Source organism: Dermochelys coriacea, chromosome 7 (assembly GCF_009764565.3).
Source record: "Dermochelys coriacea isolate rDerCor1 chromosome 7, rDerCor1.pri.v4, whole genome shotgun sequence".
NCBI classification, from domain to species: Eukaryota; Metazoa; Chordata; order Testudines; family Dermochelyidae; genus Dermochelys; species Dermochelys coriacea.
This window is the reverse complement of record NC_050074.1, coordinates 80,226,713-80,298,801: the sequence shown is the minus strand read 5'-3', so window position 1 is coordinate 80,298,801 and position 72,089 is coordinate 80,226,713. Positions and strand designations below refer to the sequence as shown.

The window sequence follows — 72,089 nt, the reverse complement described above, 5'->3', positions numbered from 1 at the left end:
ATAGGGAAGCTGTGCCCTAGCTTTCTATTATCCTACAGCAAAATGTGCTTTTGCTAAGAAACTGGGTGTTAGAATTTCTCCCAAAGTAGAAAAACAGTAAAAGGTCATAACTGAACATGATATTTCTTATCCAAGTAGACAAAACCTCTTAATAATAAAGCTGTGGAGGTCCCAAATGCAGACATCTGGTTTTCACCCATAGAGAGATGATGTTAAAGAGAAATTCTGAGTAAGCACCAGATAGTCACGGAATATACTTTTCGGAGTTAGAAGTCCAAAGAGCCTAGCAATGAATTCCAGAAAATCTGAAGGGGTCGTAATTTCTAAGAAAACACACAAGGTGGTGTCTTGATTGTCTAGTGGACTTTTGAAATATAACAAACACACTAAGTATTCCTTCCCTGTTTATTTATCAACATCTTCTGTGGGAGGAGATATAGGAAATGTAACATATCCTCCTCAACTCTCGATAAAAGGGCCTATCTGCCTCCAATGAATTGTCATTCTTTGTGCCAGAGAACATCTAGAACAGAAGATAGACCTTCACAGACTTTCTATTTGAAGGAATCTTTGGTCATAACATAAGAGGACCTATCTGAGGCAGAAAATGCCATTAATAGGTACCTGTCTTCTAGCCAATCTGAAACACCTGCCAGTAATGCTGGCAAAAACACTGTACTTATCTACTTTGTTTGCATCTCGCACAACTGATTTGAATTTATGAACTGTCATGGAAACAAAGTAAACAATCAAGCAGGATCTAGTGATTAGCAATACTGACCATTTATTATTTGGATGATGGCCCATTTGTTTTATTGATCATTTCTTGAATGTAAGTACCATTCAATAAGTTATCACTTGTAAGTGATAGAGATGGTCACCAAGTTATACAGTATTTTTAGGTAAATCACAAGTTCCACTCAAGGGACTGAAAAGGAGCTTTTAGCTAGTGAAGTGCTATTACCAAATAAAAGCATGGAATGTTGTACATTGAATGAGTAACCAATAACTCATTTGTTTTATCACAGTATAGCTTTACTGAAGTCAAAAGAGATATGCCACTTTATCCCAGCTGAGGATCTGGCCGAGTTTTTAAAACACTTTCCCTAGTTTATTCCAAAATACTTTAATCCAAATGTTTTCCTAATGTCCAGTTCTAAATTTTCATTGTGTGATAATGTAAATAAATTACCTCTATGTAACGCTTGCCTTACAACAAAGCCATGGTTCAAATCTTCTCTCAGGTAGCCAGGAACCATTAATTATTAAGATTAAAAATTAAGATTTTTGCAACTAACTCATGCTGTTTTATCCAACTGCACTGACAGCAGGAACATGGGCTTAATTAGGCAAATTGACTACAGAGTGTAAGAGATATAAAACACCAGTGATGACCATGCCTTTCAGGCTGAAGGAGGAAGAGACTTTACAGATGTGCTTCAAAACTAGCACTAATATTTTTACTTTGAGGCACAGGGAGCTCTGGTCTTGACTATACAGAAACCTTCATGTTGTGGTGGTTTTCTTTTTTTGTTTTGGATTCGACTTAAAGAAGCCAAACTTTTCACTTCTGCTGTGAAATAACTGTGCTACATAAACACCTGGCTGAAAACCCCAATGCCACATTCCTTTTTTGATGTCACTAGCTGCCACAAGGAGGAGCCCGTTACTATTAATTCTTCCTTGAATCACTTTCCATAATTCCTCTCTGCATTTAATGCTGATGTTTTTCAAGTACTTGTAGACATTTTATCAAATCACATTGATGTGCCTCAAGCATGCTGCCTTCCCAGTATGTCTCCATTTAGATATTAATATACGTGTCTACACAAAAAAATTGCCTCTAGGTATGAATGTGCATGACAAGTTTCATCTCTACAGGCCCCATGCTAAAGCTCAGACAAAAAGCTTCCACTGTAGTGTAATGGAAACTTTACCTGAATAAGGACTTTCTAACTGAAGCCTTTGTGAATTAAAATGGCCAGCTATATACCTCTCAAATATCCAATTTATTGGTTATTCACTAGTACCACTGAGTTAAAGCCAAAATGCCCTTTCCTCATAAGCCTCTGTTTTTGATTGGTTTTAACTTTAGATTTAACTTTAATTTTCCTCAGGACTGAAATTTGATATATTCATCCAGATTTTATTTTAATTTATATTTAAGTAACCTTTTGCCAGTTCATCACATCAGAATAGTTACAAAACATTTACTAGGAAAAACAGCCTTTTGTATGCAAGCAGATTTCTTTTAAACAATGCCCATCATTCAAAGTATGTTCTATTCCCAGCCATTATGTGATTCCGTAATAAAGATGGTACCATAAGTCAGACGGTTTACTCTGTTGTATCTCCTATGAGGTTAAGCCACCTTTGGGGGGTGGCGTCGGAGAAGAAGCGACATTAATTTCACCATGGATTACCAATGAAACCAATGATAATTTTGCCTGATGTAAAAAAGGAATACAAGCTTTATGATTTTGCCTTATGTTAATACAAGCTAAAGGCTAGTACATGGTATGTATCCACATTCCTGAGAAAGGGGTATCAATTCATTGGGCATTCCAGGAGAGCTTATTCCTCAAGAGGGGTACAATAAGTAAGTCTCAGTTCTGTGATGTGCAGGAGAAAGTGCAACCAGCTTGGAGGGAGGGGAAAAAAGCATCCTTATTGTCCCGGCCCTTGTGTGGGGCACACGGGTGGTGGGAATGGGAGTCTCCATTTGCTTTCTACACAAGTATCGGGAGCAATCTGACAGTAAGTCAGTAATAAGAACCCAAAGCTAAGGCTCCCACAGGAACCCTTATTTCCTTTCTGACTCTGCACATATAGAGTGCTTGCTAGAAGGGGAGAGGCTGCTTAGAGTGCTTTTTCCCCACCTCCCTGAAAACTTACATGAATTGCAAGCATAATCCTTCTCCTATCCCTAGGAAAAGCTTGGGAAGTGGACTAGCAAGCACTGCCTGACTCCAGAGGGGGTGTTTCTGGCAAAGGCAGAGTCATGACCCATCGTCAACCCCACCCCACCCTAAAATGCTTCTACTGGAGGCAGCACTTACAGGTGCAGCAAGACCTACTCTGCACCCGGCAGTGCTCACAGGCATAACGATCCTGACAAACATTTTGATCAATCAGGCAAGACTTGCATCATTTTCAAAGGGCTATGTTGATGGGGATTTTAAACCTGAGTAATTCAAATGCTGATAATCATTTCTGCAGAGCACCAAAACAGCAGCCACCAAAGTAGTCACAGCTGGTACAAATCATAGCAATCCCTGAAGCAGGGCACTTTAGGATATGCTGTCATTATGAAGTAGTTACTTTACCATATTCCTTGGTTTTGAGAATGTTCCATTTTCGAGTGCATCGAAATCAATTACCAGAAGATTTCCAGTCATAAGGAGCTTGTTCACTATTACCTCATATCACAGGTCCCTAGTCAAAGGGACTTGAGCATGTGCGTTGCTAAGTGGGAGCCATTGTGCAAGATGAGCTCCAGCATGGGACATCTTCAGGCTGAATTCAAAAGTCTTTCCATTTCAGATAATGTATATCAGCTTCTTTCTTTTTCTTATTAATATCAGCAGCTCTTTGGGGACTATAAATTTTAAAAATTACAATGTCAGGTTTTTTTAGATAGAGGAGTATATTTTAAGGAGCAGGGTTGTGAAAAATGCCCAGAAATAATAAGGTAAAGAAGTGGATCACTTTTACAGTGGGACAGGTGAATAGGTAGAAGATAAAACTGAGTCCATAGCCCTGTTTGTTCCTCCAGCAGTCATATTCTGTAGAAAAGCTTCCATCAAGCACAGTTATAAAATCATCTATTTTAGTAACACTAAATCTCTTTCGCCTTTTGGGATTCAGCTTTACTTCTTGAGAGACACATATGCACAGGCAGGGGTGAAGCTTCTGCAAGGAGAGGGTTTCACTGAAGGCGCCCTGTAAAGTTGAATTGCAATAGAACTGTGACAAGAAAACTGAATTTAGTTTAACTTGTATTTAGGAATTTAAATTTATAACAACTGAGAAAGTACAGGACCAACAACAAATAAACAAAAACAAAAAAACCCCCCAGCAACTACCACCAAATCTGAATTTCAGTGAGAATTGGGTCCTGGGTCCTTAAAAGCTCCTTTGAAACTCCCAGCTGTAACTAAGACACATGCCTTTAATCACCTTGATCACTTGGCTTTGAAGATCTCTTTCCTCAACTCTCATATGTCTTTGTCTTTTCAGTCTTTGTGGGGCAAGGACTGTGACTTCTGCATTGTTTGGAAACTATGTAGCATATTACGGCCGCTATCACAATCACAGTAGTAAGTAATCATACAAATTATAGTTTCTTGTAAGAAATCTAAAACCTTACACCTTACTACAGTAGAAGCTCAGAGTTACAAACACCTCGGGAATGGAGGATGTTCATAACTTAAATGTTTGTAACTCTGAACAAAACGTTATGGTTGCTCTTTTTAAAGTTTATAACTGAACATTGACTTTGTCAGGGTTCCCTCTCCCCCCAAATATACCCCCAAGCCCCTATACCCCCTTTCCTGGGGAGGCTTGAGAATAATATCCGAACCAGTTGGTTACAAAGTGAACACAGATCAAAACCCTGGGTCTTTAGGACACTGAAAAATCAATCAGGTTTTTAAAAGAAGAATTTTATTATAAAGAAAAAAAAGTAAGAGAAGCACCTCTGTAAAATCAGGATGGAAGGTAATTTTTCATGGTAATCAGATTCAAAACACAGAGGATTCCCCTCTAGGCAAAACTTTAAAGTTACCAAAAAAAACCAGGGATAAACCTCCCACTAAGTATAGGGAAAATTCACAAGCTAATCTGATGCCTTTTCTGGCTTTACTTACTATTTTAGTAATTCTGGATGCTATTTTAGGCAGGTTCTTAAGAGATGCTTTTTTTTCTGCCCCTGGTCTCTCTCTCTCTCCTTTAGAGAAAACACACAGAGCACAAAAACAAAGTCTTTCCTCACCCAGATTTGAAAATATCTTCTTTCCCCATTGGTCCTTCTGGTCAGGTGCCAACTAGGTTAATGGAACTGATTAACCCCTTACAGGTAAGGGGATTCTGTACCTCTGACCAAGAGGGATTTTATATTACTACATACATAAATGTTGTTACCCCTCCTTTTATATTTATGACAGACTTAATACTGGTAGCCTTGAAACTTTATTATGAAGGAACTTACTTATGAAGAAAAATGCTGATTTTAGACTTCTTAATTTAAATGAAACAAGCACAGAGATTCTTTACCTCGTCAAATCTTTTTTTAAACTCTTTTTTTAAGTAGTTTTCATTTAACACAGTACTGTATTTGGGTTTTGTTTTGTTTTTTTGTCTGTGCTGCTGTCTGATTGTATACTTCCGATTCCAAATGAGATGTGTGGTTGACTGGTCAGTTTGTAACGGTGAACTTCTACTGCACATCATTTCTCTATAAAAGCAGAGAAATATGGGGAAAGCAGAATGTTGTGCTCTCCCTTTCTTTCATTCTGAGAAGTTAGATGAGCCAACTCAGACAGCATTGTGGGCTGGGATTCTCAATGGAATCAGAAGAGTTATGTACCCAACTCCCAGCTCTTTTGGACCCCTGTGAAAATCTCTGCTGTAAAAATTTCTATAGAAATTTTCTCTCCCTCCTCCCACTTCCTCTTGATATAGAAATACCCGTTCTGTAAAATCCCATCTTCAGATAAATTACATAGGACACTTTGAATGACATTAGACATCTATGCAACTTGGATACCTGTGAATACATATACTGTGCGTGTACTTTAAAAGGTCCTTCCGGGTTGTGAATTATTACAAGTTCCAGCTGTCTTTTCCAGCATAAATACATTGCATCTGTCTCATTCAAGAAGTTCCTTGTGTTTTTGAAATATAAATGCAACCACTGTACATACTACACAACAGACTCAGCCAGCGAACTGTATGTGTGTGTATTTAAAGCTGCCATAGTACAGGAAGCTTGGTATTTGACTTCCTGTACCAGAAAGATATGGGAGAAGAAAAGCAGTAAGAAAAAATAAAAAGATTCCTGCAGAATCTGGTAATTCCCTAGTATGAATAATACAATCTACTGCTTACTAAGCTCAGCAAGAACCTGTAAATGGATTTTGAGTGTCAGCTTGATAAGATATAAGTAAAAATGCCAGAAATGCCCATGTGCATGATATTCAGATGTTTACATTTTCATACACCAGAAAAATGCACATCAAAAGTGTATTTCACAAGATTAGTTTGAAAGTCTTTTCAGAGAACTTTTCCTGTTATTTTTCAATGCTTTCAATGTTGAAATAATATGGATGCAAAATATTAATATAATCGTGATTCATCAGTTCACTTCAATTTTCATACACACACAAAAATCTGCCAAGTTAGAGTACACAAGATTCTGGCCCAATCCTGCATTCCTCAACCAAGCAAAATTCTCACTTACACAATGAAGTCAATTCGACTTTTGCTTCAGTATCTACTTCAGGATCAGGCCCTCTCTATGGACCATGCAGGCATAGAATGTATTGGGTTCTTCAGTGACTACCCATATAATTCTTCCAAAGGTAAATAGTTGATAGACTTACAGAAATTAAAGACAGTATTTTTTTCCTTCATCACGCTGCCAGTGCAGGACTATTTCCTACAGTATACTTGTGTTAAATATCTCAAGCAGACAAATTTCCATCACTTGCACACTGTAAGAGACCTCACAACTTGGAAGTGTTTTCTCAATACCCTAAGTTTTCTTTTTCTTAATTTTACCCCATTTACACCAAATACTACCCCTTATACTAACCTAAACCATCTCTATCCCTTCTTGGTGTTAACCAACCTTCAAAAGCCTGTAGACAGTTAAAATTCATCCCCCCGTCTCAGTTGTTGCTTAGCCAAGTTGTTCATCTCACCCAAACACTTAAATTTTTAGTCTTAACTTAAAAAACTCTGGTTGATTAATTACTGTTATTCACATCTGGGCAAACAACAACAATTGCATTTTGAGGAGCATTTTGAGATTTCAAAATTGAATTTGTGATTTGTAATGAAAACGAAAAAGTCAGATTTTTCTATGAAATGGAATAACTATATGTCTATTACAGTAAATTTAGAAGAGTGCTAATCAGAAAGTCAAGTAAACATTACTAAATATACATTAAAATCAAGTTTTATCAGATGGGCCATGTGAATAACTGTACTGAATTTATTACTTTTGGGTTTTGAAGATCAGTTTTTATTCATTCCAACCAATTGTCTGTACAATACTACTCCTGTCCATTATATGGTAAGTAGAGAGTATGGCATTCTTTTATTGTGGTATATTTTATTATTGCTGTATTTGAATTTAATGGGAAACTGCACACAAAAAGAGAACAGAAGGCAAGTTATTCTGCAGTCAGAAAACATTCCTCCAAATGCTAGTGAGCCCTTAAACCATACGTGCACAATTTTCAAATGCCAAGTAATCACTTAATCCCTTCCTCTATGCTATTTTAGTACTTGTCATCTTACGTAGCCCTGCTGTTTATGGAGAACAATATGACTAAAGAACACTAGCTTCATCAAAATATATTACTCTTGGCTTGTGTACTAAAGATTTATATACAAGCAGCACAAGTGGGATATTCTATTATTCTACAAACCTGAAAGTTAAATAAATCAGAAGCTTCAAAAGAGAGAAACAAGTCAGTCAGCCTACTAGTTGTGTTATAGGAATAGGGTCTTAAAGTTAGATTGCAGTCCCCTCAAACATTTGTTGTATGCTGCTTTTCAAGACAGAACCCTACACAATGCTTTTTACACCTTCTCATAGGAGAGAATTAGGGTACATCCTAAAAAGTTAATTTTTAAGTGTGATAATCAGAAACAGCAAATTATAAAGTTTTAATTCTACTCTCTATGAATGAGCTTCATATCAGATTTGTTCAAAGCAAGTTAACATTTTCTCTTCTTTTCATTGTAATACCAACTATCACCAATAGGAAAGATTCTAGAATCAGAGTTTAAGGGGTAATTGGGATGATGATGATGATGATGATGATGCAATACACTGAAGAAAATAGAGTTTATTCTTCTGTCTTTATTTTGGCTCCATAATATTAACAGCAAAATCTTATTTGTCATCAGTAAATTGAGACATGCTCAGAAGACAGATGGGAAGCAGATAAATAATTATAACAACAAGACGCACAGATGTATGCTGTCATTACTTTAACAGCGGCGGGCATCTGTGCCTGGAACAACAGCTACTGCCATTTGGAAGTCATTTAATCTTGCAATAGTTACTGTATTTCCAAAATGGCAGAGACTCCTTTGATCAACTATTTGAAAATGACAAAGGCTGGAATAAATTGCCAAAACATGGAGATTTAGCCAAATTACAGGAGCTCCTTGGGAGAGAAGCAGTTAAAGGTGGCAAGGGATGGGGGAGAAGGAAAAGATGACTAGAGGAAACTCAAGATGTTTAGAATGTGAAGTTCTACTAGAGAACTGATTGTACTGTGGGGAACATAGGGGTCAGATTGTGGGGATAAAAAAGGGTGGTGTCATGGAAAGGCTGAAGACTTCCATTTTGTGGAAAAGGAGGAAAGTAGTTAAACACATCAAGAGGCTTGCGTAAAAATCTGTATCCACTGCCATGTATAGAAGCTGATCCACTGATCCTTGTTAATATTTATTATTTGTTAAAATCATCAACTTTGTTAATTTTAACCAGTCTTTTGTGTTTACCCTCTTCACAGGAATTCAGTAAGACTTAATTCATGCATGTAATGTGTGTCTCAACCTAAAGATCTCACCATGCTATATACATGAAAAGTACTATTCTCATCTCTGGATTTGGATTTTTTTGATAATGAACTTAAGCAGTAGTCACAGTTGGCAATGCAGTAATTGGGGTAGCATTTGTATTGTGCTGGCTTTCACCGGTTTTATGAGGTTTTAGTCTATCATGATTGGTGGATACACTATGTGGCCTTTGTGATAATCTTAAAATAGCTTCTTCCTACTTCCATGGCTCTCATTTTCACCAACAACTTAGGACTTGTCTAATCAGACACTTAGTTTGTGGAAAGCTGGTGTATGAACCTACCATGCACTAGCCTATCATACACTAACTATCCACATGGACCCTGCTGACATGCCTTAACATGGTATCAAGTATCAGAGCGGTAGCTCTGTTGGTCTGTGTCCACAAAAACAATGAGGAGTCCGGTGGCACCTTAAAGACTAACAGATTTATTTGGGCATAAGCTTTCGGAGGTAAAAAAAAAAAAAAAACTCACTTCTTCAGATGCATGGTTAGAAAATTACAGATGCAGTCATAAATATACTGGCACATGAAGAGAAGGGAGTTTGGTTCTCCATTTGTAAGGTAACTCCCTTCTCTTCATGTGCCAGTATATTTATGCCTGCATCTGTAATTTTCACTCCATGCATCTGAAGAAGTGAGTTTTTTTTAACCTATGAAAGCTTATGCCCAAATAAGTCTGTTAGTCTTTAAGGTGCCACCGGATTCCTCATTGTTTTTATGCCTTAACAGTTTGTTGGACTAGATCAAAGCACACTAACAAACTATTAAGGCATGTCAGTAGGGTCCACGTGGACAGTTAGTACATGGCAGGCTAGGTTCACACCCCAGCTTGCTGTAAACTAAGCATTTGATTAGACAAGACCTTAGGTGCTCTTCCCCAAGTTACATCACTGCTAGAAAAATGGAAGTGAATTTTGCATGGGACATACTTCGCTTATGACACTTGTAGAACACAAGTCCAAAAAGATGTGCAACTTTACATTTCTGTCCTCCAACCAAGATCATTTATGCCAGTTTTGCCTTTGCAGGATGCCTTAATTTATACCCCTCTGCCACTTATGCCTCATGATTTTACACCAAAGTCAGATTTGCCCCAATGGCCCTTTTCTTGGAGAAAGACTATTATTGATTATTACAGTTGCATCTAGGGGCTCCACAAGACTGAGGGCCTCATTGTGCTAAAAGGTATGCCAACATGTAGTAAAGACAATCCCCACTCTAGAGATTTATTATCAAAAATAAAACACTAAAATTAATCCATATAAAATTTAGTTTCCTTTAGCACAAACTTCGAACTGTTCAAAGAGAGAAGAATTTAATAAAGGATGGTATAAGATTGAAAGTTTTGAGGGAAGTTTTCTACTTTATGTGTATACAGCTTTGTTAGTATTAGATGAATTAACGAGATAAATGTCTCTGATCAACAATAGATGAAACAAAATGCAATGAAGAATTTACATCTTACAGCAAAGGTTTTTTTTTAATCTTATCACTGGTTAGAAAATTGTGTTGGCTATCATGACCTATTTATGGGCTCAGCAATTCAAAAATAAAATAGGTTTCAGAGTAGCAGCCGTGTTAGTCTGTATTCGCAAAAAGAAAAGGAGTACCCGTGGCACCTTAGAGACTAACAAATTTATTAGAGCATAAGCTTTCGTGAGCTACTGTAGCTCACGAAAGCTTATGCTCTAATAAATTTGTTAGTCTCTAAGGTGCCACGGGTACTCCTTTTTTAAAAATAAAATATACAAGGATGCACACCAGCTTTGTCTTTAAAGTTACAGAAAAGGAGCATTTTCCTGTAAGGCATCCGAACAACTGGTCAAAATTTGGAGTTACTGGTTACTAAATTTTTTCCCTTGATTTGAAATATCCATGACTAGCGAGGTTAGGACTAGATTTTTCTATCTCAGAATGAAGTAGTGAGTGGGGCATGAGTCAGGGAAGTGGTGATTTAGAACAATACAGTAAATGGAGAAAAAGATGTTGGGGTTTCTTGACCACAGTGAGTAACTATGGAGGGTCAAATATACCATATATGAAGGCAAAGAGGAAAGATATTGAATTCTGGCTACTATGGGCATAGAACTGTAGGATGGTCTGTCAGTGGTAATTTGTCAGCATTTGTAAGAGTGAGATTTGGACTGAGTGAGCTAGAATATGAAAGCAGATTTGGTTTTGGAATACCCAATGCCATATTTTTCACATGTACATGTATTTACTTAAAAGATTGTGTGAACTATGAATGTATTTGAACCTCTATGTATTGTTGGGTGAAAATGCCATACACTTGGGTTCAAGACATTCAGGTTCATTAAATTTAGCCTTTACTTGAGTGTAACTGGTTCAGCACCCACCTCTCATGAGCACCCCCTGTGGTTGGGTGTGTCTGCATTCTTTCAGTAGGTAGTCCTGGCCCTGGTATGGGGCCATACCCCCAGGGCTTTCTCCCTGGAGATACCATCTTTATCCAGCCCTCCAGTTGGGCTCAGTCCTTACTTAGTCCCAGCAGCCAGCCAGGAGCTCCTTCATTACTCCCCCAGTCCCTGCTAGCAAATTATCTTTGGTCCTGCTGCTCTTCCATCCAGGCAAACACTTCTTCCTTCTCCAGCTCCAAGCCACAAATAATTGCTGCTCTGTTCTGCAGCACCTTTTATATGGCCCTCCTGGCTCCTAATTGGCCATTCTGCAGCCCCTCTGATTGGTTGCTCCCTCGCAACCACTCTAGGCCACTTGGAGGACCTCTCAATTGCTCCTTTCCCGAGGTGGGTGTGGCAGAACCCTGAGGTCTCCAGCAGGGGGCCTTTGGGCCTAGTCCACCCCATCACACCAAGCCAAAAGCATGCTTTGCTATACAATTCTCTTAAAGTAAGAAACGACTGATATACAGAAAAAGACAATAGCCAGTTACATTCTTCTGGGACATAGATGGGTCATCATGGATTTCTCCTCTGAAGCGCCAACCTCCTATAATCTCCCACATATCATACTCACTCATTAGTTCTCTTTCAATTATCATTATGAATATTACATCTTATGTAACTCATACAACACTGATGTATAAACTTCAGTTGGCACAAGTTTTCCTGTCCTTGCTATTATGTTATTTCTTCTCTTTAATTGGTTTATTACCAACGATCATGCACTGACCATGCTTGCTTGACCAGACCACTTTTACCCTTTATCCAATATTAGACGCTCCTTTTTCTCTAACTGGCTTTTGGTAGCCTATTCTGTGTAACCATTGTCCTCTAATTTAAGCTCATACTATGGTCAAAACATCACCTTTGTCCTATACAGCAGCAGCTGTAAGCAAGTTTAATTAGCAACAAGGTCACCAAGATAACACTCATGTCAAAACTAGGCTGAAGCCAGCCAAGTCAGTACAAGTATCACTCAAAAAGTATTCATTTAGAAATTATTCCTATATCAATTCCCAATAGTATCTTCCCTTAAGTGTTCATTTTCATACTTTTTACATTATTAGTTTCCAGTTTCTGATATTCAGTCAAAATCATAGCTTTGTTTCCCCCTTATTGTCACTTTTTATAAGCACCAAACATGGATTAGTATATGCAGTTCTGGAGGATTGTGTAAAGAGCTAATTACAGAAAAACTTAAAAACAAAACAAAACCTTGGACCCAATTCTCCTCTCACACTACCCATTCAAAGTAACTCCATTGAAGATTGACGTTAGTTGAGTTACCCAGGTATAAAACTTGCGTAGGTGAAAACATAATCAGATCCATGGTCTTATTTGATTGAGCTCCCTCCAACATAAGAGGCTACCACAATGTCAGATTTCGCATTAAATATTCCAAATAGAAGGAATATTTATGTAATTCTGTGCATTCTTGGGAATGTATTACTGTCACACAGCATATACTGTTGGGATGTAAGAAAAAACTTCTGTAATATTGCAAAATGCTAAATATGGAATTACTGGAGACAAATAATGAAAACCAAAATGTTAACTGACTCAATGAGTCTTCAAATTATTAATTATCACCTGTCCTGTACGATATCACTGAAGAAAACATTGGAGTCTGAAAAGAGATGTGTTTGTATGTTGAAAACTTAATTGTTCACCAGGACTCTTTGTAATTTGTCCACTTTCACATATATTTCACGTTAGGTTTAGGCATTTAGAGGTAGAAGGCACATAAAATTTTCACATCTTGAACATTTAATTGGCAGTAGGAAACGCCTTACTAGCCTTTAACTGCAAACACCAATCAAAGTTGGATGCTGGTTAGATCTGATTGGTTTTAAAGAAAACAGTTATTGGCAGCACATTGTATTGTATCAGGTAAAATAAATAAATGCAATAAAGGACATACAATTCTTATGTTATAATAATTCTTTCCCTTTACGTTGGGATATTACCTTAATATAGTTGGATTTCTTATCCAGTTCTCATCTTTAGTCTCCAGAGGTAAAGCACAATCCAGTTGTTCAGAAAAATAAAAAGGAGCTTTACATAGTTTCAGAATTGAGGCCACATCTACACTTACCAGGGATTGTTGCTGCTTCAATCATGCAGCAATTTAGCGGGTCTAGTGAAGACCCACTAAATCGACTACAGAATGCTCTCCAGTTGACTCCAGTATTCCACCAGAATAAGAGGAGTAATTTACGTTAACTGGAGAGCATCTCCCATTGACACAGCGTGGTGTAGACACCACAGTAAATAGACCTAAGCTAGGTCACCTCCAACTATGTTATTCACATTGCTGGAGTAGCATAATTTAGGTCTACACTACTGGCGTAAGTCGACAAGGCCTAACTTATGAAATAACCCTACAAAAGTAGATGACAAGCAAGTGTCCAGAACATGCACATCTTACTATGAATATTTACATTTTAAAATATTTTAAATTCTTCCTCTTTATTGCTCCCTTTCCCTGAAACTTTTGGCAAACATTCATTGTGTGTTTCAGAGTAGCAGCCGTACTAGTCTGTATTCGCAAAAAGAAAAGGAATACTTGTGACGCTTTAGAGACTAACAAATTTATTTGAGCATAAGCTTTCGTGAGCTACAGCTCACTTCATTGGATGCATCTGATGAAGTGAGCTGTAGCTCACGAAAGCTTATGCTCAAATAAATTTGTTAGTCTCTAAAGTGTCACAAGTACTCCTTTTCTTTATTCATTGTGTGTGTGTGTGTTCATATATATAATTTGTTGGTATAATCATTTGTTTCTTGAAATATTTTAGGCTATAACTATATTTTGTCAAATGAAGTAACCTAATCTGAAGGAATATGGTCTAGTTTGATAAACATTGTCAACACTTGAAACTTTAGGTGACAGTTCAGGAAAACTCCCCTATTCAGTAAAAGAATTTAAGAACATGCATAACTTAAGCACATGTTTCAGTCTCATTGAAATCAATGGGATTGAAGCTCTTGCTCAAGTACTTCCTGCATAAGCACAGCTGTAAGACATACACAAGTGCTTTCTGAAAAATGCCCAACGCAGTTCAAAACTTTAAACCCCATTTTATGCACAGCTGAATCAGTAGATAAAGTAAAATATCAGAGAAGCTCAGATTATGAGAGAGCCCACATTCTATTGTCTAAATATTAATACAGAGCTGCTGACTCAGACCCATAGAATCCACTTTTACAGTATACCATTGCCCAACAGGAGTCTCATTATCCCTTCTGTTTCTATGAAGTTTACCTCTGCAGGGAAACACAAGCTCAGTGCTTTGTACAAAGGTTCATTCAAGCCTGTTTTATCTTTGTTCCTTTCTTGATAGAACTCTCTTCTTTTCTGTTAGGAGTCACTGCTGTGGCTTATGACCACGTAGGCCTGTGGGTAATACAGCTTTTTCCCCAAGTACTCCATGCGGGATTCTTGCAGTTCAGATAAACAATATCTATTATTCATTTTAAACCACCGTGATGTAACAAAGTGACAGTTGTTTTCCAGGAAAAGTAAGTAGTAATACAGCCTGTACTGGGATGCTGACATCCACATTCAAACCATATCAAAAATACTTGCATGAAGGAGTTTAACTCTGATTTTGGTGACTGTTTAACCAATTTGAATGGCTACACTAAAAATAGAGGCTTCATAAAGATTTAACATTTTATCTGACATTAGGCATTATGCATATATCACTGCAAAACAGTATATCACATTAAAAAAACCCAAAGAGCTAGAAGATGATTTGTTTCAGAGTAGCAGCCGTGTTAGTCTGTATTCGCAAAAAGAAAAGGAGTACTTGTGGCACCTTAGAGACTAACAAATTTATTAGAGCATAAGCTTTCGTGAGCTACAGCTCACTTCATCGGATGATGATTTGTGTGTCACTTTAGCTGTACTCAATGCAGTTCTTCCAAATATGATATTACTAAAATATCCTCAGAATCTTCCACACAAACAGTGGAAGTTAGTGAATTCTACACTGTTCCACTCAAAGTACACTTCTCTCTAAGTTACTAGGGCAAGGCTCAGTTGTTTGCAGGAAATGTGAATTTAGTAATTGCTGCCACTGTCCCAGATACAGTCCTGTTGGTAGCATGGCTACTGTTGGGATGCTTCATTCCAAATGACTGGTAAAATGCAAATACTCTTGCATTTTAAAAAAACCTATTCCATGGGTACTACACCCGCCAGATTCTTGTGGTCCATGAAAATTCCATGATAGTGTGGGATGACATCATACCAGGAATCTGATATATACTGTAACACATCCAGTTTTATTACCATTATATCTCCTTTGCAACCTTACCTCTCTGCATGCTAAAAGGCAGACATGGCTAATTGATTTTCTGGGTTGCTAGGATTTGGTTGGAAACTCACGAGTGAGATTTCTCAGATACTCTGACTTCACACGTTACTTCTTTTCCTCCCTTTGTGTGCAACTCTGACTTGAATTTGGCTCAAATGCTTAATACTTAGGGGTTTATCCTCTTTTTATTGAATATGAATGAATTTCATTACTATTAATTGGAGTTATACAGAGGTGTCGTGGGGAGACCATTTAGCATCAATCAGCTGACAAAAATGAAATGTCTATATGCCTGTGTCATTGCCATCATCATTACATGCCTTAATGTGTGCACATCTTTTTCTTCATTTTGCAGGTAGCCCTCCCATTTATTCAAGAGTGCTTTATTATGTGCATGACTTTTTTGTGGTAGTGGGCCAAATTGTCAGTAGCATAAATTGGTGCATATATATGGACTTCATTGTAGTTGCACTGATTTATACCAGCTGAGACTAACCCTATTTTTTTTTTAATTTGATGCACACTGAAAAAATAGAATAAATATTTTCTTCACAGGTAAATAACTGTATTCGGTTTGTTGAATATTTACAGAAAAGTTTTATTTTAAACCAAAGGAATGAACTGATAGTTTATTCCCCATGGATCAGGAAGAAAAGCTACATGCCAATATAGAAGTGCTTTATTTTGACATTTGATCATTTCATTGTAGCAAAATCAATTCTAAAATGCTACTGATTAGATTCAATGTCTATTTCCACTTCAATCTACTAATTAGCAAAAAGGGGGCCAGGGTTTAAATATTTTACAAATATCTACAGAGATCTCTAGTTGAAACAGTTATGGGACTGATGCAGTGACAGTGCAAGCCCCCGATAACCTTCAATTAATCTCTGTCCATTGACAGGCATCCTATACAGCTACCACTTTAAACCAAAAGTGCCGAAAATTCTATCCCTCCACTTTTCCCACTAACTAAAATACTAAGAATTTTGTTATACTACACAGCCTAATTTGTATTTTCTATTTACAATACTTCAATATTGTACTATTGTACTTCATTTTAAAGAAGCTTTTAAAATTTTGGATTGACTATATGACATCAGTGAACTAATTAATAATCCTAAAATGAATATTTATCCAAATTAAATCCAGAGAGATAAAAATTCATGGATGAGTATAATCCAGTCATTTGATTTTAAACATTTTCTTCAATGACTAGGAATGCCAGTATCCCTTACCATCTCTCACAGGGCACCTCCGTCATTACCCAGTGAACCTCACTGCTGACCAGTTCAGATGTTTTCACAGTCACAAACACACATCGGACTGTTTATCTTTCATCATGGTGAGTATTTATTCCCTTTATATAGTAGTACTGTGCAATACAGGCTCACAGCAAGACTTCCCTGCTGCCCACACTCCCAAGCTCACCCTCAGCTTCCTTCCGGGCTCCTCCAGAGCTGTCCCTTGCTTCCTGTTTCCTCCCAAATTATCTTGTTAGCCCAGTAATTGTCATCAACAATCCCCTAACAGAATTGCCCTTAGCTGAGCCTGCAGCCTTCTCCAGGCTGCAGCAGCGTCCCTGATCAGGATGCTGCTGATAGCACCTTGACACACAATCCTGAAGCCTTATTACTGTGAGTGAGGCAGGTTTTTCACTTCAAAGAAATTAATCAACATCTAAATGCAGTAGTTACCATAAGACACAAAAAATCCAGCATGAATGGCCCATAACTGTATTCAAGAAATTTCAAACTGTTTTTCAGTTGATTAAAGGGCAGATTCTGCTGCTCTAACACTGAATGAAATCTTGGCCTCACTGCAATCAATCCATGAGTTCAGTCACAAAGTCAAGTACTAATCAATGTGAGTAAAATGAACAGAATCTAGCTCTAATTTTGCAGTATATTTTTTGTCCTGCTTTCCCTAAGCCAGTCCACTGTATGAAAACATTAGCAGCTAATACAAATAAAAATCAAGATCAGATTGTCACATGACAGAACAGGTTTCAGAGTAGCAGCCGTGTTAGTCTGTAGCTGTAGCTCACGAAAGCTTATGCTCAAATAAATTTGTTAGTCTCTAAGGTTCCACAAGTACTCCTTTTCTTTTTACATGACAGAACAGTAAATTCTAAGAGCAAAAGACTAAAACAGCACGTGAATTCAGTGTTTTATATACTTATCTTAAGTCTATTTTTCACATTTATGTTACAGGAGAGAGAAAATTAACATGGGACATGCAGCTTTTTATCCTTTCTGCATCCTCATCAATAATTGGTTAAACTTTGTACCTAAGTGATTTCTAATGTGGATCACATTTGTTATACTGAAACATTTTAATAGAAATAATCTCTCTGGCTTTATCATCTCTTAACATAGTACTAAGAACTAGACTTTTAAACTATATGAATACCAGTATCTGGCTGAAGACATACGTCTAGCGGATCCTAAATTCCATCAGCAAATTCCAGTTTCCTCAGTCTGTGATAAGTAGACACATTAAACATGTGCACTACCTTTCCTCTTTAGTGATTCAAAGTTTCATAGTTTGCAGAAATATATTCAGATCCTAATGCAGCCAGACAATTCTATGCAGGAAACTTGTGTATTAGGGGCTCCATTCTGCCGGATACTGAGCACTCTCACTCTGATCCAACAGAGCACTTCGACGACATATACTTAGCTATAAGCATGGGACTAGTCACAATACAATCAGTGGGAGTACTCATGTACTTAAGTTCTGTCTCGGATGAAGGCCAGAGAGCTCAGCACCTCACGGGACTGAGCCGTAGGACATCATGGCAGAGTATTGGAAGATGGACTGTCAACGTCTCTTTTACTAAAGTGCTCATCTGACATATACATTATTTTAAATTTCTGAGCTGTGCATTGTAATCCTGAGGGCAGAACTGAAAGGTATATAAAAACTGCCATATCAAATCAGACCAACAGTCCATCTTGTATTATATCTTGTCTCTGATAGTGGCCAATACCAGAGACTTCAGAGGAGAATAGAAGACCCCCTTTGGTGGACAATTATGCAATAACATGCTTATGAAGAAGTTTCTTCCTAAATCGTAGACAGCGAGTGTGCCAGAATGTGCTTTGAGAAACACAGCTGAACAAAGTTTCTAAAGTGGGTGGCTTAATCTGAAAACCGTCTATGGGAAAAAAGCATTTGAAGATTTCATGGCTATTCTCTCTCATAGGATTTCTCTATCATGTTTGCTCTGTTTACAAAATGCTTTCTCTAACAGCCTGCCCTTCAAACTGAGCCTGGGACCTCTCAGTCAAGCTGGGTTCTTCCCTTCTCACATACCATTTCACACAATAAAAGTCTGCACACCAAATTATGCTCTCAGTGAAGTCTGTGTAGGTCAATACAATTAGAACTCCACAAACTCATAGAAGGTAACGTAATAAACTGCTCTGTTGACGTACATGAAAGAGTAGAATGCAGCATGTGGTGTTTAGTAATCACTCTGGGACCCCAGGTGCTTGAAAGAGATCCTTTTTATTCCCAATTGCTTCTGCATAATAGAACATGGACTTCTTCAATGCCCCTCCCCCAGACTTCCTGTCTGGGAAACTCATACACTTAAAGGTATAGTTTCCCAACCCCCTATAGCTAGCCTGCTCTCAGCTGTGTTGACTCTTCAGAGGCCAATGGGATTAAATTTTATCTTTATCGCTCATGTAATTAAATGTGACTACCTACACACAGGGCTCAGGATTTGTTGTGCACGAAGGTGCCATTTTGACATTGTCTATTTTCAGACTGGAGTGTCTTTGTAAACACCATAGGCTCTAGACTTATTAGCTAGTACTACCTCATGAGTTAGGGCTCATTTATGCCCTGTTCATACACAATTGTGCAGGCCAGAAAAGTCCCCAATAGCCACATGGGATCCTCTCTAGTTACAAGTACAAGACAAAGAGCAGAAACTTTGCATCTGATATCCCTACCATCACCCTGGAAAGCAAGTGGCTGGATAAAGGGGAAAACACTGGGCTCTGGCCATGCACTACCCTTTACGTAGGACTGAGCCTAAAGGCTCAACCTAGTCCTAAACACATTCATATTATCACAAAAAAACCCAAAAAATTTTAGGGAGAAATTTTCAGCACTTAGGCATTTATGAATGTCAATTTGTAATAGCAATCCTCCACAAATTAAAAATGAGATAATCTTGCTGCAGTCCTCCCTAGAACAGGCCTTCCAACAGCATCTGTAAGAGTCTTTAGACAAATTTGTCCAAGCCTTGTGATTTATAGTTAGGCAACTATTCCAAGTAATTTACCTACGGTATATTGAGATTTGCATTGCATCTATTTACTTGGTTTAGCACTTGGTCAAAACATCTGAATTAAAGAGGATCCACATGATTATTTTATCCAGATTCTCAGTTATGGGCTTATTTTTCTGTTCATTTCAAAGAAAAATCCTTCATTAATCGTATTGCCTCATTTATAGCTACAGCTTCAACAAAATCTTTATGAACTTTTAAATTTGGTGGTAAGAGCTAAGTGATTTTATTTTTATAGGATTTAAACTGAAATTTTAATTCCTTCGATAACAAGGTATTCCTGGTGGTAGAGCATTTAAATACATACCAATACTCTCTGTACATTTCTTCAGAGTTTTGGCTTCAAATATCATATATTCAGTCTCTATTTAAATGATTTACTGGCAGACTCAAAAAATTCACTGCCCCAATCTGGTGCTGCAGTCTAATAATTCTTTTATATAGAAATGTAATGTCTTTTAGCTCAAATCCAATGTTGTACTTGAAATACCCTCAAGATGATTTATGCACACATTACAAATCAATATATGGAATGTGTCCTTTCCAAGTTAATTTCTTCTGAAACCATGTTCCTTTTTAACTATTTAAATTTTTGGAACACATTAGTTGGTTCAATAGAAGCCAAGGCATGATTTAATATTACCCTACATGTTTCTTGTGTAAACACTATTGCACTGATTTATTTGAGAAATTGTGGAATCCTGTTTTAACTTAACTTACTGCTGTAGTTCATCCAGCACTTTTGGTATTCAGCAATTTATCAGTGAGCTGTGTTTGGATAGTTCATACTATTATTTTAATATGATTCAAGTGTCAATTTCCTAAACTGTCAAACTCTTATGCCCTCCTGCCTTTTGTTAAGTAAAACCTTCCATAGCCATACAGTATTGTTATTGTATTTTTAACTAAGTGCATACATTCTTCTATTTAGATAAACTCAGAAGTGCATAATTTTCTGCAAAGTTTGGGCATACATTGGCATGAAAAAGGTTCTTGCTGCAGGCAAAGCAATCATACTTCTGGCAGGTTTACGGAAAAGCAAGACACTTACATTTTCACCTCAGGTGGTTTGTGAAAACAAAAAGTCATTTTTTGCAGAAGGGAAACTGTCATTGTACCAAGACAAGCTGTGTTTGCTGATGGAAATGAAAACATTTTGCTCTCTGTCAAACCTGGGAATACTGGAGGAAATCACAGTGTTCATTTGTGAATACTCAAAACAGAAGCCAGTAGTTTAATTGAGTTTTACCTGAGCAGGCAGAAATTCACACCAAATTGATTAAGGGCCAAGTTCTGCTTTCAGACAGGGTCGGGCCAGATGGCTACAGGATAGTAATAGAAGATATATTAGCCCCAGGTTAAGTAGGTCCCTTTTCCCTGGGTAAGGTAACAGGGAAGGTTCCAGAACAATCAGGAACCTTCTGGAGACAATTAAGACAGACAGGCTGATTGGCTGCAGGTGTTCTAATCAAGAAGCTGCTAGAATCAATTAAGGCAGACTAATCAGGGCACCTGGGTTTAAAAAGGAGCTCACTTCAGTTTGTGGTGCGTGTGTAAGGAGCTGGGAGCAAGAAGCACTAGGAGCGGAGAGTGAGAATGTGAACTGTTGGAGGACTGAGGAGTACAAGCATTGTCAGACACCAGGAAGAAGGTCCTATGGTGAAGATAAAGAAGGTGTTGGGAAGAGGCCATGGGGGAATGGCCCAGGGAGTTGTGGCTGTCGCACAGCTGTTCCAGGAGGCACTCTAGACAGCTGAATTCCACAGGGCCCTGGGCTGAAACCTGGAGTAGAGGATGAGCCCAGGTTCCCCCCAAACCTCCCAACTCCTGGTCAGACACAGGAGGAGTTGACCTGAACTGTGGGTTCACAAAAATGGCCAAACTGAGGGCTGCCGTGAAGCTCCAAGGCGAGCAAATCTGCCAATAAGCACAAGACCCACCAAGGTAGAGGAGGAACTTTGTCACAATATAAATATACACATAAGCATCAGTGAGGATACATCCTGCCACCATCTCAAATAATTCTGCTTCAAATGGGAAGTTTACCTTCAAGGCCCCCAAATTCTGCCAGTGATTGGCAATGGGTCATAGATAGAGGTGGATGGAAAAAGTATGAAGGGAAGTCAGACAGAAGTGAAAGACAGGTGTACTTAACGAAGGAGGCAGGATGGGGAAAGAACTATGGACCTTGACTCTTTTGTAGATATAGACATAACATTTTGACCATACGCATAAAAAAAACCCCCAACCCTAAAACAATCAAAAGAGAAGTACTTCAGGAGAAGTATTTAAACTCCTTTGATATTATTGGCATAGGAATGAATATATAATATTTTCCACTGTGTGGTCACTGGTGTGCATCATTGGGAGTTAATGCACAGTTGTCATATCATCAAAATAAAGCTTTAGTCAGTAAGTATCAGGGAGAAGTACTCTGATATAATGCACTACTTCGTATTTCTTTACACCTGAACAAAATAGCCATCATGCAGCTGGAGTGATCTTTAGTCACCAAATCACAGGCTAAGTAATGCAAATAATTTCCCTCTTTTTATCTTAAAACTGAATTAAGAACTACCCCAGACTGAATTTAGACAGCCAGTGAGTGAAGGGATTTTTTTAATGCTGATTAATGTAAATAGAAAATAATTTCTCACTGTCTCTTAATTAGAGCAGGGTAAATAATGGATTTTTCAGTTCAGTGGCAATCAAAAAAAATATGGGGTCAAACAAGACATCTTGCTTGACCTGAAACATTTAATTTTGATTAAACATTTTATATTTTCAATTTTTTAATAAAACTGAAGGACATTTCTAAACAAAAAGTTGTGTAAAACTGAAAAATTAAAACATTTCATTCTGAAACAAAATGTTTTGGACTTTTGTCAGAAACAATTTGGGGAGCTCTATATGAATGCAAAAAATGTTTTGATGTCACTGAATCTCCATTTTTTATGCCAAAAATGTCTTGGCAAAAAAAAAGTAACCCAGCTCTACTCTTAAATTGGGTTTCTCTTACTAAGGTAATCTGAGAAAGACCTTAAAGAAAGTCTTCTCTAGTCTGATGTGTCACATTTTATATATGAACAAAAATTTCATTCTACAACCTTTGTCTAATATATTCAAATATTTGTTGGGGTTTTCTTCATTTAATTAAATATCAAAGAAAACCATTAACTTCTGGCATACAAATATTATGTATTAAGGAAAGCTATTAAAAGGAAATATTGACTACCGAGGGACAAACAATGAAATCAAAATTCCTTTCATATTCATACTACCAGGAATTCATATATTAGCATCCTCTAAGAAGGGAAAAAATTAATTACTATACTAAACTCTGGTCCCATTGAAGTCATTAGGAGTTTTGCCATGGTCTTCAATTTGACCCAAATTTGGGTATGTGAAAGTTTAATGAGGATTTAAAAAAAAACAACAAAAACCACACCCCACATTTCTGAATTGAAAACTGACTTTTTTGTAAAAGTCATAAGACATTCATCTATTTTATGGTATCAGTAGGGTCCTACCAAATTCACGGCCATGAAAAACACAACACGGACCGTAAAAATCTGGTCTCCCCTCATGAAACCTGATCTTTTGTATTTTTACCCTATACTATACAGATTTCAATGGGTAGACCAGCATTTCTAAAATTGTGGGTTCTGACCCAAAAGGGAGTTGCAGGAGAGTCACAAGGTTATTTTAGAGGGATTGCGGTATTGCCATCTTTACTTCTGTGCTTCCTTCAGAGTTGGGTGGCAGGAGAACGGCGGCTGTTGGACAGGCTCCCAGCTCTGTAGACAGTGCCCCGCCAGCAGCAATGCAAAAGTAAGGAAGGCAATATCATACCATGCCACCCTTACTCCAGCATGGCTGCCTTCAGAGCTGGGCAGCTGGAGCATGGCAGCTGCTTACTGAGGGCCCAGATCTTCAGGCAGCAGCGCAGAAAGGTGGCAATACCATACCATACCATCATCTTACTTCTGCGCTCCTGCCTGCAGCGGCTCTGCCCTCAGATCTGGGCTTGCAGCCATCGCTCTCCAGCTGTTCAGCTCTGAAGGCAGTGTTGCTGCCAGCAGCAGCATAGAATTAAGGCTAGCAGTACTGCAACACCCCCTATAATAACCTTGTGATCCCCCAACTCCTCCTTTTTAGGACAGGACCCCTACAATTACAACACTGAGAAATTTCAGATTTAAATAGCTGAAATCATGAAATTTATGATTTTTAAATTCCTAGAACTGTGAAAAAGACCAAAAAGGACCATGAATTTGGTAGGGCCCTAGCTATTAGTATACATCCACTTGAACTTTTTGGCATGCTTTGGGAGTCTAATATATTCTAGGCATTAGGTTGAAGGGGAAGGGGGAATATGTATGGAAATCCCCAAAGGAACAGAAGATGATTAACTAAATAACTATGAGGGTTAGAAGGGACCACAAGGGGCTAGTCTAATCCCCGCCAACATGCAGGATTTGTTGTGTATATCCAAGACAGATGGCTATCCAGCCTCCTTTGGAAACCTCCAGTGAAGGACCTTCCCCAATTGCAGTATGTTCTATTCTTAGTACTGTTCTTACAGTTAGGAAGTTTTTCTTGAGATTTAATCTAGATCTGCTATGCTGTAGTTTGAACCCAGTGCCTTTTGTCCTGCCTTCTGTGGCAAGAGAGAACGTTTCTCCATCTTTTATGGCAGCTTTTCAAGTATATGAAGACTGCTATCATGTCCCCCTGAATCTCCGCTTTTCCAAACTAAACATAAGCAGGTTCTGTCAGCCTTTGCTCATATGGCTTGCATTCCATCCCTTTGATATCTGTCCTTTTTTAGACAATAATCTAAAATGTAAAGGTTGCAAACACCGAAGAGGATGAGGAATTGTTTAGTGTAGCACAAAACATAGCATTGGGAGAAAGAAAATACTAGGAGAGATGAAAGTAAGGGAAAACTTGGGTTAAATACCAAGAAAAACTCGAAGTCAGACATACTGGTGATCCCACTGAAGTCAACAGAAATACTTTCATTGACTTGAGTGAGGCCAGGTGTTAGAGTCATCTTCGCTCATCCCTCCCCAAATAATAGTAGGACGACAAGTGCTTGGGGATTAAAAAAAAAAAAAAGGGGGGGGAGGGAGACTTAACTGTACAAAATACTTGGAAATATTCAGTGAGGAACAATCCTACTTTGGCATGAAGATGGACTCGATTTACTAAATAATTCAATTTTTTGTTTATATGATTTTATTAATCACTGAAAACAGCCCAAATAAGCAAGTAGCCAGCAATCCCACCATATCAAAGCTTTTAAAGAGTTATATTTGTGTGCACACTTCCTGTATATGTATGTTTATTGGCACTTGCACAGCAAGAAAGTAATGGTCTGACCGACATGGACAGCACTACAGAGGATACCATTTTTATAGGAAATAACTAATTTTCCATTTATAGATTACATTTTATTGAGGTTTTCATGTAAGCTAATATCATAAACACAACACTGACAACAATGGTCCAAACAATAACATGGATCAGATTACCTCAAAAAAGGAGTTTAGACGTGTTCACTCACTAAAACATATTGCACACATTTTTCAGGAAATTCAGTATGATACAGGATATGTCACATGTAGTAATGAATGGTGACAGCTATGTTTATTCTTTTAACTAAAAACCCACAAAATACTTTAGTATAATAGTGACCATAACAAGTAGTTCACCAAATCACACAGTCATGTTACGAAATAATTATTGACATGGATTGAACAGGAGTATTCATTTATAAAAATCATCTACATTTATCAGGCACTAGCTAATATTTCTTCCACTTCTACAATATTTCAAATTGCTCAATCAGTAATTTATCAAATATCATTACCCTGTATGTACATTTTACATATGAATCTGTATGGAGAAGACCAGGTCCCTCAGTGCAGATACACATAGGGACAGAGATCCACCCACATGCTTCTTTCTACAGGATCAGTGCCCAAAGAACTAAACAACCAGCTGAAAAAAGGACAAGGCAATATTGAAAGCCAGCAAGAAAGTGGCTTATCTTATCTATCTCAACTTCAGATCTCAAAGAAGTGAGTTGCACAGCAGACCATGCCGAATAGGAATTGTTGAACACCTTATTGCTTCATGAGTGCTGTATATGGATATAACTGGTTTGATTCTGGTCAATAAAATCAACAGATTCAGGAAAAAGTTTTATGAGGCACATTCATTTTTTAGTTTACTGTCTTTAAACAGTGGTATTCTTTCCCATGGAAATTGAAACTGTTCCTTGATAAACCCTCTGTTGATAAGGCCCTACTTTAAAAAAAAAGTATAAAATATATTTTACACTATAATAAAACATGTAAAAATTCTAAACAATTCTAGGAACATTGCAAGAAAGAGAGCTAATTTTATATTAATTCTGCATATCAGTTCACAGGTAAACAACATAGAAACATCTCTACCATGTTGTTGAATAAGAAAACATTTGCCAGAACAAAATTATTCATTGGAATTCCTATTTCAGTCTATTTAATCCAGAATGGTGTTTAAGTGTGAATTATAGACACACCAAAGTATCATTAGAATGAAACATTCATTGAAGAGATGATACATTTGGATTTTTATTTAAGATGGCATTTCAGTGGTATTAACACAAGTATTATAACTTTTTTCTATGTTATGCACTCTGTTAATTTTTTAAAATATCCTACCTCATAAAAGAGCGGTACAAAACAGAAATTTAAGAGAAACTTATTTTATTCAAATAATTTGTTGACTGAAGGTGTGGGCTATAGCTGATAGTCTTAACTCAGATTGTAGCCAAAGGGGTTGATCTAAAGTCCATTGAAGTCAACAGGAGTCCTCATTAACTTCAAGGGGCTTTTGATCTGGCCCAAAGTATGGTTGGAAAGAAATAGTGACAGCAGTAGATACTGTTTCCTAAAATAATTGATACATAAGACATTTAAGCAAAGGATGTTAAAAATGTATCTTCATCTTTTCTATTAACTCTGCAGTTAAAAGATTTCTAGAAAGATCATAAATAGGGATCAGGTCTCAGGCTGGGGTTTTTCTTCAACTTTTTTTTTAATTTCTTTGCAGTTTTATGTTGTGTTTTAAACCCTGGCTTTCATGAAGTTTGTAAAGAAATTCTAATATTTAAGACAATGTGAGCTGCTAACATTAGTTAGACAAAATCTGTTGTTCAGCCAGGAGATGCTGACACAGTGATTCATGTGACAAAAGCTAGGAAGATAAGTAAGTTAATTGTTCAAAACCTATCCCTATCTCAAGAATCCTCTTTTCCCCCTTTTAGGAGTGATTGGAAAAGGAAGAGAAGAGAACTGTTTCTCAGTGGCCAGGGAATTCTATTTGCCCTAAAGTGCTCACTTGCGTCTTGGGAAAAAAGACGAGTGCATTAAAATGCATAAAAAATGTGGAAAAAGCAGACATTATGTATTATACAGTTGAGTCAAAGTGGTGATCAGGTTTAGATTAATGTAGAAAAACCAACTTTTTGAGATTGAACCTGGGTTAGGAATTCTGGCTATAATTCGATGACTAGGGCCCTACCAAATTCAAGGTCCATTTTTGTCATTTTCACAGTCATAGGAATTTTATTTTTTTTTCAGGATTTCAGCTATTTACATCTGAAATTTCACAGTGTTGTAATTGTAGGGGTCCTGACCCCAAAAGGAATTGTGGAGGGCTCATAAGGTTATTGTGGGGGCGGGGAGATGGCGGTACTGCTACCCTTACTTCTGTGCTGCTGCTGACGGCAGCGCTGCCTTCAGAGCTGGGCAGCTGGAGAGTGGCAGTTGCTGGCTGGGAGCCCAGCTCTGAAGGCAGAGCTGCCACCAGTAGCGGCACAGAAGTGAGGATGGCATGGTAATGGTATTGCCACCCTTACTTCTGCTTTGCTGCCTGCAGAGCTGGGCCCTCAGTCAGCAGCCAGCACTCTCTGGCAGCCCAACTCTGAAGGCAGCAGTGCAGAAGTAAGGTTGCAATGGTATGGTATTGCCATCCTTACTTCTGCACTGCCACTGCCTTCAGATCTGGGTACCTGGCCAACAGCCACTGCTCTCTGGCCACCTAGCTCTAAAGGCAACACAGAAGTAAGGATGGCAAAACCATTACCCCGCTAAAAACCCTTGTGACCTCCTCCCCACAACTCCCTTGGTTCATGACCCCCCAATTGGAGAAATGTTGGTTCCCCCCGTGAAATCTGTATAGTATAGGGTAAAAGCACACAAAATATCAGATTTCATGGGGGTGGGGGGGGGAGAGGGGAGGAGGGAGACCAGATTCCACAGTCCGTGACGTGTTTTTCATGGCTGCGAATTTGGTAGGTCCCTATTTATGACACTTAAAATCTTACTTGCTGGTCTCATGGGATTTTGATCCAAACTTCTGGAAATCTTTTTTCAACTATTTTAGTGAGTGTACTTTGACCACATCTGAACAGAAACAAAAACTGCCTACTTATAGTTTTGAATATGTCCCCAAGCCAAAAAAAATCTTATTGATGGGTTTAGATGTGGAGATTTAGATCTGAAAAGTCTCCCGAAGAAAGGGAATCCAAGCTGAGGTTCTGGTTTAAGCCCATCTCTAATACCTGAATAAATAAATTCAAACAGTCAAGTCCATCCCTAATGTTTTATGGCTTCACAGACTGAGTCATACTACCTGCTTTCTTCCAAGTGTCAGAAAAAAATATTTACTGTAACCTTTTCACTAAAGAACTATAGATTTTTTCATTTTCTATTTCTAGTTTGTGCTATAGCTTTAGCCATATTGCATTTTAAAACAAATCTTCCACTAAAACAAATGCCCATCTCTTAATAAAAGACATCTTCATTTCCCCTAATTGCTCTATTGCAGTTTTTATTCTGCCATAGAGAATTCCCAGTAGAGTTTTACAGACACTTTTCTTGCTCTGTTGGCAGTGCTCTGCTGTTTAGCTTCCCAATGCTGCAGTAGTTTTTATCTCTTAAGCAATTTATAAAATTCTACAGACCTACTGTGTGACAATTCAAAATAATGTTCTACAAGATTAACCCATAAAAGTGCAAAACAGTATGTGCTTTGAAAAGGTCACATAGAAGCTTTTCATTAAACAAATCAATATGATCATAACCAGATCCTTGAGTCACACTACTATTTTAATTGGCTGACATTGCCTTCTTAAAATTCCATCTTAGAGGTGACATTAATTACAACTTTATGGGTTTCTAGCTTATGCTAACACAAACTGGAAAATAATTACTACCCAGTGACTAAATCCTTTGCTTCTATCCAGACACAAAGTTATCACATAAAATAATATCTAAGGTGACTGTGTATTCAAAGTATTCAACTATTTCTCAGATTTATTTTATTCGGTTATTATACAAACAATATTATTAAGGTTGCAAAGTAAAGCACTCAAAAGTTAGAAAATGCCAGTGCTAGCGTTGCTTGAGCTAATAGTATCCTCTTTCTGCAACAGCACGAGATGGGGGTGACACACTTTCTCAGTGGGTTTTAAATATATTTACTGGCAAAGGAATGGTGAGAATCCAGAATCTTGGGTTCCATTCCAGCTTCTCATGGGGAGTGTTCTTTAGTGCGCAGACTCTACTGCCCATTCCCCATCCCAAGTTTGGCTTCTTCTACTGTCCCATTTAGACTGTCCTTGTCCTGTTTTTTTCCTACCCCTGCATCCTTGTCGTAGTCCCATTCTTCTTGATTAACCAAACCCAGTCTCCTCCTCTGGACTTGCTGTCAGAGTCCCAATCACCCACACACTTTCCATCTCCAACTCCTTGTCCCCAAAAAGAAAAGGAGTACTTGTGGCACCTTAGAGACTAACAAATTAATTTGAGCATAAGCTTTCGTGAACTACAGCTCACTTCATTGGATGCATTTCCACGAAATGCATCCGATAAAGTGAGCTGTAGCTCACGAAAGCTTATGCTCAAATAAATTTGTTAGTCTCTAAGGTGCCACAAGTACTCCTTTTCTTTTTGCGAATACAGACTAACACGGCTGCTACTCTGATCCTTGTCCCCAGTTTCTTGTCCAGCTATTTCTAGTTCCTCCCACACCAGTTCCTCATTTTATCTCTCGCCACCCTCTGCTCTGGTTCCCATCCAATCTCAATCCCCACCTCTGCTCAGGCTCCTTGTCACAGTCTTTGTCTTGGCAGTTCCAGCTTTCCCCCAACACCCCAGGTCCTTGTGAGGTGTCTCCCTTCCTCCCAGTCCTGGTTTCCTTGCCTAATCAGTCCCACTCTTCTGCTCCCTCCAGCTCCTCATGAAATCTCAATATTCCCTGCCCCCAGCTAACTAACTCCTAGACCCACACTCTGTTTCCCTCACCAGCTCCCAGTCCCACTCTCCTTGCCCAATTAGCCCCAACCACCCTCCTACTAAATTTCAAGTCCTTGCTCCAAAGAGTGGAAGCACTAAAGCTGTTCAGAGAAAAGGTCACCAGATTGTTTTTACCCATTTAAAACAATCTACCCCCCACCCTCCAAAAATCCCCCCTAGTCTTGTTCTTGAAAACAGCTGAACCATTTTCTAGGAGAAAAAAAAATCAGCCCAGGGCAGACACCCACTATGGAAAATATCAGCCCAATGGTTAAAGTTATAAATAACTGAAAACATGGTCTTCAAGGCTGTCCAATACTTCCCATAATATTAGGCACTGCTAGTAGGCCCACCTATAATATAGTTTAAACTCATCAACTTTTATATATTTACTACTTGAATATGGCATTTTCTCCTAAAGAAATAAAGATTAATTAATTGCTTTTTGAAATAAATAGTTTAACAAAGTTAATGGTTATGATGTATGGTGTCTTTTCAAAGTCATGTAACATTTCTTAATGTTATCCACAGCCATGAATTTAACAGACACTTTTTTTTTTAGAAGAGGAACATCTGTACAATACCTTGCATATATAGGCTTATATAAGAAAAGCTACACTATAAAAAGAGGGGGGAAAAAGAGCAGTCAGCCATTAAAATTCAATAAAAAAATGCTAGCTGATCTGTAATTGACATTGGAGATGGGAAGAAAGCATCTTAAAAGAGGGAAGTATTAAATAAGTAAATTTTTATATGACAAAATGTAGACATGTATTCTGCATAGCTAGTAACGAGATGACAAATTGCACCACTGGGCTTATAATATGGATAGGTTATTCAATTTATTCCTTGGATCAAAATATGTAGCCTACAGCCTGGAAATAAGTGTTTTGATTTACTGGGGTAATTCACTGAAAAAAAAGAACTATATAAGTTAAGAATTATTCTGTAAGTTGCAGTGGTTTCTGCAGCTTACAGAGTAATTCTTTATTGTTAATTTATATAGTTCTTTTTTTTCAGTACTGCTATATTTAAAACACAAAATATTTCTAGAAGAGGATAACCTGCAATTTTTCCCCTCTGACCCAAGTTCAGCAAAGTATTTACACTCATGTTACTTTAAGCAAGTGAGTAGTACCACTGACTTCAATGAGACTATTCACATGCTTGAAATTATCCTGCAATAATGATAAATTTAGGAGCAGATGCAGCCTCCCAATTCAGTGGGTGCTCTAAACTGCCAAGGGGGCATCAAACACCTGCAGCATCAGCCTCTGTCCTGGCACCACAACCCTAATTCCAGCCTAGTGCCATTGCTTTGCTGACCAGGAGACCTTTGTCACCAATTTGATGACATTTACTGTGCTTGCTCACGTAGCAGGGGAGACTGCAAGCAGATTGTCATCTACTCCTCCAGACCACAGATTCATGGTGTACCTTGGTAATACTGTCAGCAGCCTGTGAAGACTGAACAGACTTCCACAAGAGTCCGCTCTAGCTCCAGCACTTTTCAATCCATATATCAGCAATATTCCACCAACATCCTCCCACAAGTTCACGTACACAGGTAACATTGCGCTGACTACTCAGTCTTCCTGATGTGAAACCTCAGGAAAGATTCTAGAATGGAATGTAAAAACACTAGGAACTTATTTCAAGGCATGGCACTTAAAGCCAAATGCCTCAAAAGAGTGGTCTCAGCTTCTGATTTTAATAATACACAGACCAAGACAACATCAATTTCTGACTGTTCATGCATGATCATAATCTCTGGTACCTAGGGAAAACCCTGGACCCCATGCTCAGCTTCTGTCCCTACTTTGAACAAACCAAAAGGAAAATGAAGGCCAGGATCAACATTGTACAGAAGCTTGCATGAACATCTTGGGGAAGCACCGCCCACACACTCCAAATATCGACACTAACTCTGGTCCATTCCATAGTGGAATACCATGCCCCAGTTTGGAGTGGAAACCCACACACCATTTTAGTAGACACCAAGAATCTTAAATGGTTTATATTGACCAATTTTCTAGTTTGTTAGCCAAAGCATAGTCCAATATTATTTTTGTCTTCTCATATCCAATACTAGTAGTTGCTGTTAAGGATATTTAATAAGCCTCTAAAAAAACCTAAAATTCAATCCTTCAATCCCTTTCTTTAGTTAATCAATCAAAATTAAGAGACCCTAAGAAAGGTAATACATGCAATCAATTAAGTAATTGCTTAACTAAGGTTTGTTTTATATCATGTTTGTCTTACATTGCCTTCTTCTGTTTTTTGCCCCCAAAACCCCAACCAACCAACCAACCAACCAACCAACCAAAAAAGCCTCCCCCCACACAATCACACCCCCTCCCCACAAAAACTTTAAAAGTCTCCACATCGGGACAAAACAGAATGTGAGATTTCTTGAAATACCAAAAATTATCATGGGGCTGGAAAGCAGTTTCCTGCCCAGCCCTAGTCCGCACTTAGTATTAGTAAAGATACTGCTACACTGGGTTACAGTAATGGCTGCTACTAGAGCAAATCTGCAGTGTAGAGAAGGCCTTACAAAGATGTACTCAGGACAAATTACAAAAGCCACATCCCTGCTGAGTGCCCTAATCAACCACTTGAATATTTTGTATTGGTCTCTCTTGATCGCTCATCAGAAATTCCATCCTGGACCTGAGAAACCTTTCCTGGACTAAAGTTTCAACAAAAATGAAAAGTTCCCATGAAAAGTTACTTTTGACAATTCAGCATTTTTCAACAAAATGTTTAACTGGAAGATTTCTGACACAATGTTGCAATTGAAAATTTCTGAGCAGCTCTGCTCACATTCTGAGCAGGAGAATCACATTTCATCCACTAGGCTCCAAGTTTTTGATTAATAGCTATGAATATTTGCAAATGTTACATCAAACCAATGGTTCTCAACCCAGGTCTCGTGGGATGCTTGCGGCCCAATCAGCACACAGCTGCAGCCCATGTGACATCCTCTGGGCCAAACAGGTAATATATATATTGTGTGGATGCAGGTCACATAATTTGAGAGTTGCACATGCGGTCCACAGTGGTAAATTGTTTGAGAATCACTGCAAACAGGAGATACAGCCTTAGGGGAAGAAAAATCATTAAAAAAAAAGTGCACCTAAATCAGCCTTAGTAAAAATGTTTTATAACATGAATATCCTATCACGTTTCCCAGCACATCTCAACTAAATTAAAAATTCACCAAATCCTAGGGTTTGCAACTGAACAAAGATTTTATAGGGTTCAGATGTCAAACAGGCATACCTACACAAACACCGCAACAGATCAGTCACTGCAGAGAATAGTTTCCCTTAACAGTTTGTTGGTTTTCATTAAAAATATGTGGTATAGAAACAGAGCAAATATTTTTCCCTTTTATGACAGTAGTTTTCTTTAATTACAGAAAATCCTGTACAAATTTCAAAAAATGTACTTCAGTAAAGCACATTTCTGTCATCCCTGCCAGAGACAGAGAAGGAAGAGACTGAATACGAGACAAAACCCATGTTACCAAGAGAACAGAGCAGATGTCCCTGGACTTCTAAGGCACTTTGCTAGAACTGAGAGAGAGAGAGAGAGAGAGAGAGAGAGAACTCATCACAGCCATTCATAATCCCCCCAAGTAAAAGGCTATTTGCACCGCCAGCTTCTGTAAAAGAAAAAGATGAGATAGAGCTGAAATGCTTTCTCCACCTAAAAAATAAGAAGTTACAGTACAGGATTTTTCAATTTATCTGACTTGCAAATTACCTAGAAAATTTCAGGCTGGGTATTCAGTTCCTAAGCTAAGTACCCTAAGATTAATATCTTAGGTTGATCTAAGTACAGTATTTTCTCATTTGCATTCAGTACCGCTGCAACAATGAAATCAGTGGGGGGGGGGGCGGGAAGAGAGAGAACAACAAAGTGTTTTCTATAGTAATTTTGCAGCATTTTTTCCTTCCTTTCCTAAACTATCCTGATATAAAATAATGAGCATGGCACCTGTACAACTGTGTATAGAGGTATATTAGTTTGAATAGAGTTAGCTGTTTTAATTTTGGATACCAAGCAACACAATAAAGAGAAATGAACAACAAAAAACACACTCCCAAATACTACACAGCCAAAGCATAGAAAGTAAAAACAGTAGTTTTATTGTTGCAGGGAAGAAATGACAGCATAGTTGAGATTAGCAAAGAAGTCTCATTAAATAATGAGAGGTTTTTCCTCTTTTATTGTTTATACATTGTCAGATCCTACATTTCTTTGTTTTTATTCATTATTTACTGAATAATATTGGTGAACAAATCTTGGTTTGCAGATTGTGTGCAAGCAGTTCATTGTGAGTATTCTAACACCAAAATTCACAAAAGTCTAGCTTGTTCGGATAGGACATAGGTCACACAGTATGTTTCTGTTACTCAATTAGGTGACTCCATTACATAACTTCTCAGACTCCGGTTTTTAGCACAAATACTTTTGCTTATAAATTTAAAATTTTCTTTTGTAAATATTCTCTAAAATTTGTTTGACACGTTTGCATTTATACGATTATCCTCTGGCATTAATATTAATTTGCTAGAATATTCATGGAGGGCAAACAGAAGGGAAGTAAATTAATGTAAAAATCCAAATTCATATTTATGGGAAATGTTCATTTACCCACTTCTACAAGCCCCTGATCCTGCACAGTTTGAGTCAATGGGTGCTTTGTCAAGGACTTCGGGAGACATAGGAATGAGCCCCAGCACCTACAGAAAGATCAGCTGTTTACAATCTTTACAGCCCTTTAACTTGAAAGCAGGGAGAATAAGATAGGTATTAAAAGCGTACATATACACAGAGGTTTATGTTCTGGAAGCACCTACAAAGTCAACAACTACATTGCGATTTGCCTTCAAAAGATGCTTATTGGTGGCCTTGGGGAGGGCTTATGGTATCTTTAAGGGAAACGTTGGTGGCTTCAAGAACAGCAGTTATGACGGTAGAACTGACAAAGGTTGGCAGTTTCTTTAATCTCCTTGCGCACCATCACTGCCTAGCACCTTTTGAAGCAGCTGGGCTACCCTCAGAGCTCAGCACATTTGTGACTATCCTTGTCTTTTGTTGATTATAGTAAGTATCCTGAAGGCAAATGGTTTGTATTGAAACAGGCTTTCCAGCTCACTCACTGTCATCAACTGTTTCTATTCAGGCATGGACCTATGTTATCAAGTCTGGCAAAAGTGATTGAAAAAGGGAATAACTTGACAGTGGAGAAGTCTGATGCCCTAGAGCAATCTGTCTCTGCAAATGAGGAGTTTCAACAATTGGGTTCACAGTTAACTATCACTGAAGGGAAGATCATCTGCTTGGAACTTGTGGCAAGTGACCAGAGCAACACGTCACAATTTGCTAAAGATAATTTTTTTTAAAAGGCCAAGATAGATTTGATTGGGGGTGGGAGGGAAAGAACCACAGAAAGGAAAGTATAAGGTTTGTGGGCATCCCAGCAATTACTAACTTAATTTCTTAAGAAAGGGTTCCCCAAGGTTTGGAGCGTGAATTCCAATCTTCTTCACAATTGAGTGCTACCCAGTTTTAAAGAGTAGAACAAGCTAACAGTTATTTCCCCTTCTTTTTACAGATACACTTTCCTGTACATCTCTTTATGATCAGAAAGGGATTAATAGACCACAGGAGAGGTCAGAGATATTATACAGGTAGGCTTGTCCATGAAGTACTTCACATATTACAGCCCAATCCTGGTTAGTGGACAGAAGGCTACTGCTGAAGTCAACATTTTGTTGCATACAAACATTTGGATATTAGACTGCCTCTATTAAATTACATTCCAGTATGTAATAGGAATCAACCCCATTTACTAAAAGATATACGAAGAAGAAGAGGCAGCATTACTTCCCAAACATTCTCACAGCTAAGTGTGGCTCTAGTAGGGGCTGATCAACTCTACATCTCCTGGGTTTGGGAGCTTCTTTTCTAAAAGTCCTTGACTAGAGTACACAGAAGAACTCCACTGGATTCCAGCTCAGGGCCTTTGTTCGGAACAGCTAGAACCCCTAGTTCTTCACAGTCCCAGGCTGTTCTCAATGCTACTTCCTATCTCTGTAATCTTTCCCAGCCTCCCACCTGGTTTCTACCTCTTTAGAGTGTTGGTATTCTCTAGCAGCTTCTCACTAGTCTGCTAGACAGATCTCTTTCTGGCCTTTTCTCTTCAGGAGTTCCACCTTAAAATGAGGTCCTTAAGCTTTCATCATCCCCAGATGCTTCCTTGCCTAATTAACTGCCTCCCAGTTATTCAGTGAATTAACTACTTACAGATGATCCTGAGCTGCCTCATTCCTACTTGCACAGCCTGTCAGAGATAGGCTCGGCCCTGAACCTTTTTCAGGGGACCAGCTACCCTGACAATATAGATTCACATCTCTCAATCTGATGAGAAGAAACAACTAAAAGGTAAAAGACCTGGATTTCATAAGCCCTTAAATCAAACCAAGCATTAGTTTCTGGGAATCATTTAAATGTGGCCCAGCTGTGAACCTAACAGAGATTGTTTTTATACTGATAGCCATTGCCTCGTTTTCCCCCCTCATTCTTCCACCCCACCCCAATTTTTAAAGTCCTAAGCTGTTTTATTTTTCTTAGTGTCTAGAACTAGTAAAAAATTCCCAGATGAAATTTTGTACCAATTTTCTTTTGAGATTTTTCAAACAAAATATTTACGTTTTCCCACAGGAAGTTCCAAACAGATTCAAAATGAAAATGTTCTTTGGTTTAGTTTTTCATTTTAAAGACCAACTTTCATTTTGAATCAATATTTTGCCTTAATTCACATTTTGCTTTAAACAAAGCCAAAAAAATCAAAATATTTCAAGATTAAAAACACACACTGGTTTTATTTAAAAGTTTCCCCAAGAAAAAACCTGACATTTTTCATTAGAATCACCTTTCCCAGTGAAAAATTTCAGTTTAGACAGAAAAAAGAAAAGCCAGCAAGAACACTTTCCAGATTAGAAATTTAACTAGTAATTCCAGAATCCCTAAGACTGTTATGCATTTTTCAAGTTCCCTTAGATTTGAAGTGTTTTTTGCCACACTGCTCATTAAAGTTTTCCTTTTAGTTTTTTGACAAGTGTGAAATATGAGTTCACTGATATTTGTTGCCGAGGCCTGACCAGACATGAGTAATTAACATATGGAAGAAGAAAAGGAGTACTTGTGGCACCTTAGAGACTAACAAATTTATTTGAGCATAAGCTTTCGTGAGCTACAGCTCACTTCATCAGATGCATTTGGTGGAAAATACAGAGGGGAGATTGATATACACAAACAGAGAACATGAAACAATGGGTTTATCATACACACTGTAAGGAGAGTGATCACTTAAGATAAGCCATCACCAGCAGCAGGGGGAGGGAAAGGAGGAAAACCTTTCATGTGACAAGCAAGGTAGGCTATTTCCAGTAGTTAACAAGAATATCTGAGGAACAGTGGGGGGTAGAAATAACATGGGGAAATAGTTTTACTTTGTGTAATGACTCATCCATTCCCAGTCTCTATTCAAGCCTAAATTAATTGTATCCAGTTTGCAAATTAATTCCAATTCAGCAGTCTCTTGTTGGAGTCTGTTTTTGAAGCTTTTTTGTTGAAGGACAGCCACTCTCAGGTCTGTAATCGAGTGACCAGAGAGATTGAAGTGTTCTCCGATTGGTTTTTGAATGTTATAATTCTTGACATCTGATTTGTGTCCATTTATTCTTTTATGTAGAGACTGTCCAGTTTGACCAATGTACATGGCAGAGGGGCATTGCTGGCACATGATGGCATATATCACATTGGTAGATGCGCAGGTGAACAAGCCTCTGCTAGTGTGGCTGATGTGATTAGGCCCTATGATGGTGTCCCCTGAATAGATATGTGGACAGAGTTGGCAACGGGCTTTGTTGCTAGGATAGGTTCCTGGGTTAGTGGTTCTGTTGTGTGGTGTGTGGTTGCTGGTGAGTATTTGCTTCAGATCGGGGGGCTGTCTGTAAGCAAGGACTGGCCTGTCTCCCAAGATCTGTGAGAGTGATGGGTCGTCCTTCAGGATAGGTTGTAGATCCTTGATGATGCGTTGGAGAGGTTTTAGTTGGGAGCTGAAGGTGATGGCTAGTGGCGTTCTGTTGTTTTCTTTGTTGGGCCTGTCCTGTAGTAGGTGACTTCTGGGTACTCTTCTGGCTTTGTCAATCTGTTTCTTCACTTCAGCAGGTGGGTACTGTAGTTGTAGGAATGCATGATAGAGATCTTGTAGGTGTTTGTCTCTGTCTGAGGGGTTGGAGCAAATGCGGTTATATTGTAGAGCTTGGCTGTAGACAATGGATCGTGTGGTATGATCTGGATGAAAGCTAGAGGCATGTAGGTAGGAATAGCGGTCAGTAGGTTTCCGATATAGGGTGGTGTTTATGTGACCATTGCTTATTAGCACTGTAGTGTCCAGGAAGTGGATCTCTTGTGTGGACTGGTCCAGGCTGAGGTTGATGGTGGGATGGAAATTGTTGAAATCCTGGTGGAATTCCTCAAGGGCTTCTTTTCCATGGGTCCAGATGATGAAGATGTCATCAATGTAGCACAAGTAGAGTAGGGGCATTAGGAGATGAGAGCTGAGGAAGCATTGTTCTAAGTCAGCCATAAAAAAGTTGGCATACTGTGGGGCCATGCAGGTACCCATCGCAGTGCCGCTGATTTGAAGGTATATATTGTCCCCAAATGTGAAATAGTTATGGGTGAGGTTATTCTTCAACAAAAAAACTTCAAAAACAGACTCCAACGAGAGACTGCTGAATTGGAATTAATTTGCAAACTGGATACAATTAACCTAGGCTTGAATAGAGACTGGGAATGGATGAGTCATACACAAAGTAAAACTATTTCCCCCATGTTATTTCTCCCCCCCGCACCCCACGCCCCACTGTTCCTCAGATATTCTTAACTACTGGAAATAGCCTACCTTGCTTGTCACCATGAAAGGTTTTCCTCCTCCCCCCCGCCCCCGCTGCTGGTGATGGCTTATCTTAAGTGATCACTCTCCCTACAGTGTGTATGATAAACCCATTGTTTCATGTTCTCTGTGTGTGTATCAATCTCCCCTCTGTATTTTCCACCAAATGCATCTGATGAAGTGAGCTGTAGCTCACGAAAGCTTATGCTGTAATAAATTTGTTAGTCTCTAAGGTGCCACAAGTACTCCTTTTCTTTTTGCGAATAGAGACTAACACGGCTGCTACTCTGAAACCTAACATATGGAAGGAGGCCTCATTTCTTCGATGACGGAATTAGGGAAGTAAATAGATCAGTAGGCTAAAAAGACAGAATGTTTGAGCCAGCTAAGATAAGAGGAAGAACACCTAGGGAACCATTTGCTAACAATGAAAAAGATAAGTTAGAAATGTAGAGATAAGTTGAAGACTAGGTCGAGCATGGACAGAGCATGCTGCAGAAGCATAGGCACTGACTTCTGCTTTGCCTGGTGGGTGCTCAACTGACCCCTGCCCCTGGCTCCACCCTTGCCCCACCCCTTTTCTGCCTCCTCCCCCTCCCTCCTGGAAAGTCCTAAGCACCGCCAAACAGCTGTTAGGTGGTGGGAAGCGCTCGGAGGGAGGGGGAGGAGTGGGGACACAGCCCATTAGGGAGCGGGGGAAGAGGCAGTGAGGAGGGGGGAGCTTGGCTGCCGGTGGGTGCAGAGCACCCGCTAATTTTTCCCCCATGGGTGCTCCAGCCCCGGAGCCCCCACGGAGTTGGCGCCTACATGCACAAGGATTGGTTCTTGCAAAGTAACCAAGCCAATTCCAAAATCCATGATACAAAGTATATTAAATGCAATGTAATATATATCAGAAGAGGTTTTCTGTGTAGCTTTGGATGTGTGATATGCCCTACATCCACTCATTATACTTGAGTCTGATCAACTCAGTATAGCTCTGCTGTATGCCAAATAAAGGTACCTAAGTGATGAAATCTAGAGTTGAAGTGAGTTGTTTGGATTCATATGAAGTGTTCTCCCAGAATTTAACAAGGTGTTCTGGGTAAGCTGAGTGGAGAAGCTCAGAGGGAATCTCAATAGTATTGGTAGCAGCACACACTGTGGCTAACAATAATATAAAAATAGTTTCAATACTAATAACTTTACACATCTCCAGCCTTCCTTGTGCTTTCTTTCACTCTTCAGGTTTTGAGATGGGGAGAGCAGAAGATTGCCCACTACTTTCTGTTGGCATTTTTGCTCTCACTAAAAAATGTTTCTCTCTGAGGACTGTGCACAGCAGCAGCAGCTCCCTAGGTTTTCCTTCCAATACAAACCCATTGCCCTTTCCTTGAATTAATACAGGGCATAGGAAAATGGAGAACACAAGAAGATAGGGCTGCCAACTTTCTAATTGCACAAAACAAAACACCCCGCCCCTGATCTCTCCAGCCCCCCTCCTCCACTCGCTCACTTTCACTGGGCTGTGGCAGGGGGGAGTGAGAGCTCTGGCTGGGGGTATGGGCTCTGAATGGGGCCAGAAACGAGGAGTTGCATGTGGGAGAGGGCTCCAGGCTGGGGCAGGGGGTTTGGGTGCAGGGTCCCAGCAGTGCTTATTGTGGCTTCCAGGAAGCAGCTGCCAGGTCCCTGCAGTCCCTAGGTGCATGGACGGCCAGGGAGGCTCCTTGTACTCACAGGCGCCACCCCCGCAGCTCCCAGTTGAGAAAGCTAATCTGAGTTGGAGCCCTGTCTAGCATTACAAAATTTCCCCATTTATGATTCCAAGGATTGCATTAGTATTTTTGACCATAGGGTCACACTGAAAGATCATGAACAGCTCATTATCCACCACAACTCCAAATCTTTTTCAGAGTCACTGCTTCCCAATATAGTCTCCCATCTTGTACGTATGGCCACATTTTTTGTTCCTTACATTTACCCATATTACAACACAGTTTACTTGCATCCATTTTATCAAGTAATCCAGATTGCTCTGTGTCAGTGACTTGTCCTCTTCTTTATTTACCACTCCCCCGATTTGTTATTAGCAAAATTTCAGTCGTGATTTTATGTTCTTTTCCATGTCATTCAATAAAATATTAAAGAGTATAGGGCTAAGAATCAATTCCTGCAAGATCCTACTAGAAACACACCCGCTAGATGACGATACTCCATTTGCAATTAAATTTTGAGACCTATCAGCTAATTTTAAATCCATTTAATGTGCACTACCTTAATTTTATATCTTACTAGTTTTTTAAAAACCAAAATATTGTGTGGTACCAAATCAAATGCCTTGTACAAGTCTAAGAATCCTACATAAACACTGTTCCCTTTATTGACCAAACTTGTAATCTCATCAAAAAAACATTGTTAGTTTGACAGGGTCTCTTTTCCATAAACCCATGCTGATTGGCCTTAAGTACCCTCCTTTAATTCTTTATCAATCAAGTCCTATATCAGCAGCTTCATTCTTTATCTTGGGACCACAGCCACACTGACTAAGCCATCCTATTCACCCTTTTAAAATACTGACACAACATTAGCAGTTTTCTGGAACTTTCCCAGTGTTCAAAGTCTTATTGGAAATCAACATTATCAGTCAAGCAAGCTCCTCAGCCAGCTCTTCAAAATTCTTGGATGTAGTTTATCTGCGACTGCAGATTTAAAAAAGACTAACTTTAGTAGCTGCAGTTCAACATTCTCCTGAGCTATTACTGGAATAGAAGAGTATTATCACCATGATAATATGATTTCATTGTCTGTTTTTTCCCCAAATACAAAAATATTTATTAAATGCTTCTGCCTTTTCTGCTTCAATTTTGATAATTCTACCATTTTCATCTACTAATGGACCAATGTGATTGTTAGGATTCTTTTTATTCCCAATATACAATAAAAACTCCTCCTTATTGTCCTTAACTATGCTGCCCATAGATTTCTCCTCGCATCCCTTATCGGTGTTCTATCATTCTTAGCTTCTGATTTATATTCATTACTATAAACTTCCCCTTAATTCCGTTTGTAATATATTTTAAATTATTTTTATAGTTGCCTTCACTTTCCTTCTAAACCAGATTGTTTATTTTACAACTATGATCTTCTTCCTCAATTAAGGGATTGTGAGGCATCTAATAAAGCATTCTTTAAAAATTACAAATTATCATTCACATTTTGATTAAATTCTTCCTCTCAGCTGATTTGACTCAAAACTGTTTTCAGTTGTGTGAAACTGGCCCTTTTGAATTGCAAAGTGTGCACGCACACGCACACACACACACACAAGTGAGAGAGAGACTGATTGGTCTGGAGTTAGGTCTGTGCACCTTATTATATATAATCACAGTCCTGATCACTTACCTAAACTACCATTAATTTTTAATTCTGTGATCAGTTCCTCTTTATCTGTCAAGCAGAATGCAAAAAGCTGTAGTGAGTTCTCATTACTGAATCTGATGCCTAGAAAACATACCAGTGGTTTATGTAGCTATGTAATTGAAAGCTGAAGTCTAGAAACAGACACTTTTCCCACTGATATCATGCTTTATCTACCTCAATGTCTCAGAATGGGAGCATTCCTTAACTTTAGGTCAATTTAAAGAACTATAATTTTCTCAGTTGTGAACTCATACCAGTCAGCATGTAATAGAGTATCCAATTGCCCAAGATGTGTACATGATAGGTCAGCCAGTGCAATAATACCTACAAGAGAAATTTGTTCCAGTTTACTTCTTGTTATTCAGCTCGATTCACACTTTACAACTGCAAAGCAGATTTAACGACAGTAGGTTTGTACAGTGACCTTTGAAGCCAATATAGAACTGTCCCTTTACCTGTTGTGATTTTGTTTTCCACATATTTTACTAGACTGCACTGACAAAGTTAACTGAAGTAAGAAACCTAAGGGTATTAGGGTGCAGAAAAGATTTAGGTAATTAATTTTGAAACACAAGTGGATGTTTCAGGTGGTACATTATTTTCCCTAGTAAAGTACATCAATCATTCTACAAAAAGGATTCTACAACAATCCATTAATTTTACTGCCCGTGTTAATCTAAAGGCACAGCGCCAGATATAACCTCTAAAAATACTTTATAAACTTTTGAATATTATGTAGAACATATTCATTGAATTCATGCTTAAATTGTTTCAGAATCTGACCTAACTCCATTGAAGTCAATGTGGAAAACAAAATCTCAGCACGTAAAGGGCAGGTCTATATTGGCTTAAAAGGATCAGGCCCTTAGTTACTGGAAAAGTGGAATTCCAGTGGCAAATACTAAACACGTTTTAATAGTTCCATTGGACCTTCATCTAGAAACAGCAGCCTGAAGCAAAGATAGGTTTCGGATGAACTCTAGTTTTTAATTGAAAATAGTGTTTAAAGGTTCATTACATATTAGAACTGTTCACTAATGTTATTGTTAAAGTCATTGCTATACATTCATTGATGTATATTTCCAGTTTTTTGGAGAATATCTCCAAAGAATGCTATTTGTTGCCTTTACTCATAGTCTTCATCAGTGGTTCTCACCTTGGGGACCCCTGGGGGGTCTGTGAACTATGTCTAAGGAGTCTGCGAAATACAGACTGAAAACTGACTTAACAGAATTCAGCTATGTATACAGACAATAGATTTTCAAAGGGGAGAACACCTCCATTCAAAACTTTTTAGGGACCCACAAATGAAAACAGGTTGAGAACCACTTGGCTAGATTCTTACGTAACTGAGTATGGTCAATTCTTGTTCTGACCCAATCTATATTGTAAGTATGAAATATCCATGTATTACCTGCTCATTGTAGCCCAATTTTTATTTAAAGAGTCTCAGCAATTGCATAGAAGTATTTAGTGTACCTGGGGTCCACATTCTGAAGTCCTTAGGCTAAACTCCTACCAACACTGGTGTCAAGTACTATTTTCGTAAGTACTGTTATTTATTTGTATTATGGTAGTTCCTATGAGCCCTAATCAAGGATCAGGGCTGCATTATGCAAGATGCATAATAATAAAAGAATAAAACAAACAAATAAATAAAAGAAAACAAATAAACAAAAGAATAAAAAGATTACTCTTTGCCGCAGAGAGCTCACAATAAAACACAAGTGGAAGAAACAGACAAACAAGGTTTGAGCACAAAGTAATGGTAAAATGAGTATATTTTGCAAAGTAACCAATATCTCAGCTCATTAATTTCCTGAATATTAATTGGTATTATTTTAGTTGCTTTAATACCTTAGAAATATGGATATTGTACAAGGCAATACAATTTGCTCACATCAAGTTTATTGAAAGAATGATACAAACATCAAACATTAACATGAGCTTTGATACAAAACCATATCAAAATTAATGAGACTGAAAAGAAGTTTTCAGATTAGTCCTAGGTCCATACACAGAGATAATAGAGTTCCTAATATAGTGGAAGCAAATTTTCAGAATAATGCATACTAGCAGAAACAATCCTCACTCTGTACTGCATCTGTAGGTCTTCAGGTGAAATTGTGGAACAGAATTCAACCCCTGCTTTGAGGATTGTAAACAAACAGTGGGGACAATATGGATCTAGCAAATTGGAGATGTACCAATGAGCAGAATGGTGGAGTGTCTTCAAAATCATTTAAAAGATCTTGAAGTCAACATGGAATGCTACTAAGAGATGAGAAATATACCGTATTGAGCTGTCTCTGGTGAGAACTGCTGATCTTTTACTAATCTGAAATTTCTTGCTGAATCAGTCTGTAGATAAGACAGTTGTCAGTCTAGATTCTTATAAACAGTCCCATCACTGTCATATGCCAGTTCCTAATCATTAACAATAATCAGCTCAAAATGTTGCAATGGCACAAATCCATATCCCAAGATTGGTTTTATAAAAATGAAGATGTGCTCTAGTAATAGTAAGAGAAATATATAAAATGGGTCTCTGATATGGTGTTGCACAGTCAGCTCAAGACATACCATTGTCATCAAAACATTTCCAGAAAACACCAGCACAATATTCAAAACATAAAGCTCCATGGTAACAGAATTCAGCACTCATTAGTGGAACTCGATAGCTACAGGATAAGGGAAATAGCATATAAAACCTTTCATCTCTGTGTCACCAGTTCAAATCCAGCTCAGGCTAGTAACAGTCAAAAGTCATTATAGTACCCTCTGATGATTATGCAGTGGCCTAATGTTACATTAGCAGTCCCCACACACTGTCACAACTAGTAATCTTCAAGGCACATTCCACAGGAGAGCAAGGAGTCAGAACTATCCTCCTATATTTAGAGATGGTCCATTCAGAAAACGATAGAAACAAATTGTTACGGCATCTTCAAGTAGTCTGCATTACTGCTCATTATATACTTATTCTTTACATAAAAGGAAGATTGCACTTGTCAGACTAGATCCTTCATGCTTATTAAATCCACTTGTCTAAAGTAAGCAGAAGTCACCTCTCTCTTGATGTGGACCAATCCACTTTGTTAAGGCTGTTAATTAATCAGTTTGTTCAGCTCTGCCTATTCTCAGCTACCTAAATCAGAATTCTAACAATACATCGGTAACAGCTCTAAAAGCAGAGGTGAATGTAAGCTGGTTCAGTATGGTGTACCAGCAAGAGCTGGTACACACCGACCATACTGGCAGAGCGCAGCTTCCTCAGGCTGGCAACAGAAAGGGACCGGGGCTCTCGACAGTGTCTGGAGCCCTGGCCCTTTAAATTGCCACCAGAGCCGTGCTGCTGGAGCCCCGAGGTAGCAGCAGCTGCCAGGAGCCCCAGACCTCTGGTGACAATTTAAAGGGCTTGGGGCTCTGGTCCCCACAGAGCCCATGACCCTTTAAATCACCACCAGAGCCCCTGGGTAGCAGTGGCAGCTGGGAACCCCAGGGCTCTGGCAGTGATTTAAAAGGCCCGAGTCTCCCAGCTGCCGCAACCGCAGCCAGAGCTCTGGGCCCTTTAAATCTCGATTTAAAGGACCTAGGGATTTAAAGGCCCCACCTCTTCTTGTTGAGTCCACCCCCCCCGCTCAGGACTCCGGCGTACTGGTAAGTCCTTTAAGTAAGAAGGCAACATCCAACTGGACAAACAAGTAGAAGCTGTGCTAATGAAACTTGTATGAAATATGCTCTTTGAGTTTTGGCATGTGGCATAAGAGCCTTCAGAAGAGTTGATTCAAGGCTAAATCAGCAGCAGAGTCTATAACACTTCACTTAAAGATACTAGAATAATAGAAAGGAAAAGCAAAAATATATATATATATATAGAACGGAATGTCATATTACATTAAACTGGTTTCAGATTCAGTCTCAGCAACTAATTCAAAATGCAAGTTTAAAAACATCTAATGCCTCAGGGCGTGGGGCTTTTTGTTTAAGAATTTTCAATTTGTTTAAGAAACAACTTTTTGACAAAGTCAAATTTCCATCTAGGATGCAAGAATCTTTTCTTCCACCAAAAGCAATATTCTAGGTGTTGTAGGAATATATTCTTTCTTCCCCCAAAACTGTCAGCTGGGAGTGGAGAGAACAATGTGGTAAGGGGAAAGAGAGAAATGGGAGAAAAATTAATAACTGGAAAAAATGGTTTCTAAAAAACCAAAGATTTTACTCTTTCCCATTGAAAAATTAGAAAAATCTTGAAAAAACAAATTCAAACAAACAAAATGTTAACCAGCTCTAATCACCATCTCCTCTCTAAGATACAGAAGGAAATGGAGAATGACAAGTCAAAGTGAAGGGAAATGAGAGGGGGCACAGGCAAAAAGGTGGCAAAATGGAAAATGAGCGCTCAGACAGGCAGAGATGGGGGGGTAATATGGTTAGCTGGGATGATACAAAGACAAGAGTGGTTAACTGGGACGAGAAATATGACGATACGGTAAGACAGTTTTTGGAAAACATAAGCTACATTTAAAATCCCAAATTCTCAGGATTAGACCACTTAATGTTTCTAGCTACAACAAAAAGTGACTGGGATAGATACTTGGAATCCCAATTGTGAGTTTTTCAGTACAGGCAGCTGTTAGAGGACTTTTAATCTTAAATCTACTAACCTTAATATTGTATAATCTAAGCTCAAGATATTACATTTTCCAACATCATTGTAACTGCAGTAGGCAGGGGGGTGCACAGAAATAAAAATCTGGCTGCTTTTGGAGGGGCACTTTTTGTACCCCCCATGGCTAGAGGAGCTGGCCCTCCTACTCTCCCAGGAGGGGCACTTTTTGTACCCCCCATGGCCAAAGGAGCTGGCTCTCTCCACTACAGCTCCAGAGGACCAGGTTCTCCCTTCTGCAGCCCTGGGGCTAGTGGAGCTGGCTCTCCCCCACTTCCTCTGCAACCCCAGGGCTGGTGGCACTTACTATCCCTTGGCAGCTGGAGGAGCTGGATCTTCTCCCACCCCACAGCTGGAGGAGCTGTCATCACCTGGCCCAGGGCTGAAGGAGCTCATTCTCTCTGCCACAGAGAAGTTCTGGGTCTGCACTGATGGGGGCAAGCAGGGGCACAGGCTACCCCACTCTTGTACACACCCATAGCAGTCAGTATTATGCAGGAAGGGATAAAACCTGCTGCACTGAGACTGGCTGCAAAGCACCCTAAAACCCAACAGAAATATAGCATTTCTGCTGCACGTGTCTGAGAAATGGAAAGACCATGCAGAAGGCTTCACAGAACCAACTCCATGGTTGTTCTCTCTATAGGTAGAGAGTGTCTCAGGAGGGTTGTATGCAAGTCAGAGCAGTAGCAGGAGTATAGCAAGTGGGTCCACAAACAATGCTGCTCTATTGAGCCACAGTCCCATGTGGGGTATTTGGGATGTGGTGCAATGGGTAGTGGTTAGTAGTACAGCCTGAGCTGTATAAGCAGCTACAACTATGTTCTGTGCTTGGCTTTCAGATTGGAGGGAGAATTCCATCCTCTGTCTAATCCCTCTACGTGTAGCCCTGTGACTAAAAGGATTAGGAATTGACCCGAAATGCCCAAGGATGTACTTTTTTTTTTTAAAGTAATCAATTAATTTTGAAAAAGCTAATTATTTTCATTAGAATTAAAAACAGTTATAACCAAGAAATAAAAGGATGAATATTCTTTTGTTAATTTACATATTTTAATGAGTAATATTTTAATATTTTCCTTCCCCCCCACTCTACATCTTAAGACTTCTTTTTAAATATTTTAGCAGTCTTACCCAGTCTTGTTCAACAAGTTGCTAATGTGATTTGTCATAATCCTAATATATCCAGACTTGTTAAATCATTTAGAGTGTATTTTACTCTATTACAAATGGTCACTGATTTTTAAGGAAGCTCATAAACCTTTGAGCAGTATTTATATCTTTGGTTATTGTTTTAAGCCCCAGGTGTTCTATGGACAATAAAAACAAATACAGTATGATATATCAAAATTCTCACATAACCAGTTGTCAGTGTATTTTATTATTTACTTCCACTTTTATTTATTAGTTTGTTTAGAAATACAGATATGTTCATGGCTAATGACCTTTGTATTATTTTTGTAGCTGTTATTGATTTTGGGGAGTCATTGTTCATATCTTTGTTAATGGCTAAAAAAAGTTACATATTCTAACTGAATCTGAAAACATTTTTGCAATCGTATTTAAAGACTCAGGCCTGGTCTACACTGGTGGGGGAGGTGGGAGAAAACCGATCTAAGTTACGCAACTTCAGCTGTGTGAATAACACAGCTGAAGTTGACGTACTTAGACCTACTCACCACCGTGTCTTCAGACTGCTGCTGCTCCCCTGTTGACTCTGCCTGCACCTCTCGTGGCGGCGGAGTGCTGGAGTTGACCGGAGAGAGCTCAGGAGGGTCAATTTATCACATCCAGACTAGATGCGATAAATTGACCCCCCACTGGATTGATTGCTGCCCGCCGATCCAGTGGGTAGTATAGACATACCCAAACTAAATGTAACAAGAGTGCCTCTGTGATCCTTCCCATACTCAATGACAATTCTTGCACAAAGCCCAGTACAATTCCCATTAGAATGAATATAAATGTCCCCTTGATTTTAATGGGAGTTATACAGGGTCCATAATCCTGTAGCCCGTCTAGTGTTAAAAATTGATTGTAACTTCAGTGAATTAGTTGTCACTTTTGCAGCACAGGCAGATGCTATATATTTTCTTTACACTCACATCTACCAACAAGTACTTTGTTACACTTTAATGTCCATTAAAGGTGAAAACCAGAGGGTGTTTTTTGTTTTGTTTTACTATTTTCTGACAATATACGGATTAAAAGACAATTATATGGGCTGAAGATCCTTGTAACACTGCATGTTAGAGTTAATGCTGCTTAAAAACAAAACAAAAAAACCCAAAAAACGAACTAGGGAATGCATTTTCAAACACAGGAGCCACAGATTTACCCTAAAAATGTAGATGCATGTGTAAATGGGTAACTGGATTTGCAAAGGATGCACATATGTAGTTACAGTATCTCACTAGCCCTATAGTGTGTAAACCTACCTTGGAAACTGTGTCCTGATGACTAAATCATTGAAGAATAAATGTGCAATACTAATCCAGATTTACCACCAATACCCCCTGAAACTGAAGGAAAATGGTGTAGCTACATGTGTGCAGAGCTATAGGAGTGCAATGCATAATGAAATAAAAGGATGACCAAAACAAGGCAGTGTGTGTAGCGTGAGGGCATTAACACAGAGAGCCATGCCTTAAGCAGTAACTAGAGAACACCCTGACTGGGAGTTCCTCTCTTTATTAAGTTCCCCCTACAACACATCCTGGTACTGTCTGGTAAAGGTGGAGGACCAGAAATGCTATAAACATGCCACACTGTACAAGGACAGTCATAATCCAAACAAAACATTAAGAGGCTTTATAAGTATAACCCCCTTAGGGTTTAGAGACATGGCCCCTTTAAAACCTTGTCCTGAGGCAAAGGAAGTGCCGATCCTTCCAAGAAGAGGAGGTGCTGGTTTTTCTTCCTCTCTCTATGCCTCTGGAACAACAGTGTGCGCGCGTGCACACCTCTGTAGCTCCAGACAAAAGGGCTACAGCCAGCAGGCCCTCATGCAGTGAAGCATCCGAGAACCTGCCCGAAGCTTGGGATGGGCAGAGCGGCCAACTCTTTTTCATCAACACACACAAAACCCCACTCTCCACAGTATTATTTGTTATAAAATGGAGTGGTCTTCCATCCACTCATGGGATTTTAAACAATTAAAAAAAAAGTGTATTTGATCCTATAGGTCTTGGGAGACACCAGCTCCAACAAATTTAATTTATTCCTCTTATCATTGAACTCATGTTTTACAGTTTAAATGTTCTTATTCAAATAAAATTAAGCTCTTAGAGGCTGAGCCAGTCTCTTTTTCAATGGATGCGTGTATATTTTATATACAAATGTTATGTGTATGAAATACCAAATACAAAATAACTTCTTGCTCATTTTAATTAAAGCATTTATTCACTGCACTTCAGATGTTATTTCTCTACCTTATTACATTTGGAAGCATAAATCACCCCAGATGTATACATTATAATGATATGCATCCAGTTCACAATATGTAGTAGGGAGGACTCTACATGTTTGTGTAATAATTTTACTACTGTAGCTGCTGTTACCAATTTATCTAATGGTCTTGTCAATCTGCTCCCTTATACTGATAGATCTGAATACCAATTTCACCTTCTGAAACAGCTACACAACCATTTAATTCTCCTTGCTTCTGTCATGGCTTCTATTTACCCATTTTTTGGCATAATCATAGAGTTAAAGGACAGATAGAGTATCTTGATCAGAACTGGAGTCAAAGGGCCCATGCATCCTAGAGGGACAGTTATTGGTGGGACACCAGTGGAATAAGGAATGCTGGGAGTTAGGCTGGAAACAACTCAGTGGCCTGGACAGAGCAGTCCACAGATTTTAACAGAGTCGTGATGGTTCATCTTCACCTACATTCTCCCCTTGCAAATAAAACATGGTGGCAGTGATGGAGCTGCAAGTTCTCGGACACACAGCACCTGGCATCACAAGCCTCTTAGGCTGAAGCACCCCAATGCCCTGGATTTTCCAGACACAAACCTAGAAGGATGAAGGAGAGGACTTCGAACCATACCCAGACCTTACCATCTTGAGCAACAGCAAAAATTTAAATTTTACTTGCGAAAAATGCAGAGAGATGTGCACTACTCTGAATATCACCACTGCCCCAAGCTTCTCAGCTGTCCCAAGAGCCTTGTGAACCTATTAGTCCTCAAAGCAGAACAAAACTGTGAAACTACATAGAGACCAATCCAGAGAGGAGAGGATAGACCCCCACATTACAGCCTTATGCAGACTGGCTGCTACATGCAATTTTGAGGACTTGACAAACTCCCCGATTCAGGACAGGATAGTCTGAAGCACTTGATATCACCACCTGTGAAAGCAGCTGCTAGATAGAAGCTTAAATATGAAGGTGTGGAGTGGAAGTCTTAAGAGAAAGGATAAAACCTATGAGGCACAATATTCAAAGTAAATGCAGTAAGACAACAGCAAAGAGCAGGTGATCACAGTTCCATATCCATAGTGAGATTCATTTACTGTGGGCGATAGCATGAGTGGGTATAGAAGAATTGGCCTGCCCTAGGATAGCATTAGAAGGAATGTGGCAAGTTGCATCATTTTAACAAGGTGTGCAAGAGCAAAGTAGAGTGCAAGAAAGATTTAGTCAGACTTGTTTAAGATGTGGATGGCACATCAGATAGCAGTGATGACATCATAACTCTCTCCTTGATGGAAAGAGTATATCAGGTTCAGGCTGTTGAGAAAGGACAGCAACAAGGGACATACCAACCTCAACACATGCCACAATATTAACAGGGAAATGGCCTATATGATTGCCACTACGTAGCAGGACTTGTAGCAGCATGATTCTTTGGGGTGAATTGGACTTGAACACACTCGTTATTAGATTGTACCTGGTCCTTAATGTGCAATGAGAGCATAATGCAACCTATAGGAGAATGTGACCTCATCGTAACTAATTTAAGAATAATAGACAGCACCAACTGAAGCCTCTGAATTGGGCATAGAAAAAGATACCACAATCCACTATTGTCAAGGTTCCTTCCCCACTCTGAACTCTAGGGTACAGATGTGGGGATCTGCATGAAAACCTCCTAAGCTTACTTTTACCAGCTTAGGTTAAACTTCCCCAAGGTACAAACTATTTTACCTTTTGCCCTTGGACTTCCACTGCCACCACCAAATGCCTAACCGTTTTTTTTTTATTAGGAAAGAGCTGTTTGGAAACGTCTTTCCCCCCCAAAATCCTCGCCAAAACCTTGCACCCCCTTCCTGGGGAAGGTTTGGTAAAAAACACCTCACCAATTTGCATAGGTGACCACAGACCCAAAACCCTTGGATCTTAAAGAACAATGAAAAAGCATTCAGTTTTCTTAAAAGAAAAGGTAAAAAGAATCACCTCTAAAATCAGGAGGGCAAATACCTTACAGGGTAATTAGATTCAAAACAGAGAATCCCTCTACACAAAACCTTAAGTTTTTAAGAGACACAAAGATAGGAATATCCATTCTATTCAGCACAGCTTATTTTCTCAGCCATTTAAAGAAATCATAATCTAACACATATCTAGCTAGATTACTTACTAAGTTCTAAAACTCCATTCCTGTTCTGTCCCCGGCAAAAGCATCACCCAGACAGACACAGCCCTTTTGTTTCTCCCCCCCTCCAGCTTTGAAAGTATCTTGTCTCCTCATTGATCATTGTGGTCAGGTGCCAGCGAGGTTATCCTAGCTTCTTAACCCTTTACAGGTGAAAGGGTTTTTTTCCTCTGGCCAGGAGGGATTTTAAAGGTGTTTACCCTTCCCTTTATATTTATGACAACTGTCCACAACTGATGACATCTTGCCAGAATTTCCAAATCCCGAAAGTTTGATGTGAGGAATGAGTTTTGGCACATGAGTTTAGAAGAAGAGTTCAGCACGCAGAGAACTTTTGCAACACCATTTGGTTGCTACAGATGGCTGTGCATGCCGATAGGCATAAGTGGTGTTCCATTGAGAATTCACCCAACTGTTGGAAGGACTGCCTGGAGTGAAAATAATTGCAAATGGTATCTTTATTGTAGATGATATAGAAGCTTAATGAGACAATGACAGAGAACTATAAGCTTTTCTGCAATGATGCAGGTACAAAAACAAAAAACTCAATTGAGGAAAAAATGTGACGAAGTATGACATACCTTGGACATCTGCTCACCTCAGAGGGACCAAAATCAGATCCCAACAATATAAAGGCAGTGAGAGACATGCCAGTTCCAATGGATGTGAAAGGGGCAGAGCTTTGTTTTATAGGAACAAATTTGTTTTCCAAGTTCTGTCATCACTTATAGGTAAGCTCACAAGGCAGGACATTGAGTGGGACCTGGCAGATCCCCAAAAGCAAGCATTTCATGCTGAAACAAATTAGAACAGATGCCTCTGTCCTGAAGTACCACGTGTCAAGAGAGCCATTGACACTTTAATATGATGCATTAGAGAAAGGAGTGGGTGTAGCTCTTTTGCAGGAACAGCTGGTCATTTTTGTAACTAAAGCCCTGTCCAAGACTGAACAGGGGTATGCCCAAACAGAAAAAAGAGCTTCTGGCTGTGGTATTTGGAGTGGAGCAATTCCATCAGTACACCAATGGCCACCCAGTAATAGTGCAATCAGACCACAACCCCCTACAGACAATCCTTGCAAACCCCCTTTTTAATGCTTCAAAGATATTGCAGTGCACGTTGATGCACCTTTATCACTACAAAATAGAGCTTAGATATTTGTGAAACAGTAACTTGTTCAGCTAAAAGTACAGGACACTCTACATGTTTACCATAGTTCATGCCTTTCAAGGTCTATGTGCATACAGACATAAAACAGACCAAGTGTACAATCCTCTTGAATTGCACTCAGTCTATACAATCTGGCATAAGTGTAGGAGTTTGTTAGATAATTAGGCACATTAATCAGATCCTGTGGCTATTATAATTAATTGGGAAATAGGCTGAAAGTTTTGACTGCTATAGATCCATTGGGAAGACGACCTTGGTGAATTGGCATACAAGTAATTAACTAGTCTTATGCTTTAAATTGAGTTTTAGATTGTCTTCCTCTGTTGGGTTAGCAACACTAGTGTTCATAACCAGTGGCACAAGTGAGACCCTATTCTGAGAGACTGTTAGAAAAAAAAATCTAAACAAAAATCACCTCCCTAAGACAGTATAAGTGTTATTTTCGATTGTGATTTGATTCTGAAAAACGTAAGTGGTTATATTGACCAATTTTGTACTTTGTTAGCCAAATCATAGTCCAATACTACTTTGGCTTCTTGTATACTACATTAGTTGCCATTTGTTAAGGCTATTAACTAAAACTATAATGCTAAATTCAACTTTTCTTTAGTTGAGCATTCAACATTAAAATAACCCTAAAGATAGGGGATATCAAGGTATGCTTTTACTGTACATTTCTTACTATTCAAATTTTGGGGAATTTGATACCCTGCCTGACACAAGAAGAAAGTCAATGATTGGCAAACCGAAGGCCCACTTTGTGAGATATGCCATTCCGATATGGTAGTCGCCAAAAACCCATTTGCCTCAGAGGAGTTCAGGCAAATGGCAGTTTTAGCACCACACCTCTCCAGCATATCCACAGAATAATGGTAAGGTAGAATCAGCAGTGAAAACTACTAAGACAATTATATAAAGCTGTTTCTGCTGGTTCAGACCCCTTGTTAATGTTTTTGATGCACCGGAATCCCCATGACAAGAGCACTAAAACTGTCCAGTGCAGGTACTGTTGGAACAAAGGATGAAAATCTTGCTACAAATTATAGGCAGAAGGAGGCAGCACCACTGAGAGGAGATGGCCAACAATCAGAGAAAGCAGGCACTAGAGTACAAGAGATCAACCAAGGATACACTAGCCCTGGAGACTGGCACTCTGAGGATTCAGCATTAGGGAGATACCACAAGAAGCAGACTAAAGGAGTAGTGAGATATGCATTGGCACCCAGGTGTCACAAGGCAACAATGCAAGAGGAACAAGTGATCCAAAGGAACAGGAGGCAATTGCAATTGCAGCAGATGAAACCCAGAGAGGCAACATAGGTGTATCATGATCAGTGGAAGTGAAGCCAGAGGGCCCATGCAAACCTGTCTGGACTCCCTGGATATGTACGTGTACTTACGTACCACTGGCCTTGCTAACCTCAGCTACATTACTATTTTTAAGCATGCTAGCTTGAGTGGAGCTATCATGCTCCCAGCTATAATTTAGATAAGCCATTAAAGACAAAGGAAAAGACACAAAGGGTACCAGAGAAGAAAGAAATGTGAGGTGAAGGAAGACAGAAAACAAAAGCAAGAGAGACAGTTTCATATTTTAAAGGTACAATAATGTGTCAGAAAGGGGCCAATATATTTAATTGACAAGAACACTAAATTAAGCGTTTATAAAAGATGTAGTGGAAGTTTGACTCCAAAAGTGATGCAATGAAATATATGTAAAAAACAGTGAAGATATTTCGTCTTTGAATTGTTAGGTGGATTTCCTCCTTCTGGTGGAGTTAATCCATCACTCTGAATGTCTAACTTATCTCTGAATTGGAACTCTGGCTCAATATGATCTTCACACACTCACAGATAAATAAAAGCTATTTGTCCTACAAGATGGGAAAGAAGAGAGAGAGTTATTTACAAAGAGGTGCTCGGGCCTAGATGCATTTTGGCACTGCTGAACTAAGTATTCCAATGCCTAACTGATTTAGGAGTCTAAATCGCTTTTGAAAATGAGATTTAAGCTCCTAAATCAGTTAAGAATTGCAATGCTGAGTGCAGAAATGCCTTAATACCTTTAAAAATCTGGTCCTCTTATACCATGGTGATGAGAACCATATAAACAGAAAGAGGAAGAAAAGGAGAGGAAGAAAGACAGTAGTAAATAAATAATAGCTAGCTAGCTAGTTCTTGTATAGCACTTTGTCAGTAGATCTCAAAATGCTTTACAAAGTCAGTATCATTTTACAGATGGGTAATCTGAAACAGAGAGGTGAAATGGGTTGCCCATGACTTACTGTGTGACCTCTGAATAGAATGCAGGGTCTTTCAAGTCGCAAAAGTTTAAGCCACTGGGCCACTACCTGCCAGAAATTACTTTTATCTCTGACTCAAAGATACTTCAAAAACAGGGGAATTTGCCATGCATAATATTGTACCAAAAGCATGTATTTCCATAGTTTCCTCAGGAGAAGATTTTTCAGATAGTTTTCCCTTGCCAAAGCCTTATCATTCCATAGGTCTTATTTCCCAAGCTGCCCATACACAACATCTAGAAATAAGTTTGTTTTGTGTACTGTCAAAAGAAGATATTCGCCAAATGATTTTGCATTGGCAATTCTAGTACTGTATCATGCTATTAAAATTAACCATTTGCTAGGCCCTATAAAAACTTGTGTCATATTTAGCCTTCTTGCAAGCACGACTCCATTGCTGTCAAGGAATTTGCACTAGTTTTGAGTTTGACCCAGTGATTAAAATAAAAGCATTGAGAATTACTATCACAGAAACACTAATAGATATATAAGGGTTTTGGTATGAACTGGGAACGTATATGGTATTCAACATTTCATGACAATCGAAAATGTTCTGCTTTTTCAGCACAAAACAGTAGGGAGAATAGGGGACGGGTTCCTTATTTCTTTTGGTTACTGAGATATTATGAAAGTTACTTTCTACTCCAAAGAGAGACAACTCACTACATGGGGTAACGTCCGGCTATTAATGAAAGTGCTCTTCTAACATGACTGTTATCACTCTCAGTTTAGAGTTCTCTTCTTCTATTGCTAGCTAAATGAGACATAAAAGGCTGGGAAGCCTAACAGAATCTATAAAGCGAGAATCTAGCAAAAAGCTATGAACAAAAGATTGTGAAAAGTGGTATACAAGAATGAAAGTGGTAATCATTGTCAAAGGGATATATTGTAACTAGAGGTTTGTTTGTTTTTTAAAGGGGTCTTATTTTCTTAGAGCTGGTATTTCAGATTCCTTCCACCTGTTAAGTGAAATGCTGAAATCATAATATTTGTAGCTTTGCATTGAGACAAATACTTTCATAATTTTCTTAATAGAGGTTGTAAAAGTGCTTAATTTACATTTGTACTAAAATATTCTAACTGAAGAATCAGGTAGGACTTAGTAGCACATTACATGTCCATTTCTTTACCTGTAATACTTGGTTGCACTTTTATCCCCAAAAGAGGGAAGGCAATAACATCTGCATTATGTTTCCCAATGTCATACTATCAGCGATAAGTTCTCAAGATTCATGACCTGCCACATCTTTATCTGATGGTGTGTAGTATGACAAAGACACAATGGGTAAGGCAGTATCTTTTATTAGATCAACTTCTGTTGGAAATAGAGACAAGCTTCCGAGCTACACATAGTTGAAGATGAAGGTCTGAAGAAGTGCTCTGTGTAATGCAGAAGCTTGTCTCTTTCACCAACTGAAGTTGGTCCAGTAAAAGACATCACCTTACTCACCTTGTCTGTTTAATATCCTGGGATGAACATGACTACAACACTGCAAACATATAGGTAGCCCAAAAATCAAGGAATTACATACAATACCATTTTTGAAAAATAGGCCAAAGTGGTATCTCAAACTTACAATTGTCATGAGAGCAAATTCATAATTTCTTTAACAGTTGTACATGCAAGATGTGAAAATGACAAGTCATTGATTTGTTATAAACAGCTATGGCCTATGTCTCCTCTTTGCTGTATGGAGCCATACGGAAAAAAAAAATCTATGTCTATCTTGTAGAAAAAAGGTCAGAGGGAACATACACAATGGAAAGCCAGCTATACAGAATGGTGTCTCTCTGTAGAGATCACCAACTCCTCCCCTTAAGCTCCACACACTGGTCTTTGCACAAATTATGGAGTACTGGAGCTTCTGAAGTCTACAAAAACTCAGTCCTGACTCCATCTTAACCTGGATCTTGGAGTATCATATCTGAGATATGGCCTTTTTCATTGGGATGTATACCTTTTCACCTCTCCAGAAGGTCATAATATTACAATATACTACCTAGCTTTCAAATCCAATATTTTTATCTGACCTTTCTACCGGTCACTCTAAGCAATGGAAAAGTGGTCCTTAGATCTGGTCAATCTAGTGACAAATGTCTATAGTTGTGTAATACAGCAATTCATTTTAAAAAACCCTCAGATTTAGACAAATCTCTTCCCATCCTTTCAAGCATCAGGACCATTTCTCTTCCTCTTTTGTGCTCTCTTCCTTGGTGATGAAAATTCACAAACCTTTTCAAAAGCATCTACTTTTGTACCATGGAATATGAAAATAGAAGAATTATGGGGTGGGAGTTCAGTTTTAGGGCTTTGTCAATAGGATTGAGGTCCTGGAGATCACTGGGAATGGGAGTAGCAGTAGTAGTAGTCACTTTCATGATTACACTGAAAAGTTTTTTCCTGAGCAGCTGAGTCCAGTATAATGTAGTGTCCCATTACATTGGACTTCAAAAATGCTGCCCTCTGACTCACATAGAATCTCCCTAACCTAGGATTCTACAGACTTTCTGGGCTTGATCTTGCAGTCCTTACTCAAGTACTTCTTATTAAAATTATTGGGAACTTTGCCTGAGTAAGTTCTGTAGGACTGTGTCCTGCATTCACAGAGTCTCATTTGCCACTAAGAAAAAGAAAAATTTCATTCTTCATATTTGAGGGCTTTTTTTCTTAGTTATTCAGTTGCAAATAAATACTGACAAGCAAAGCCTGCTAAAATTGCTAGATCAATAAGATCACAAGTGAAATATTGTAAATATAGAAACATGTTTAAATTGAAATCAGTGATGCCTTATATTCCCTGCCACTTATAACACTCACAGGTGTTCTACATCTTTCAGAGATTATATTATCAGATTTCAAACTGGGATGAGCAGTTGTGTGAAAGGGCTTCAGTCTCTGAATGACAATCATTTCAAATATATTCAGCTGAGTTATCTCCCCAGGTAACTATTCAACTTTCAGGATGTTTAAAATATTTTTTGCAAGGCTCTCATCTTCTTTCTGAAACACCCAGGCAATATAACAAACAATGTGAGTAATAATTCAATATGTGGAGTTAATCATATCCCAAAGCTTACTTCCGGCATGCAATTGCCTATTTTTACCTGACTCAAAGGACACAGATCATAGCATTTCAGTATTATTCAAATACTGATTTCTGAACTGTATTGGAGGGGAGGGGCTGAAGTATGTACTTCAGCAAGTACATATGTGAAGGAACAAAAACTGGAGAATGGGAATTAGTGTACAAGGCTTTGATCTGTTGCTATTAAGAAGCATCCCAAAACCAAATTTGTGTATTCACTTCTGGACAAAGCAATGATTTATGCAGTGAATCAGATGCTATTACAAGGTTTCTCACATCATAAACACAATTTATAATGTGTCTCATGCATGATATGCACCACTAACAATCTCATTTGATGAAAATTGTTCTTATGCCTTTTTCATTCAAGCATGCTAATGATTGCTCTCAAAAGATTAGTGAGTAGCCTAAATAGACCAGTTATCCATTTCAACAATTTTATACAATCCTTCATTGAACCAAAGTGAACATCTCAATTTAAAGGATTCCTCCCTATTAATTCACAAGTGTGCACACCCTTCACAGTTGTGCCTGGGTGTTGAGGTATTTAAAAAAAATGTAAATCTATTTATATTCATCAGCACCTGCATCAGTGAAAGACCATTGCTTCAGAATGCTAGTAAGTTTCCTCTGGAAAGTAACTACCTCCTTTGAATGATATAGTCTGTACAACCGTTTAGCTTCAAAAGCCCAGATCCTACTCCCTCATACCATGGGGCAAGCCAGAGAAAATCCATTGAAGCCAATGGAGTTACACTTGTATAGCTTTTAAATCAGTGTGAAAAGACTGGATCCCTAAAGTTGCATTTTTTCCTGGTGCTTGCAGCAAGTTTTCTGATTGAACACACATATTAGGAGAAACATTTGATTATCAGAAATATTTCTTATTAGTTATTTACCATTGGTCAGACCATACTGCTTCCATGGGGAGGGAAGCTCTGAGGCAGGAAAAAAAAATCTCCTTGAGGATCCCCCATGTAGCAACCAGTTATGGGTAGATGAGGTAATCCTCATATGCCCAGCAGATCCTGGAGATGTAGTACAGTCTAGGGCCATCACCTGGATGAATCCTGTGGCCCCATACAAGCTCTGACCACTCTAATCCCCACTCCCCACAGTGGTAGCACAGTGCTAGTGGAGCCATGTGAACAGAGACTGTCTCTTGTCTCACAGCTACTCTCAGTATACCTGGGCAGGAGTGCTCTGAGGAAAAGATGCCAGGCCCAGGCTGTATTTTTTCTGACTAGGCTCCGCAGGCTACACAAGGTTGTGTGGGGAGTGCAGAAGAAAGCCCCGCCCCCTCCTCCCCCATGGGTCCTCAGACTCAAAAGGACGGTACCGTCTATGTCTCTTTGTTATGACCCTGATCCTCTGCCCATTTAAGTGAATGGCAAAACTCCCATCACCTATGGTGGTGCAAAAAAGTCAGACCCTGCATTAGATAGGCTTTATAGGTTTCCCTACATAAAGTACATCTTCCTTTCCTCACACTGTGTTTGTGTCTACAGACATTACTAATGGCTTTCCTTTTATTTTTTGGAATATGCGTTCAGTTTGATGTACCGTTTTTTCAAATTTAGAGGGTTTACCACTTGGATGGGTGAAGTGGTTCAGATAAAAGTAGTACAGGATATAACCTTAATACAATTTTAGTGTTCAATTCTTAGTAGATTAGGCTAGAACAGAACACGAATACTCAATATGTGAAAGACTGTTCTTGCAGTACTTCTAACTCAGCTCAAGCCTGGAAAAATTGGAATGTGAATGGAAGAGACTTTTCACATGGATCTCAATGTAGCAAAGCATTTAAGTACTTAACTTTAAGAACACAAGTAGTCCCTGTGATGCTCTCTCAGAGTGACCAGAACTGAAAGTCACCCTGTTAGCCCTCTCCATCAGTATAAAAGGAATCTGCTGGTGCTAAACTGAGTGATCACTCCTTGCCACTCCAATTTGTCAGCTAGCCACATAGATTCCCCAGGACTCTGTCAGTCTTAGCTTTGCCTTGTACTTCATGTCCCAAACACTCCAAAAGCATCTCCCTGTAACATCTAGCCCATCATGGGACACTCTCAGAAATTACCAAGTCTGCCATCTCCAAAGAGGCAGAATACACACCAGCCTGGTGGCTCAGCTGAGAAGGTACACCTCATTCTGAGATGAATTTATGAACAATCCAGGAATAATTTCATTAACTAACAGATTTAAGTGATCCTAAGCAGAGACAAGAGAAACAGAAAATGTTCGCAAATAAAACAAAAGTATAATCACGCTTCTAAGACACAACATAGAACCATAGGAGGCTCCAATCTTTAGATAAAACAGTTCTCATGGCCAACATTATCAGCATTATCAACATTATTAGCCCATGGGGTTGGGGATCCACTGTTCATAAATGAAAAAAAGTGCTGTCTTTGTTATGCATCACTGTGGGAACAAAGGGGTTCTCATCCCCTTGTAAATCCAGTAAATAAATATATTCTTCTGAAGTGTTTCCCCACACACAATGCTTCTCTGCTGTTTGTGCTCCAATGAGCTGACCCTGTGCTGGTTTTTTATCCTCCTGATCATATGCATTTTAAGTCAACATAAAAAGCTCATATTACAAAATTAAATGTTATCATATAAAATGAATCCTTACTACAAACTATGCTTCCTGTTTCCAGTTATAATTCTAAGTCATATAATTTGTCTAACCATTATTTTGACCCGACATACTTGGCAAGCAGTGCTAGCAAAACGTATTACAATGCAGTTTTCAATATACAAGCTTTGCTACAATGAATTTTACAGTCTGCTCAAGGAAGGTCATACCTACATTTCTAGTTATTTCTTACATCGGTCAGTGTGATTACATTGAAAATATATATCATTGAGTTATTGAGACTTGAATCATAAAGAGACTAAGCCACTTATTCATTTTCCTCCTGTCTAGTGTGACAATTTGCTGTGGGGTTGATTGGGAAAAATATTGTCAAGACCCTTACCTAATTTGCAAAAAAGTTTCTAATTTTCTGGTATGATATTTTGTTATCTCCAGTTGCTAACTAGAGCACAAATCCAAATGATCTTTTTTCCTTGACTGGCACTTTAATGACACTCATTGTATCAAAGCCTTGCAACCTCCAAGTTATTTGTTCTTTCAGGGCTCACCATTGTGCATGCTGAATTTCCTTTCAGCATGGTTTAGGGGAGAAAATTGCAACACCCTTTGTCATTAACCTGATATTCATGCTGCGTCCTCACTACTGATTCGGTTTCCTTTGAGGTCAGATTGCAGATTTCTTCTCTGCAAGGTGCACTACCAGCGATTATCCCAGTGGAAAATTCCAACCAAAAGGGTTCAGCTCTTTTCAAGAACAAGGGAAAACTTTTCATCTCTTAAAAAATTCTGGCAATATTTTTTTTTAAAAAGAGGGAGGGCCTAGAGCAGGTCAAAATTTACCAATGAAACACTTTCCCGTTGGAAAGTATCAATCCAAAGGAATCAACGTGTTCTGTAAGAAAGTGTTGATTCTGTCAAAACGTGTAATGGAGGCTTGGCAGGCAGCTCTGCCTTGTCTCCAACCAGCCTGGGCTCCCCCAGAAGCCCAGCTGTTGCCTCCCAATGCAGATGGCTCCCTGGTAAGTCAGACAGCTGGGAGCAAGACAAAAAAAAAATGTTCGATTTTGGTTCTCCTGAAGCAGATTTTCAAAATGTTTTCTTCCATGAGATGTTTTGTTTTTAACCTTTCATTCAAACTGGGATGAATAATTTCCACCCCCCACTTCTGCACAGACAGCTCTAATTTCATTCCTATGCTTTGAGCAGGAATTTGATAGGAGATGTGCCTTTTGTTGTCCCCCATAGAAATCCACCTAACTTTGGCTAAGTTATAAATCATTGAAAAATTCCAGTTTGCTGTGCTCAGTCAAAAATTGCTAGAGCTTCATAACTTGATTCTACAAAGAGTCCATCCACACTGCATGTGCTCCAGCTGATGTTGCAGGGGGCCAAGTAGGACTACTCCTGAAGTTCCTGGGTACACATACTACAACTGAAAGCTAGGAGATAGTGTCTCCTATTTTCATTGCCCCCTGTACTTGTAGTCTGGAAAGCCACCTGAACTGAATGCAGAAGGGAGAAGAACCAGAGTGGAGGGCGAGAGTGCGGAGATAGGGAAAGACTAGGATTTGTGGCTGGTGGGGAGGTGTGGGGGGAAAGGGATAGACAGATTGTTTATACAAGGAGACTGGGAGCCAAGGATGGAAATGGGGTGGTGGTGGGGAAAGAAAACAGAAATCAGGTGAGGAGCTGGGGAAAGAATGGGAACCAATGGGGGAGAGAGACATTTCAAAGATTCCAAGATAAGAAGGGACCACTGTGATCATCTAGTCTGACCTCCTGTATAACATAGGCCATAGAACTTGCCCAACATAATTCCTAGAGCAGATCTTTTAGAAAAACATCCAATCTTGATTTAAAAATCATCAGTGATTGAGAATCTCCAATGACCCTTGCTAAATTATTCCAACAGTTAATTATCCCTACTGTTAAAAATGTACACATTGCCAGTCTGAATTGGTCTAGTTTCAACTTCCAACCACTGGATCATGTTATACCATTCTCTGTCAGAGTGAAAACTCATTAAAAATTTGCTCCCCACGTAGATACTATATTCAATAGTCAAGTCACTCCTTAACATTCTTAGTTAAGATAGACTCAGAGATTGATCCGTTTATCATTCTAAGGCATTTCTAATCCTTTAATAGTTCTCATGGAGGAGTGAAGACAGACTTTATGAAAATCCAGGGTGTAGGGGGAAAAATGGGCCTGACTGGTCAAAGAGACTAGGTCCAGGAGTCCGCTGGGAAGGGACACAAAGGATGAGGAGACTGATGGCAAACCAGTGGAGACAAGGAATGTGGGTATGGCGAGGGGATGAGACAGATCAGACAAGGGGCCTGGATGAGGAACGGGAACAGATGGGCAAGGGGAATGGGATGAGGAGACTGAGATTAGTTGGACAAGAGGACAATTAGTCCGGAGCTAGGATGAGAAGCTGGACGAGTGGAGATGGAGACTGGGTAGGCACAAAAAATGGGACTAGGAGGAGAAGGAACTGGGGTGGGAAAGAAAAGGGCAGAAGAGTCTGTGCTCACTAGAGAGCTCTCCCATCCAGAGCCTGGAATGGACTCCACGGTTCAAGAAACTGAACATTTCTCACCCATCATCATTGGCACCTCTCATTCCAGTACTGATCCACCTAAAGAATGACTACCCCTATTACTGCTGCTATCAATAACTCCATTAATTTCACGAGGTAGCTGTCTGTGTGGGGGTGGATCTAAAAGTTCCAATGCTGCTGATGAACCATGCAAATTTCAGTCGGATGCCTCATGCTTCCATTCCCCTGTTTTTTTTTTGTTTGCTTTAACACACAGTAAAAGAACCTTACTTAAGTTGCACAAGCTAAAATAAGGAAAACCAGAATTCAAGTTACTTGTACAATTCAGGCAATGGGCTTCATCCAGTAGTCTTTATTCTCATGTGAAATCATTGAGCTCCATGAAACTGCATATCCAAGAAAGGGACTATTTATTGACAGCAAACATTGAGATTCAAAGCTTTAATACTGTTAAAATACAAATTATTAGCGTCATGTCAAAATACACAGAGGAAATATCCTTAAACTATTAAGTTCTTCAAGAAGCATTTTTTGTACTTTGCCTATCTAAGTTTCAATTGTTGTCAAAAAATATTTGTCAGTTTGTGTGTGTACAGTGAAACGGACCTTCACTGATAAAAATGTAATCCTTCTAAACCTAGAAATACTGCAGAGAACACATTTTGTGACCCAACAGTTCAATCTTTCAATTTGAACCTGAAATGTATTGAACTGCATGGTGGAATTGCCAATATTTAGTTTGCACACATATTATATAGGAGCAGAACATATTTCAGGTGGGAAAGAGGACAGTAAGTACAGAGTCTATCCCTTATTTGAGTTACTATTTATACATTAGCCCCACATAGTACTTTTTCCTGAAAAAAAAAATTAGAGCAGGCCACAGGAGAACAAACCCATTTCAAGTCAACTTTTGAAATTTGTCTTCATTCCAATACAGAATGAAAACAAACCCTTTCAAATGAAAACAAATCCTTTTCACACAAAGTAGAATTGTGGCAAAATATCAATTTACAGATTGAAACTTGAGTGTTTCAATTTGGGAACGTATGCATGTGTGCTGGTAGTTAGGGCCCTAGCTTGGGATGTGGTAGTACCCAGGCTCAAGCATGTGCTCTGACTGATTCAGAGCAGAATTTCTCATCCCTGAATGATCACAGGGACATAGATTCATAGATACTAAGGTCAGAAGGGACCATTCTGATCATCTAGTCTGACCTCTTGCACAATGCAGGCCACAGAATCTCACCCACCCACTCCTACGAAAAACCTCACCTATGTCTGAGCTATTGAAGTCCTCAAATCATGGTTTAAGGACTTCAAGGAGCAGAGAAACCTCCCTCAAGTGACCCATGCCCCATGCTACAGAGGAAAGCAAAAAACCTCCAGGGCCTCTTCCAATCTGCCCAGGAGGAAAATTCCTTCCCGACCCCAAATATGGCCATCAGCTAAATCCTGAGCATATGGGCAAGATTCACCAGCCAGATACTACAGAAAATTCTTTCCTGGGTAACTCAGATCCCACCCATCTAATATCCCATCACAGGCCATTAGGCCTATTTACCATGAATATTTAAATATCAATTAATTACCAAAATCACATTATCCCATCATACCATCTCCTCCATAAACTTATTGAGTTTAATCTTAAACCCAGATAGATCTTTTGCCCCCACTGCTTCCTTGGAAGGCTATTCCAAAACTTCACTCCTCTGATGGTTAGAAACCTTCGTCTAATTTCAAGTCTAAACTTCCTAGTGGCCAGTTTATACCCATTTGTTCTTGTGTCCACATTGGTACTGAGCTTAAATAATTCCTCTCCCTCTCTGGTATTTATCCCCGATATATTTATAGAGAGCAATCATATCTCCCCTCAACCTTCTTTTAGTAAGGCTAAACAAGGCTAAACAAGCCAAACTCCTTGAGTCTCCTTTCATAAGACAAGTTTTCCATTCCTTGGATCATCCTAGTAGCCCTTCTCTGTTCCTGTTCCAGTTTGAATTCATCCTTTTTAAACATGGGAGACAAGAACTGCACACAGTACTCCAGGTGAGGTCTCACTAGTGCCTTGTATAATGGTACTAAAACCTCCTTATCCCTACTGGAAATACCTCTCCTGATGCATCCCAAGACCACATTAGCTTTTTTCACAGCCATATCACATTGGCAGCTCATAGCCATCCTATGATCAATCAATACTCCAAGGTCCTTCTCCTCCTCCGTTACTTCTAATTGATGCGTCCCCAGCTTATAACTAAAATTCTTGTTATTAATCCCTAAATGCATAACCTTACACTTCTCACTATTACATTTCATCCTATTACCATTACTCCACTTTACAAGGTCACCCAGATCCTCCTGTATGATATACCGATCCTTCTCTGAATTGGCAATACCTCCCAGCTTTGTATCATCTGCAAACTTTATGAGCACACTCCCACTTTTTGTGGTGAGGTCAGTAATAAAAAGATTAAATAAGATTGGTCCCAAAACTGATCCCTGAGGAACTCCACTGGTAACCTCCCTCCAGCCTGACAGTTCACCTTTCAGTAGGACCCATTGTAGTCTCCCTTTAACCAATTCCTTATCCACCTTTTGATGTTCATATTGAGCCCCATCTTTTCCAATTTAACTAATAATTCCCCATGTGGCATGGTATCAAACGCCTTACTGAAATCTAGGTAAATTAGATCCACTGGTTTCCTTTGTCTAAAAAAATCTTACTTTCTCAAAGAAGGAGATCAGGTTGGTTTGGTACGATCTACCTTTTGTAAAACCATGTTGTATTTTGTCCCATTTACAATTGACTTCAATGTCCTTAATTAATTTCTCCTTCAAATTTTTTTCCAGGACCTTGCATACTACAGAGGTCAAACTAACTGGCCTGTAGTTACCCGGATCACTTTTTTTCCCCCTTTCTTAAAATAAGGAACTATATTAGCAATTCTCCAATCATACAGTACAACTCCTGAGTTTACAGATTCATTAAAAATTCTTGCTAATGGGCTTGCAATTTCAGGTGCCATTAATATTCTTGGATGAAGGTTATCTGGGCCCCCTGATTTAGTCCCATTAAGCTGTTTCAGTTTCACTTCTACCTCAGATATGGTAATATCTACCTCCATATCCTCATTCCCATTTGTCATTCTACTATTATCCCTAAGATCCTCTTTAGCCTTATTAAAGACTGAGGCAAAGTATTTGTTTAGATATTGGGCCATGCCTAGATTATCTTTAACCTCCACTCCATCCTCAGTGTTTAGCGGTCCCACTTCTTCTTTTAGTTTTCTTCTTATTTATATGGCTATAGAACCTTTTACTATTGGTTTTAATTCCCTTTGCAAGGTCCAACTCGACTCGACTTTTAGCCTGTCTCACTTTATCCCTACATGTTCTGTCCTCAATAAGGTAGCTTTCCTTGCTGATCCCTCCCATCTTCCACTCCCTGTATGCTTTCTGCTTCTTCTTAATCACCTCTCCAAGATCCTTGCTCATCCAGCCTGGTCTACAACTCCTGCCTATGAATTTTTTCCCCTTTCCCCTTCCGATAGCTTCTGCAGCTTTGATTTAAAGTAATCCCAGGCCTCCTCTACCTTTAGATCGATAAGTTCTTCAGGCCAATCCACTTCCCTAACTAATTTCCTTAATTTTTGAAAGGGCTGACCTGGTTCTTCCACATCCCAGGCTAGGCCCCTAGTCTCCAGGCTATTGAGCATGCAAGCTCTCTCTCCCTGGCTCCAAAATGTTTTAGCATCAACAAAACAGCACATTTAATTGAAAATGTTTCAACTAGCTCCCGTAATTATCCAAAGCCTATTAAAAAAAAAGTCTACGTGTTCCTACTCACACCTTGGCTAATTTATTCTATACTTCATAAAAAAGTCATTCCTGTAAAATGGAAGCAATCACCTACTTTTGTTTAGTTTGTAATTCCTTTCATAGCACAAGGCCCCAATCCTACAAAAACTCACACATCTGCTTAAGCTTCTACAATGTTCATCGTTCCCCTAAAGTCAAATTTTTGCTGGTTTCTTATCTTACTTGCTACTTGAGGAGATTTAGCACAATGAGATGATGCCCTGACCAAAAAGGGTAAGTGAAGGCATGCGTCAAACTCACTAATGGAGAGAGCGTCCTCATGTCAAGACCCAGCATTACAGCCCCTCTGCCTCCAGAGTTCAGCAGTCTCTGCAGCAACTTAGTGCAGTGTCTTAGCTCTCTGGCTAAGTCATTAGCCTAAGTGCCATCTAGGGTGTCCAAGTCCAAAAAAAACAAACCAAAACCACCACACAGAGTCTTTGTCCCAGTCTCAAACTGGGCCCAACCCTTCCTGCCCAAGGAGTCTATCTTCTCTACTCTAATTCAAGCACCCTTTTGCCCACCCTCTTGGATCAGCTTGCACCCTTCCTGGGCTCCTTTCCACATCCCCACTCAACCCCTCCTGAGCTCCTTTCGGTTGCTACCTGCTCTTTCCTTAGAAACCATTCAAGGCCTCTCTAGCTAGAGTCTTTCCTAGGTTTCTGCCTGCTTTGTGATCTCCTCTGGCGTCTCACAGCCTTCTGCTCTCCTCTTCAGCCAGCCCTCCACTGCTTTGTGTCATTCCTCTTAAATCCAGTGCAGGCTCAGCTGGATGCGGCTAATCAAAGAGATCTGACTGGCTCGCAGCCTCTTGCCCCTTGAAGAGGTAGAACACCCTGTCAGAGGGAGAAATATTACTGTGACCAGAAAGAGGGGTGAACGTATGACATAGTATTTTTAATGTCCTTTTCATAAGACACTCAGGACTGAGCACAGTGAACTACAGGGAGCCTTATATTTGTCCCTTATGCTTTCAACTAGACTAAGGTAGGAATTCTAACAATGCTGGTAGATTAAGATATGGAAAGACGATTCAGATATTTATCAGTCTGAAACAGCCAGCTAAGCAGCTGCTGCTAATACAGAAGGGTATAAATGAAGGACACAGTAGGAAAGTAAGTGGAGACCGCAGAGAAGTGATATGCCTGTTGTTAAACATGGTAATATTACTTAAACGTAAAAAGGCATGCATTATTTGAATAAACCCCTTATAGTTGACAATGCATTTCATATCTCCCCACAGACACTTCATAATTAGAAATCACTAGGTGCAATTTTTCAAAGCAGAGATGTGATTAGAGATAATGTATTTGTCACTAAGTAATGTAAATCAAGATCACCTGTGGTTAAAACCATTCTGAGCCTTCCCAAGCAAAGTTTATTCTCCTATGATTCAGACTTCCTAGCTTTTTGGGAAAACAACTACAGTATTTATGAATAATACACATATCTTTGTTTGCAAGGTTATTTGCACTGCCAGGAGCAGCAGCATCTGTCAGATGTGAAGTATTCAACTTTACAGAGTAACCCAGACTTGCTAGATGTGCTGGCATCTAATCAAAGTGAAGGGGTGAAATTCTAGCCTTATTGAAGTCAATGGCTAAACTCCTTTTTTCTTCAGTGGGCAGGATTTTCCCCAAGGCAGGCAGCCAGAATTATTATTGTAAAAGAATTCTAGTTATGGAGGAGGAATAATGAATAGCAAGAGAAGTAGAATTAGAAATATTTTGAGTTTTTGCAAAGGTGGCTCAAATTTATCTGTAGAATAAAGTTTACAAAATTCAATTTCCTCAATTCCTTTACAAAGAACAAGCAAACAAAAAACCAAACACCAAACAATGACTTCAATGGAATCAGGATTTCACCCCTAATATTAGTGAACTTAAATGTATATTTTCCAAAAATTCCTTATCTATAGAGCATCACGTTTTTCATTAAAATATCCACTTAAGTGGTGCAATTCCATCTTGAGTTTACCTTCAGTTATCTTCTCAGCTTTTTCTCTGTAGACGTCATTCTACATCAGAAGTTTTAAGAATCAAGAGTCATATCTGGACTCCACTAAATATATTCTTAAAGAAAAAAAGTAGCCTTAGCAATCCACTTGCTTATCAACCAGCTGATCTGCTCCCATGCAACAGCGGTGAACAGGATAGGGACTGGGAAAAAGTAGAAAGTTGCTCCTATGATTAGCATCTTTAGGTGTGACAATAGCACCAAGTAGCTAAGTACCATTCTCCCTCTGCTGCTGTTTAGAACAGAGACAACTTAGAACAAAGAAAGGGGAGGAATAGAACAGCCACCTAAAAGCACAAAACATATAAAATATTGGGCTAATGCCTCAGCTAGTGTACATTAGTACTGATCCACTGACTTCTGTTTATGGCAGGTGGGGACTGGCCAATTTGATTTCTTTTACTTCTGAAGAAGCTGAACCATCTACATTATATGGGTTCTGACAGGAGAAGAGACAAGTGCCCCATGCTTCATTTTCCCTTGAGTCCCCAGTAACTCCATACAAGTTTATCCTCCAGTCCATCATAGTGTAACTAAAACACAGAGCAACATGCATAATCAAAAGTCCTACAACACAGCCCAAATCCCCCAATGCATATAAATCTTCATTTATGCTTCATTCCCAACAGCCTGGTGTCTTCCATCACACCTGGACTTTATCAGTCCTTCTCTGTCCCCCGCCCCACCCCAGCCCTTCCCTCTAGGCCACAACCCCACCGCTGCTTCACCTTCCTTCCTCACCCTCTGCCTACCTCCTGGCTCTGAGCTGTAAAGCCAGAGCCATCTCCCTTTTCTGGTGCTGCCTTCAGCCCTCTCCAGCTCTGACTCAGGGACACCAGCCAGCCAACTGCTCTTGCTACTCTACTACCAGCTCCCAAGAACCATCTGTCTCTGATAACTCTTCCTGACAACTAATCTGCTCTGACTCCTTTTCTCGCTAGGCCCCTTTTAGCTCCAGGTGCTGCCTCACCCTTTTAATTGGCCCAACTAGAAGCACCTGGACTGGAACAGGAACGCTGAGCCCAGTTTAATTTAATGGGACAGCTACCTTGTTACATGGTCACATATTAATATAAGGGGCGTTAAAGAAAATTAGTTCCCTATTTTATAAAAAAGCCATTGACAATTCACAAAATAAATAAAAATCACACAAGGCAGATTTAGATGTGTTACGATTTCTTTCTCCCAGGACTAAAAAGTTTCAAAGCAAACAGAGCTGTCAATACATTTCATGCTTATGACAATAATTCATTAAACACCAATGACCATCCATCTATCACTTATACTCTATTGAAATAGTTTTAGTGAATTTTGCCCTTTGATTACCTTTTTCTAAAATTGCTTCTTAGAGTCCTGTATACTGCCATATTTTAGTGGTGCTTACCATTTGATCAGCCTGGTCAGCTAACCCAATGAAAGTTGTAATCTTGTTAATGAATGCTACATAGCTATTAATAGTAACATATCAAAGGACTAGGTCAAATAGATGCTTATTTTGTATAGCACTGTCACCAAGATAAAACACCTTGTTATTTTATGCATGAAATCAATTGATTTCAATTTCCGGGCATATGTTTCAGTTCTCTTCACTTATTAGTGGCTTTCCCAGAGGA

At 39.1% G+C, this 72,089-nt stretch overlaps 1 long non-coding RNA gene across 3 annotated transcripts; it reads right to left on the bottom strand.

Annotated features, from left to right (window-relative positions):
- Positions 1 to 44,368: 44,368 nt before the first annotated feature.
- LOC122460900 lies at positions 44,369 to 71,399 on the bottom strand. 3 transcript variants are annotated; one of them, XR_006282511.1, is made up of 4 exons: positions 71,229 to 71,399; positions 70,835 to 71,009; positions 70,438 to 70,532; positions 44,369 to 45,494 (listed from the first exon to the last, which is right to left on the bottom strand). It is a non-coding gene; the product is annotated as an uncharacterized LOC122460900 (long non-coding RNA). The 3 variants fall into 3 exon arrangements; XR_006282509.1 differs by having other exon boundaries at positions 70,438 to 70,477; XR_006282510.1 differs by lacking the exon at positions 70,438 to 70,532 and having other exon boundaries at positions 44,371 to 45,494.
- Positions 71,400 to 72,089: the final 690 nt, after the last annotated feature.